Below are 72,089 nucleotides of genomic sequence, written 5' to 3' on the forward strand. Positions count from 1 at the left end.
AGTTAAAAAAAAAAAAAATAGAACAGAGAAAACGTATCACCTGACAAAAACATGAAGCTAAAAGATTGGGAAAAAAGAGGGAGCATATTGCTTTAGGGGATCAGAAATGAATAATAAATCTTTTGGGGCAATAGCGCAATTTTACAATTATATTAACTTGTGACTTCATAAATTTTGAAGGGATTATATAGTCAATTTACCGTTTGGGGTGGGGGGGCAAGGCCACGTCTTTGCCCCAGTGTGTTATTCTTTGCACTAGCAGTGGAATAAAAAAACTCTATAAGAGGGGGTATAATGCTGCCACGTGTCCTTTTATTATATTAAGAAGATGAAAAAAATTTTGAAAAAGGAGACATGGCAGCGTTAGAACCTCGCTTGTGGAGTTTTTTTATTCCACTGCAGATGTATAGAACAATTATCTAAATATGTATAACAAATTCTAAAGAAAATGCACAGGGATGAGCTATTACTTTACCAACTTTGTCTAAAAGAAAATTTTATTGATGAGCTATTACTTTACCAACTTTGTCTAAAAGAAAATTTTATTCTTTAGTAATAATTTATTATGATTTGCAATTTTATACCTCTTGAAGATTGTCACAGGAAACCTGAATGACTGAAAACCTAAAACAATAAAGTAACTCAACCAGACATTTCAATAAATATTTTAGACAGCATACAGGTACAATCAGTTGTTAGTTCTTACCGCAAAACCTGAGTTATGAAGAGCAGGAGCAGCCAAATTATGAACAACAAGATTTAGAAGCTGTACCATGTATCTGATTTCAAGTCATATGGATTAACACAGTGTCAGAAACTGGAGTATTCATACTAATAAAAGACTTTCACAATGAAGAACATTTAAAACTGAGGGAAGGAATATCCCAATGTAATAATACACAATGAGGTGAAAATAATTGTAGCAGGATAGAGTTGTTGCATAGCCTTAAAAGAAAAGGCAAAAACAATACCCTAACGAGGCAGCAAGCTCTTCTGAGGGAACAGAGTGTGGATCAAGCCCCCTTGGCAAGCGTGCATTGCAAATCAGATCATACTGACCACTAGATCCATCTCTTCGCTCCTCATCTAAATGTACCTGTGGAAACAGAACCAAACTTAGCTTATGTCAAAGCAACATGATTTAACCTAGGAGACTTAGGCCTAGAATAAGAGGGAGGAAAGGGGAAATAAGGCCTATAAGTTTTCGGCTAAGCATCCTCATTTTAACCACATTAGCTATGCCTTTATGTCTTGCAAAAGCAAAAATATCACCTGCATATTTGGCTTGCAAATATCACCCGCTGTTTTTGGTTAAATCTCAATAACTTACATATCGTAAAGATAATGTTGATAGTGAAAAAAAGCATATCAATAGCACAGAAGCACTTACACGACGTTGGGGAAACAATTTGCATATCTGTTTTATGACAACTGATTGCTTGTGAAGACGTTCTGAGGTAATTGCCATCTGCAACTCAGATAATGTCATAAGTCACAACTTGTACATATTGCAATAGACGAGAAAAACCAAAGAACCTAGCATAAACATAAATCTAAAACCTCATAAGTAAATAAACATAAAAGACAAATAGTCCTCACATGCCCCAGGCTTTGTGTGCAAATAAGATTGGGATAGAACTTTTCGAGCTTTTCCACACGATTCTTTTCCAACTGCAAAGATAAAAAAAGATAAAATACCTATAACTATCATTCAGAAAGCTTTCGATTCTCATGAAGAAACCGAAAATGAACAAAGTTAGTACCGTGCCACGAGCTGATTTAAGCACTCCATACTTAACCTTTAACTCATGAGACACTCTCTCAATCTTAACCTTACCTATAATAAAGAACTGTTTATCAGATCCTAATAAATAAATATAAACATTTTTTTTCCAGAAAACAGTAATAAGAACTAGGGAGTAAGCATCAAAACCTTGAGCTAATTGTTCCTTGCTTCGGCGAAGCTTCTCTTTCAAGTTAGTTAGCTTCTCGCTTTGACGAACTCTCCAATTCAGTTGATCATCAGCTTTCCCCTAAATAATAAAAACAAATCAAGACCAATCTCGAAAAGAGAAAAAGGCATTAATAAACAAATAAATTTCCAACTAAGTGAAAGAAATCAAACCTTTGCGGCAATCAGTTCGTTTAATTTTGAATATAACAAATCACGATGGTTTTTCAATGATTTTAACAAAGAATTATACTCATTTAATCTGCAAAGAACAGTTCATCAAGGAAATAAAAGAGAAGTTAACAGCTTAAAATTTTAAATATTATAATATAAAAACATTTCACTTTTTTAGCGACGATTTTTTGACGTACCTGTAATTGACGCAAACGGCGCAAATAGAAGCGCGATTTGAATTGTCGCAAATAGCGCAGTTGCTGGCTTTCTTTGACATCATATAATTATAAATCTTCGTCTTCTTCGTCAAAAGAATCGAAAATCGAAATCCATAAAGAGAAAATTAGTGTGGATTAAAATATAGGGATTCCCCCTGACCGCCGCCCCCTTTTTCGTTTTTTGAAGGGGAAAGCGTTGCAGAGGTTGAGCTGAAATGGAGTTGACCGTCTATGATGAATCAGTCACCACCGGAGATGTACCACGATGTTGGAGACTGCAACAAAATACGACACCGTTTTGACATTGTGTACCTGGTCTATGTACAGCTTCGTTATCCGGACTCCGAGTTTTATGTAAATTAGTATGATAGTATTTGGTAAAATACCAGGGAAGCCACTGCAGTTAGGGGAGGATTGCATTTCGGCCCCTCTACTGAAGAAATGGGCAAATTAGCCCTTATATATTTCGAAACTTACAAATTAGCCCATCTATTAAATTTTATTTGTTAAATAACGACATGCATCGTTAAATCATGCTGAAAATTATTATCTTTATGGATAAACTATAAAAATGGTTATCCAACTATGCCTTTCATTCTATTTTGGTCACTCAATTATTATTTTTTTCATTTTAGTCACTAAAATTTTCGAAATTAAATATGTTAACCACTCTAAGCTGATGTGAGCCTTTTTTTATTCCTCTAGCAACAAAATTAGCCCTCTAATGTTTGCACATTCTATCAATTTGATGCTAAATATAAAAAATTCAACAAATTTAGCCTTCAATGTTTTCAAAATTTGTCATTTTAGTTCTAATTCTAAAAAATCCAATGAATTTGGCCCTCAAAATCTAAAACATCTATATCAATTTAGTCCTAACCCTCAAAATTAAAAAAATATTTTTTTAAAAAGTCAGTTTTAGCCCTTTATAACCCATCAACTAACCCTTGTGAGATGTTAAAATAAGAAAAATAGTACCCTCTTTCGAGTCACTTGTAAAATAACTCTAAAAAGATAGGATAAAACACATAAAAATTTAAGATCCAAAAGAAAATGAAGGCATTAAAAATGTTATTTTTCCGGGAAGTAATGCAACCAATTATTCCATATAGGTTCTAAATCAATTGATTTGGTCCAGTATAAAGCCTAAATTATAGTAAAATAAATTGATGCGAGTGACTTGAAAGAGGGTACATTTTTCTTATTTTAACATCTTACGTAGGTTAGTCGATGGGTTATAAAACACTAAAATTATTTTTTAAATATATGTATTTTCATTTTAAAGTTAGGACTAGATTGATAGATTTTGTAAATGTTGGGGCCAAGTTTATTGATTTTTTAGAATTAGAACTAAAATGAAAATTCTTGTAAACATTGAGGGCTAAATTTGTTGAATTTTTTTATATTTAGGATCAATATGATAGAATATGTAAACATTAGAGGGCTAATTTTATTGCTAGACCAACAAAGAAAGCCCACATCAATTCAAAGCGGCTAAAATATTTAATTTGAAATGTTTAAAGGCTAAATTGAAAAAAATAAAAGTTGAGTGATCAAAATAGGATGAAAGGCGTAGTTGGGTGACCATTTTATAGTTTACCCATAAAAAGATAATTTTCAACATGCAATTAACGTTCCATTTCATCATTTAATATATAAAATTTAATGAATAGTTAATTTGCACGTTTCGAAATGTATATGTAACACCCCTAACCCACCTCCATTGTCAGATTAAGGTTACGAAGTATTACAAAACAATCAAAAACATTTGAACATTTTATCAATCAATATATTAATCATATCACAAACCATTCATACTCATGCACAACGACCCTAAATCGAGCCCTCGATGCCCTAAAAATAACCTAGAAACCAATTTGGGACCAATATGAAATAGTTTGGAAAGTTTAAGAAAAAGATGCAAAATTTTACAAAACAACGATCACACGACCTTGTGCCTCACACAGCTGAGACACACACCCGTGTCTCAGGCCGTATAACAATCGAACTATGGACACATGGTCGTGTCCCAGCCCGTGCCCTCACTCGTGTAACTCTTTAAGTAGGGTCACACGGTCGTGTCACACGGTCGTGTCACACGCCCGTGTGCCAAGACGTGTAACTCTCTGAGTTGCCCCACACACTCGTGTGTTAGGCCGTGTAACTCACTGACTTACACCCTAAAAAACTCATCAGATGATATACGGTCGTGTGTCTCACATAGCTGAGTCACACGCCCATGTGGACCCAAAATGAACCTTAAACAACAAGTTGATCATTTCAAGCTTACTTGAACTCTAAGTAATCCATTTACCAGCCAAAAGACTTATTCAAAGTGACATCAAAAAAGCTAAAAAAAATGCTAAATCAACCATCCTAAGTGCCTAACCAATGATACCACAAGTATATACAATTTTACAACAAAAAGAACTATTATTCAAAGTATGATAAATCACACCATCAAACATTCAACCAATATGCCTAACATAGGCACCTCAATCACAACATTCCAATACACATACCATATATTTGCACTAACATATCTTCCTTAGTTCATTTATCATATTAGGTTAACTACTTGCACTTAATATCATACTTTAACATTTTACATATTAAAACAATAGTAATGACATACAAGCCTATTACATGCCATATAATCCAAAATGAACGTTCCAAAAACTATTGAAAATGAGTGGATAGTATGACTTGAGTACCGATTCGACCTTCCAACCTTCAAAGTATCTACAAGCACAGAAAATAACACAAGTAAGCTTATTGAAGCTTAGTAAGTTCGACGTACTAAAAGGATAAATCTTACCGAAGTAAGTACAACAAATCATTCAATAATAATACAACCATATGTGTTTCCTGTCATCCACAACCTCAACCAAGTGAATTGTAAAATTCGATTCAAAGTTTATATACATGACATAACCATCAGAATCATTAACAAGTTACATTGCAGATATTTACAATCTGATGAACGACTTACGGATATGAGTACATCGATATTCCAACCAAAACACACTAGATGCTCATAAGAGCTAATCCATCCGAAACACACCAGATGCTCATAAGAGCTAATCCATCCAAAACACACCAGATGCTCATATGAGCCAGTCTATCCGATAACACACCAATGCTCATATGAGCCAGTCCATCCGATAACACACCAATGGCTCTAAAGAGCTAGTCCAACCGAAAACACACCAAAACAAATAGTATAACACTAGAGTTAACAACAAATGCTGAACCTCAGTCTGCTCGAGAAACATGTATATACATCACTCCACCACAATCTCCACTCCAATCCCCCATAACACACCATATCTCGATTGTACTTTATCCCGCGCTCAATCCGATCCAAGTATTGAATTTCAACAACTTTTCATCATTTATAATCAAATATATCTATTATATCATATTATATCATCAAACATTTCATATAGATGTTAAATTATAAACTATACAAAATTACGTAGACTGAATTATAGTAGTTGCAAAAGTTTAGGGACTAATTCGTAATTTTTTCTTTTCTACGTATATCAACAGGGTCTTGATCTAAAATGTAAAATTTCTTAATTATTAGCTTACATTTCACCTTCCAATTCACTTTACATTTTATACCCTTTTATTGTTTTGAATTTACACAATTACCCTAACTTTTACAACTTTTGTAATTTAATCCCTTAACACGAAAATCATCAAATTAACCATTTTCTCAAATCATCCTTACAACCGAATATCTAATGCTTCTAAAAAGTCCATAAAAGACCTCATATTCACCTTTAATTCTTGAAACTTTGACATTTTAACAATTAAATCCTTAAATAAAAAACTAACTAAAATTACTTTATCAAACCATCAAAAATCATAACCAAAGCTTCAAACATATAATTATCATCACAAAAAATCAAAATTCATCAATGATAACTTCCAAGATTTTTAACGGATTTAAAAAACGAATGTACGGGCTAGCTAGACCTAATTACAACGATCTCAAAAACATAAAAATTCATAAAAGAACAGGACTCAAAACTTACCCATGCAAGGCTCAAACCAGCCGAATGTTAAGCTTTTCTCCTATGGTATATTTGGCCAACCATCAAAACAAATGAAGAAGATGATGTCTTTTTCTAATTAATTTGTTTTAATTTTTAGGTTAATTACCATTTTACCATTAAAACATGTGTTATTTTACTATTTTTACTTCCATTGCCATCCAACATCGTTAACTAAGGTTTAATTGCTACATAGGTCCTCCCTCCTATGATATTTAAGCTATTAAATCATCTAAATGCAATAATTATTAAATTTTACATCTTTTACAATTTGATCCTTTTTCTTTAATTAACTAATTAAACGTTAAAATTTCTCAACCAAATTTTAATACGACTCTGACGAATCCATCAATATTCTAAAAGTAACATTTACGAGTCGACATGATGGAAATTTATAGTCCCGAAACTATTGTTCTGTCACCACTGAAAAATGGGCTATTATAGTATAAAAGCTAATTTATCCATTTTTCCAGTAGAAGGGCCAAAATGCAATCCGCCCCTAAGTACAGGGGATTCCCTGGTACTTTTATCGATATTATCTCTTAAGAAGTCAAGTTACATCAAAATTTTAAATTTAAATAAAAAAATTACCTTGGTAAGAAATTAATAGATTGGTCTTATGATCAATTACTAAATAATGTTTTTCAATTTTTTTATTTAAAATATTATATAAAAGCATGAAATAAAAAAATTCTCTTATAATAATATTAATTGCTCTTTAAAGGAAAGGTATTTTAGTAATTTCGTTTCATAACAGCTTAGTCAACCATTTTATATATAATATATATTACTTATATGTTGGTTCAGATGGTATCATTTTTTATACAATATTGAAGGTAGGGGATTGGCTTCACACGGTTTGAACTCATGCTGTAATACCCCATACCCGACCTGATCATTGGGTCTGAGTTTTGGGATGTCACATTCATTATCGAAGCAACTACAATTAAATATATACAAATTGCATCATTAATCATTCAAAAACAAGAATTACATACACAAAACAAGATATATAAATAGTTTCGGGTCACATATGAGCTTATAAAAGCTTAATACTATCCCGGGGTCGAATAAGGACTAAACTGTAACATTTTCAAAACTTCCCACGCTAGTGTCGCGACTCCTAGGGTTCAATGTTGTTGCATTGAAGATAGTAGCCGAACTTCTCAACCAGAGGATCAATTTGTAATGTAACACCCCTATACTCAACTTGATCGTCGAGTCAAAATATTGGGATGCTACATTTGTTGTTGAAATAACAACAGTCAAATTCATTTTTATTCTAAGTATATATTTAATCAATTTGATCAATTTATGCTTTTGATATGCCTTAAAATCATTTATGAGTCTTATATGGGATTATTATAGCTCTCAAAACAATTTAAGAAGGAACAAGGACTAAAATGTAAGAGTTTCAAAATTTTGGAGCGGTACCGCAACGTTGGGGGGTTCCTCATCGCCATGTGACAAACTGACTTGTGTCGTCGCGATGTGGCTTATCCATTGTTGCGACGAGCATTTTGTTTCACATGTTATACTAAATTCAAATGTTATAATCAAACCAATTCATTACACATATCATTAACATATGCCTGTTTCTAATCTTAAATCCAAATAATAAAATATGATATTCAATCAAAGATAACCAAGCTTATAAAATTAACACAATTATCAAAGTTTTACAATTAAGTTCATTGGAGGACTTACATTTTCTAAAATAGTTTACCACTTTATGTATCTTTCATATTTATTTCTAAATTGTGTCAATCAATTTAATTCTTCATAAATCTTAGTCAATATTTCAATATCACATCAATTAATAATTATTCACTTATTATTTTATCAATTCGTTTAAACATTCTCACATGTATTAATCATTTCATCATTTATAACAATTTTAAAACATTTCAAATTCATTTACTATTTACTATTTTTATTTTTGTTTTTATTTTCTTTTCCTCCTCATTCTCTTCATTCAACATCCTTTATGAATATATATATTAGAATTTTTAGCTTTTAGTATAACATACTTATATGTAACATTAACCATAATTTCACTATTTACTTATTTGTTCATATTAAACCTGTCAACTTGCTTGTGTCATAGTCACTAAATTATTTACATCTTGAGCTACATAATTTGAAATTAAGATTTGCTTTATATTTTTGAAACTAGACTTAAATATATTTTTACCATAAAATTTTAGAATTTCTACTTTACCCAATCAGTAAAGTAAATTCTTCAAATTTGCTCATGTTCTGCTGCTAGACAGCTTCGAACTTTCTTTACTAAAAATTAATTATCTCTTAGTATAAGGTTCGGATGACGTTTCTATTTGTTTCTCTTGAAAATAGACTAATTAAGAATTTAAACATATAAATTTCAGACCCTAATCATTTTTTTTACAATTTTTGATGATTTCCAAAGTCAAAACAGGGGAACTCGAATCTATTCCGACCTTGACCCATAAAAACTAATATATCTCAAAATCTACAATTCCGTTGCTTTCACAGTTTCTTCCATACAAAACTAGACTCAATAAGATTTAATTTCATCTTTGGTTCAACATCTAAATCGATTTCTACAAGTTTTGATAAATTTTCAAAGTAAAACTACTGCTACTGCCAAAAATTGTTTTAATGCAAAATGTTGATAACCAAGTTTTTAACACTCTCATTTCCTTTCTTTACAACATTTCCCTTTCCTCTTATTTCCCTTCACAAACATATTAAGAACATCAAATTTATATAAGAAAACTCTACTTTAACATAATTTTCAAGCTTTTTCAACAATATCAAACTTAAAAACATATTGAAATCTTGATATTCTTACCTTGTCCTATTGATTTCAAATTTCAAATTGATTTTCTCTCTCCTCTGACTTCCATTTTCTTGAATCCAAGGTAATATTCTTTTTCTTCATAGTCTTCTTATCACTTTTCTCTCTTGGTGGTTATGGAAATTCCTTGAAATTCTAGGTGAAAGTGGTGGATTTATGGTGGAAGGAGTAAATGTAAAGAAATGAAAACTTATTTCTTCCCCCAAAGAAGTGGCGTGAAAAGGTGGAAGGAAAGATGAAAAACCCTTTCTTGATTGAGAAATGACCATTTTACCTTTCAACATTCTCTACAATTCATTTCTTGAATCATCACTTAATTTTCCTAAAATTAAAATTTAGTCTTTTGTACTTTTCTGTTTATTCAATTCGGTCTTTATTCATCCATTTTCCTTATTTTCTAAATCCTTGCACCCTTAAGATATTTGCACCTATTGACCCTTCAACTTTTCCATATTTATACTTTAACCTCTCAAATTCTGAGTATTTACACTTGGGCCCTAGAACTTTCCACATATTTATGATTTATTCCCTACTTTAAATTAATGCATCACATCATGCTTCTCAATTAAATCTTCTCTAACACCATTCAGCTTCCTCTTTTATCACCTTCATTTCCTTATTTCACTTTATCTAAAATACAATATCGATTTATCACTACTTTTATAATGTAACAAATTTTAGGGTGTTACATGTAAAGTTTCGAAAATAAAACAAAGTTGAACTTGTGACCTCAGACAAGGAATGCCGCAACAAGATGGCCTGATGTTGTGACGTTCAAGGTGTGAAGTCGTAACTTTCTTAACAGACCCCAAATTCCCAAATTTCATATGATTCAACCTAATGACAATAAAGTTTAGCCCTAAGGTCCCAATCATCCATTCAACACAAATAGACATGTCTAAAATACCATTTTCAAGCCACTAATACCAAATCCATACATGACCAAAACTATACTCATATATTCACAACTCATGTACATTAATTTGACCATTTCCAACATTTAACAAGGTAATGGTACATGCCATTTGACCAAAATAAAATGAGTTATACAAACTCTGTTGAGTTGAAAATGGCGGTCTAGATGCTGACTTCACTTATCGAGGCTTCTAAGAGAACTTGTACCTACGCACAGAATAAACAAACCATATGTTGAGTGATAAAATTCAATGGTACTTTCAAGATTTAAGATGATATAACATAAACTAAGGAATTAGGGTTTAATGTTTTAGGAGTGAAATCATGAAAGTATATATGTAGATTTGAGGGGTCGAGGATGCGATAATGCGTCTTAGAACATATACATTTCATATCTCACCCTCTCTCATGCCTATAAAAGGGGGCTCCCCCTCTATACTCCATCATCACTAAACCCATCATCTCTACTGGCTTCCATCCCTCCACTTTATAATATTTCTCTCTCTCGATTTTCTTCCCCACTTCAATGTTAAAAAATTCCGTCGCTAATAAATTTCCAATTTGAGGTACTTTTGAGTCATCGGTGATGCGATATCTTTCTGAGAGAGACACATTTCATATATCCAACCAAGATGAGACCATTACCTCAGAAACCTATCCTGTGAAAGTCAGGTTTCGAGGTGATTTTACTTTATACGACCATGGGTGGAAGTCTATATAGAGGTTTTGTTTGTCGACCGTTATGAGGTCATGGATCGGAATATAATTGGGGAGTCAATTGATTGTTATTATGCAGACACGAGCTCAAACTTTTCGGATGCCCAAAGATGTTACCTTATAAATACCATACAAAAGTTTGAGGGCATAACCATAGGGAAAACTGTGGGGCTTCCCGCTATAATTGGCGTAATTTTTTTCTTTATTTCCACCAGTCCGTATCTTTAACCTTCTTTCATATTTGAAGGCCAACATCATTGTGAACGTAGGAGGACTTTCAGGCAGGCAACAATTGTTGTGGTGCAGTAAAGGTGAAGCTCCTTTCGGGGTGACAACAATTACCGTTATTAAGCAACTCATTAATAACTACAACTGATGTTTCTCGCTGACCTGACTTTGACCTTTACTGTGCTGAAACATCCACTCTTCGTCTGAGAGCCCTCTTGTGTTCACCTTGGTGTCAGCCTTTGGATAAGAATGAAATGTTAAATATACTGACTACCTAGAAATAGAGAAAAAAATTACGTTGATTACATCAAAAAGCCCTTTGTTTTTCCCTATGATTATGACCTCAATTTTATGTATGGTATATATAATGCATCATTTGTGGGTATCCAAAAAGCTTCAACTTGTGACCGCATAACAACCGTCACCTAGCTCCCAATTATACTCAAACTCGTGACTGTATCACGACCGACGATTGGGACCTCCACTTAGGCTATGTTTAGTAATGCTTTTTAGAAGCACTTTTGACATGAAAAGCAATTTTAAAGCAAAATGAATGCTAAACAACCTGCTTTTTTAGAAAATTTGTGTTTTTGAAAAGCACTTTTTTGTCAAACGTGAAAGCAAAAATTTGGTGCTTTTTTGCAGCCAAAAGCACTTTTAAAAGTTGAAATACTTTTTTACCCCTCATAAGGACACCAATGGGTAAGATATTATTGCAGCTCCTACTTTCTTTTTCATTTTCTTTGGTTTTAAATTTTTGCCTTTTATTTTCTCTAATTCTTCATGCTTTCCCTTTCATCTTCTTTGGTTCTAAAATTTTGCAGAAGTTGAACCAGTTAGTGATGATGAAGCCATTAATGTCTCTTCAAAAACACTAGTCGGGTGTAATGGAAACAATGGCAATGTCTCGTGATGATCAGTGGCGCTACCGTCATTGTTGAATGCTCCATTGTATAAGTTTTCAATATCAAGTGATGGAACCATGGTATGATCATAAGCATTTTCGTTGTAAAATAGAGCCTTTCCAATTTTACAAATAGGCTTGCCTCTTCTTTTAATTGATCCACTAGGGAGAAGAACCTTGGGACACTGAGGGTAAAAGCCTAGATGAGGATGATGATCAGCTTGGGGTACAAAATATGGACTAGCACAAACATCTGTAGAAAAACAAGAACAAATGTTCTATAATAATACAACAAATGGAAATATAACATGTTTTGTCTATAGAGTATTGATTATTGGAAACACGAAAATTTATGTGTTTTTACATGCCTTTTTAAACTTAAAATCATGCTATTTAGATTAAATTCTTGTCAAAAAATAATTAAATATTATAAAATAATTAAATTATGTTAAAAAAATATGAACATGATGAATTTTAATTAATTTTATAGTTAATTTTGATTAATTTTGACTATTTTCGACAGATTCGCACAAAGGGCGAAAATTGGCTCGGCAGACAATGCTTGAAGAATAAAATCGAGAAACAATTTGAAGCATCGAGGAAAATTTCCTTCCAGCCTAAGATGATCCAAAAATGTCTGTTAATTCATAATATAATTAATTTTAATTTATTCCCAATTTAATTTGGGTTAAATAATTTATTATTAATTAATTATGAAAAAAAAGGTCCAGTTGAACCGCATCGGTTGAACTGAATCTAGTGAAACGAACCAGCCACCAATTGGGCTGCCCATAACCGTTCATATGCTGACCCAAATCAGCATTTTAGCTGACTAAATAAGCTTGCAAAGAAGCCCTTGAAGAACTTTCAACCTTGCATTCAAACCCTTCCAAAAAATGTGGTTTTATGGATTTGCCCCAGACTATTTTTAGCAAAGTTGAATCTCTCAACTTTTCCATGTGTGTGGCCAACCAAGGGGGGTCTCTTTGGCTGATAGAATTTGCTATTTTTAGCAGCCACAATCAGCTATAAAAAGCCACCCCTTGCTAATCATTCAACTCATCCCTCACACTCTCATTCTCTCTTCTCCTCTCTCACTTTCTCTCAACTTTTCCTTTCCATTTTCCTTTTTGTTCAAGTGCCGATTTATTCTCTTGGGAAAGAGGTCCTCATCAGCCATTGTTGAGTAGAAATTAAAGTGTTCATAAGCCACCTTGATAGCCGAGGACAACAGAGAACGAAGAATAGTGAAATCAGTCAAGCCACGGAGAAACACCGGATTTGCTTCTTGTTCCCTATCTCTTTAAATTTCATTGTTATTTTGACAAACATGTTTATGAATATTTATGCTATTGAAATGATTAATTTAATCAATCTAGCTTGAATTTAATCGGTGTTGGGTTGATTATATTTTGCCTGCTTGAATTATTGAAATTGTGTTTGTGCTGTTATAGGCTTCGGTAAGATACTTAATTAAGTAAAATCATGCCTAAGTTATTCTTGCAATATTAATTGTTAGATAACTAATGAATTAATTATTAAATCATATTGAAATTGTAATTAGTCGACACAATACTTAATCAGTGCATGTTTATTCTTCTAAGGTAGCTGAAGTTAATTTACCATTGTATTTGGCGATACATATGCCTTGCATAACTTGCAAGATTATTGTGATTAAACTGTTTCAAGGTAGAAATACTCTGTTACCTCACATAGTCTTTTATGTGCTTATTAAATCGAGTTAATTGTTTGAATTGACATAGGGATATGTTCAAGAGATTGATTAATTTAATAAGTATGTATGAGTAGTAGTTAGCAAATTACCGAGTTGTCGTGAATTTGTTCTTAACGATATAAACATAAGTTTAATAATTCTAAGTTAAAGGAATGTAATTAATCCAACACAATTATATCATCTTAATTAAACCTTATTCAAATCGTGCATTAGAACTTTTTTATTTTAATTTTTTACTTAGTTTTTAACCCTTAGTTTTAATCATCTTTAAACCAAAATATTTTCCATCACCAAAGTGTTTTAACATTAATTTCATAAATATTCTTTTTTACAGTCCCTATGGGTACGATAACTCGATATTTACTTATCGCTTTATTACTTGTTGTGGTTGTGTATACTTGCACATTTTCGTCGTTCCAATTATATAGATTGAAAACCATATATCAGTTTGAAAGGAACAGTCAGCAGCATCAAAGTACTTAACCTATATATACAAAGAACTTATAGGAAAACATGGAATTCCAAACAAAAAAAATTGTAGTTTTTAATAGATACTGCAAGTCTGCAAAGACAATCACATATGTTTTATATAATACAAGTTATTTTAAATATATATTAAACTTTTCTAATTCATGTATTAAAATATTAATAATAAGTTATAATAAAATTTTTATATTTTCATAAATAATAATATTAAGGAATTTTAATATCATTTAAATATATCTTTTCTTTTTTAACATCATCATGTCTAAAATAATCATTGTATCTTTTTAAAAGTAATTTTTTCACAGCAATGCTAAATACTTAAATTTTAAATTAAAATTTTCAAAATCACTTTTAATAAGTACTTTTCCATAGCACTTTTTAAAAGTACTTCTCAACAGCAATTCTAAACTAGCCTTTAGACTTCGACCCGTGACCGTATCAAACACTGTCACCTCGAAACCTGACTTCTATAGGATGAGTTTCTAAGGTAATGGTACTATCCTGACATGACATATGAAATGTATGTATTCTGAGAAGCGTTATCGCATCCTCGACCACTCAAATTTACCTATAAACTTTCACGGTTTCACTCTTAAAGCACTAAACACTAAACCCTAATATAAGAAACCCTAAACCTAAAAAAATAAAAAAAAAGATGCTACGTGCTTTCACATTCTCTCCAAAATCAACCTATTTCCCTAAATTAAAAAAAAAAAAGCATATAACTCTAATTTAGCCAAAAGAGTAAACTACACAATTAGTCACTAAACTATAGGTAAGTTTTTGTTTTGGTTACTTAACTAAAAAAGTTACAAATTGGTCATTGAACAATTCAAAAGTTTTCATTTAGCCATTAAATTATTCAAAAGTTTTATCTAAGTTATTGGGTTGTTAAGTTTTTTTTTAAAAAAAGTTCCACTAATGAGCTTTAAGCGACAATTTGACTGTTGGTGCGGTGGATCAATACTCATTAGTGAGTAGAAAAATACACCTTAGATCTAAGTGGATGCGATGGTTAGTGTTGAAGATAAAAAAAAAACTGATTGAATTTTGTTTTGCAAATTCGTGACTTCTAAAGCTATTTCATGAAAAAAAATTGAATTATAGAAGAGAAGGGGAAAAAGAACTTTTGATTGGTGCAAGTAGTGCGAAGAAAGAAAGCCATGTAGTGTAGATTTTAACAACCCGATGACTTAAATAAAAACTTTTAAATAGTTTAATGATCAAACTATAACTTTTTTAATTAAGTGACCAAAATAAAAATTTATCTATAATTTAATAAATAATAATGTAGTTTATCAAAATAAAAATTGCTTTCTAAATAAAATCTACTTTTTATTTAATTAGCAAACAAATGGACAAGCAACTGCAGAGCTTTGGCGGGATGTCTCTTTTTTAGTAAATACTAATCATCAAATCACATCCTTTGAATATCTGAAAGCTGATATTTTACCTGCAAACAAATCTCCATTGCACCTTATTTAATTTGCTTGTTAAATATTGTTTTTCCTTGTTTTTTTCTTTTGGGTTAAATCAAAAGCAGAAAATCTCAATTTTTTCTCCTTGTTTCACTCTCTCAAATATCTCATCCAACAGGGAAGTTTTCAACTTACAAAATACCATCCCAACAGTTCAAAAATTTTTAAAAAAAAACAAGTTTTTTCCCCTTTCCTTATTCACTCTGGTTTTGTCTGAAAACCGAACATTCTGTGCTCTTTCTTCCAGCTTAAGCACCAGCAGATCCGCTATCCGGTATCTACCTTCATCGGTCCTTTGCATTTTTCACTGTGTATCTGTTTTTCTTTTTCTTTAGGTGGTTGAATGGACTAAAAATGTCAACTTTTTTTTTTTACGGATGCTTGTTTTTATTGGCATTCATTGACATTTTCTCGATTGGGTCAGTTCTGTTTTTTTATGATTTTCCGGTCACAAGTATGGGTATTCTAGGAAAAGAAGAGTGGTTGTGTTTTTGAAGCTTTGCTTATACTATTCCCTTTTTTCTACATTTAGCTGAATTGTTTGGTTTTGGATTCTCTTTTGCTTACTCTATTCACTGTTTTTCCCTTTCTTTGTGCAGTCTTAATATGAACTTTTCTTGTGTGCATTTGGGCATTTGAAAAAGAAAAAAAAACCCTTTTTTTTGCTCTAACATTGGTTTTCTTCTCATAATTATGTTAATATCTTGGTGAAAAACACTTACTCATGGAATCTAAATGCTTTTAGGAGGCTTTATGTTTCAAGCTTGTCCTATGCTTGCACTTGAACTAGTTTTAACTGGTCTCTGCTGTCTTTGAGGAAATGATGTAGTTCTTGTTGGGTTGTTTTGTTATAAGCAGAGGCAGTTTATAAAAGGGAATTGTTATGTCATACAATTGGTGATTAATTGATTTGCTCATAATGTCGAGGATCACTAAGTGGAAGATTGAGAAGTCAAAAGTAAAAGTTGTATTCCGGCTTCAGTTCCATGCTACACATGTAAGTCACAATATGTATTCGTGACATTTTGTGGTATGTATTTCTTTTTTGAAGCTAATCCCTCATTGATCTCCCTAGAGGTAAGATCATATTAAAGGCTGAAATTTTGGTATATTTGAATTTATCTAACAATAGATGTGAACCAAATTGAACAATATAGCTTGTTAAGGTGAATTAATAAATCTAATGACAATGCATTTGACTGCATAACTTTAGTTCTATATATGATAGTCTAAGCTGCTCACATAGTTTGTGATTTTATCTTATATGGTACTTCTATCATGAAACTACATTTTCTTATAAATTGCTTGCATTTTGGTAGGAAATATGTATTTCAGTGTGAAGTATTTGCTTTCGAGTCTTTGGCTTGTGTTTGTGGATAAAGAGTTTACGTCAACCTTTTTGGCACATCAAACAAATATATTCTGTTTCCCAATAAAAAATCAGAATGGAAAGTTTACATAATGGTTGTATAATGCTCTTGTTGGGGAGTTTCATAAGGTCAACCGCTTGAGGGATTAATTTTTATGCAGTAGGTATGCCCTTGAATCTGATGTGGATGTTTTCATTAGAAAACAATATCAGAGAAGTAATAGGAATTAGTGTTTTAGATTTATTTAATTTCTTTAGGAGTTTTAGTTTTACTTATTTTATTAGGTTTTTTATTTCCTTATAAACTTTAAATTAGGAATTCTATTAGGACTTTCTTTTGTAATTAACAGCCTATAAAAAGGATGCCAATATGAAATAAAGCAAGCAGTTTATTTTATCACAAACGTTAGTTTGGGAAGGGGGTTCAGTCAAGGACGAATCTGCCTTTTGAGTAACCATAGGTTGAAGCAAGAATTCTTTCTTGTCTAGACCTGTGACTAGATCCTACGCCAAGGCTCATAACAACTTGGTATCAGAGTTAGCTGTCATGGGTGACGAAAAAACTTTGACAGCCAAGCTGGAGGCATTCATGGAACAAATGGCTACAAGGCAACAAGCATTAGAGGAGTAGATGGCGATGTTATCTCTTTTGGTCCAAAAGACAACGAAAGGGGATTCAGAAAAAAATAATGAAGAACAGGACAACAGTGGAGGCAAGAAAAGAAATTTAGATTAGCAACACGGCGGGGGCATGGTGCCACGATACTCTAAGATGAAATTTCCCACTTATGATGGTGTTGGAGATTTTTTATGATGGTTAAAAGTGAAATTTTTTTTGGCAATCAACGGACCAACGAAGAAGACAAAGTAGGTTTAGCTTCATTCCATCTCTTAGGAGACGCACAATTGTGGTTTGATCAAATCGAAGAAGAGGAGGCAAATCTGGATTAGGAGCGCTTCAGAGAGTGTTGTCATGTCAGGTTTGGGACACCTATGAGTAATAACCCCTTCAGGGAACTTGCAAACCTGAGACAAATTGGGACGGTAGAAGAATATCAACGCCAATTTCAATCACTACTGGCTAGGACTACTGATCTTAAACCTCGACAACAAGTAAACCTTTTTACTGCCAGATTGGTAGAGGAACTTAGAATTGATATTGAGATGCAACAACTGGGAAACCTTGGAATTGCAATGAATATGGCTCGAGCTGTGGAACGTAAACAGAAAGTCTCTTCCAAGATGTTATCTCAAACCAATCTAAACTAGTCAGCTTCCCAAAATGCTGGCAGCACTTCAATTATTCCAACAACTAAGAGCTTTGCAAAGGGAGGAGGACAAACAACGAAACCAATGGGGAATAACAGCAAAATAGGTTCTTCCGCACCATTTATCAAGAGATTGACACGAGCAGAAATGGAAAAAAGAAGGGCTAAGGGATTGTGTTATAATTGTGACAAGTCTTACTCTATGGGACACAGATGTAAAAGGTTATTTTGGATAGAAGTACCAGATATTGAAGATGAGCAAGATGATGAGGTTGATGATCTTGAAATTTCTTTACATGCCATTAGAGGACTTGCAATTCATCTACTATTTAGCTGACAACAAAGGTGTCAGGAAAAATAGTGTTAGTTCTCGTTGATTCGGGCAGTACACATAACTTTCTATGTGAAGGTCTAGTGCCCAGATTGGGACTGAAAATACAAAAAAAATCTGGGTAGCAAGTATGTGTGGCAAATGGAGAACGGGTTCCTAGCATAGGCATTTGTAAATCAGTACAATTCGTTGTGGCCAATGACAACTTTCAAGCCGATTTTTATACAATACCATTAGAAGGGTTTGATGTGATTTTGGGGGTTAAATGGTTGTGTACCCTTGGTCCGATTTTATGGGATTTCAACTCCTTAACTATGCAATTTGCAGTAAACAAGAAGAAGATACTATGGCAAGGGCAACACCCAGAGGCAGTTCCACGACTTAGTTTGATACAAGGACAGGATTTAACTAATATAGTATTGGATAAACTATTGGTAGAATTTGCGCATTTATTCCAAGAACCGTCTAGGTTACCTTCTAACCGCAAATGTAATCATCGTATAACTCTTAAACCAAGAACGGGACCAATTGTAGTTAGGCCTTATTGATATCCACATTTTCAAAAGGATGAGATTGAGAAACAGTGTGATCAAATGTTACAACAAGGAATCATTCGACCCAGTAGATCACCATTCTCTTCTCTAGTACTCTTGGTAAAAAAATATGACGGGTCATGGCGTTTTTGCATTGATTATCGAGAGCTTAATGCTTGCACTGTTAAAGACAAATATTCGATTCCTGTAGTGGATGAATTGTTGGACGAACTTCATGGGGCAAAACATTTTACAAAATTGGATTTACGGTCGGGATATTTTCAAATTAGAATGGCAACTACAGATGTGGAAAAGGCAGCCTTCCGAACCCACCATGGACACTTTGAATTTCTTGTCATGCCATTCGGGCTTACCAATGTCCCTTCCACATTTCAGAGTTTGATGAATGACATTTTTCACCCTTACTTGCTTAAGTTTGTTTTGGTCTTCTTTGATGACATTAATTTATAGCAAAACATGGATTGAACATATGCATCATGTAAGATTAGTTTTTGAACTCTTGTGGGATAACATGTTGTTCTTAAAGAAATCCAAGTGTTTCTTTGGAGAGTCTCAGGTAACCTACCTTGGTCATGTCATCCATCGTGAGGGAGTCGAGGTTGATCACACTAAAATTAAAGGTGTCACCGATTGGCCAACTCCTAAAACTACCAAGGCTCTATGAGGCTTTCTTGGGCTGACAGGATATTACAGAAAATTCATCAAGAATTATGGACAAGTGGCTGCACCCTTAACATCTTTTCCAAAGAAAAATGCCTTCAACTAGACTAAGGAAGCTGATGTTGCTTTCACCCAATTAAAAACTTCTCTTTTAGTAGCCCCAGTCTTGCAATTACCCAACTTTGAGGAGGAATTTGTGGGAGAATGTGATGCTTTAGACAGTGGGTTTGGAGCCGTACTGCAACAAAAGGGACACCCCATTGCCTTTTTCAGTTGCAAGATTGCAGTACACCTTAAGTTGGCTGCCTACGAACATGAATTAATTGGTTTGGCAAAGGCAGTGACTCATTGGCGACCCTATCTTTGGGGAAGGCACTTCCTCATCTGTATTGATCACTTCAGACTTAAATACTTGTTAGACCAACGACATCCCCACAACAGCATTGGATTAGCAAGCTAATAGGGTTTGATTTTCGAGTGGAGTATAAAGCAGGAAAGTTGAATAGAGCTGCAGATGCTTTATCTAGAAAAGACGAAGACTTACCACACCTCATGACTGTTTCATTCCCTCAAGTTGAAATTCTTAAAGCCATCAGACAAGAAATAGGAGCTTCCCTAGAATTATCACAACCCCGGCAAAGAATTCTACAAGGAGAATTGAGGTCTGATTGGGTCGCACAAGATGGGTTGATTTTCTTCAAAGGGGGCTTGTACCTTTTACCTACCTCACCAATTATTCCCACTATTATTTCCTCTATACATGCTATGGCACATGAAGGGGGATTGAAAACATTGCATCGTCTTTGTCAAGATTTTTTTTTTGGAAAGGAATGAAGCTTGCAACCTCAAAATTTGTGCAACATTGTTTAGTATGCCAACGGCACAAATGGCAAAATTTACAGCCCGCAGGTTTACTTCAACCTCTTCCAATACCACAACATGTTTGGGTTGATATCTCTATGGATTTCGTGGAGGGTCTACCCAAAGTAAAAGGGAAATCAGTATTTATGGTGGTTGTGGACAGACTATCGAAGTACGCTTATTTTTTACCCTTGTCCCATCCGTTTATTGCTATATCTGTTGCTACCGTCTTCTTTGCGGAGGTCTTCCGACTTCATGGCTTGTCGGAATCCATAGTTTTGGACCATGATAAAGTTTTCCTCAGCCTGTTTTGGAAGGAATTATTTCGTCAAAGTGGTTCTAAGCTCGCTTTTTCTTCAGCATACCATCCCCAATCTAATGTTCAGACAAAGGTAGTTAACCGAACAATAGAAATGTACCTACGATGCCTCTCTAGTGATCGTCCACGACAGTGGGTCGATTGGGTTCCATGGGATGAGTATTTCTACAACACCTCATATCACACTGCCCTAAGGGCCACCCCTTTCCAATTAGTATACGGTAGGGATCCACCTCGACTTCTCTCCTATTCAGCTGGTTTTACAAGGATTGAAGCTTTGGATAAGGCTCTACAAGATGGGGATGCACTTTTACAAAATGCTCGGAATAGACTCTTGCAAGCTCAGCAACGAATGAAGAACACTTATGATTTGGGGCACAGAGAGTTGAATTTTAAAGTTGGGGATTGGGTTTTGTTACAGCTTCAACAATATCGACAATTGACGATAACTAAACAGAAGCATCACAAGTTGTTGCCAAAATATTTTAGTCTTTTTAAGGTCTTGAACAAAATAGGAACAGTGGCCTATCAGCTTGAATTACCTATAGGCAGTAGAATACATGATGTATTCCATGTTTCTTTCCTCAAAGAATACAAGGGACCTCAACCAAATGCGGTAGGAGACTTGCCCTTAGTATATGATGGCAAGGCCTTGCCTACTCCACAAGCTATTATTAATACCAAGCTTAATCGATGTTGACGGGAACTATTAATGCAATGGGCAGGATGTCCTCAAGAAGATGCCACTTGGGGACCAATTGATAGTTTTCGAGAAGCTTATCCTGAATTTGAGCTTGAGGACAAGCTCAACTCCGAGAGGGGGAGTAATGATGTGGATGTTTTCATTGGAAAAAAATATCAGAGAAGGAATAGGAATTAGAGTTTTAGATTTATTTAATTTCTTTAAGAGTTTTAGTTTTACTTATTTTATTAGGTTTTTTATTTCCTTATAAACTTTAAATTAGGAATTTTATTAGGACTTTAAATTAGGAATTCTATTAGGACTTTCCCTTTGTGATTAACAGCCTATAAAAAGGCTGCCAATATGAAATAAAGCAAGCAGTTTATTTCTATCACAAACGTTAGTTTGGGAAGGGGGTTCAGTCAAGGACGAATCTGCCTTTTGAGTAACCATAGGTCGAAGCAAGAATTCTTTCTCGTCTAGATCTGTGACTAGATCCTACGCCAAGGCTCATAACAAAATCTAGCCTTTTCCATAACTGGTTCCTTAACTGCAGGTTGCATACTTTTAGTGTATGGTTCACCCACATATGGATTCAGTACCATCATAGCTATAAGAGAGTGCTGTCAATCCTCATGCTCCTGCAACTGACACATGACCATTCTTGAATCCTGCCTTTGGGCCATGGTGTATTAAAAGATTGTAAAGATTTTAAGAAGGTATAAAACCTTTGTGGGTGTATGACAACATCAATGTAATGGGAGAATAAGAAAGCAAGCAATACATTGTAACATCCATCCATATGATGAAAATTTGAATTTAATGGTTTAATTGGTAATTTGTCAATGCTTTAAATTCGCGCTTCTCTTCTTAGCTTTGGTGATTCATAATAACCATCCATTCTACTAGGAGAAGAATTAGAAGGTTTGATATTAGTCCACCAAACTTCCAATCTAAACTACTTAAATCAACTAAGTGAATCCTTGTCATACATTGTATCTTGTGTGTGTTTAAATATTATGTTTCTTGCTAATTTATAGGCTTTGTATTGCATGCTATTTTTTCAGCACTTAATTATTCTAATCAACCATAATATTGGGAGAAGAATCTGATGGTTTAACTTTAGTCAACTAACTTCAGTTCATGTAAATAAATCTTTTCCACTATTTAATCTGATACGTGTTAAAAAGCTCTCTGAAGTTTCCTACTATATATATTTCTAGCATAATATGTGATTGTCCTTCAACTCTGGAAAACATATTCTAATGCATCATTCATCTTGGTTGCTGCAATGACTGTGTACCATGCATATTTTTTCGGGACAATTCAGATTCCACAAAGTGGATGGGATAAACTGTATATATCCTTTGTTCCTGCTGATTCTGGAAAAACGACTGCAAAGACAACTAAAGCAAATGTGAGAAATGGAACTTGCAAATGGGCTGATCCAATCTATGAGACTACAAGGCTTCTCCAAGACATCAAAACTAAGCAATTCGATGAAAACCTCTATAAGCTTGTTGTGGCAATGGTTAAATCCTAGTCCTTACAGTTTAGATGCAACATTTTGACCGCACACACAGTCTTGGTATGACCTTAACCGTCTTTTACCTAAACTATTTGGCAGGGTTCCTCAAGATCCAGCCTTCTTGGTGAGGCTACCATCAATCTTTCTGATCATGCTGATGCATCAAAACCTTCTGTTGTTTCATTGCCTCTTCTTGGCTGTGATTCTGGAGCTACATTACATGTAAGGGCTTTTGAATTTCTCAAAAAAAATTTGGGGGTTGTTTTCTTGCTTGTTGTATTTCTTGGGTTGTTTGTGCAGTTAGAAGAAAAAATGTTTGTGTAGCTTCCTCTAGAAAGTCTTTCGAACTCTTTCCTATTAGAGATTTGTATTGTTTCATACCTAAATAATTTTTAATTTGTACTCAATGACAGGTCACTGTACAACTGCTAACCTCTAAAACTGGTTTCAGGTATCTATCAAAAACATTTAAACTTTTTGCTTGCTTCTAATTTCAAACTACTTATATGTAGTTACGCCTCGTCTCAGGGAGTTTGAACAGCAACGAGAACTTAGTGGGAGAGGTTTGCAGGTTGGCCCAGACCAAAATGGTCCTGATCAGTCTTATTCTGGGAAAGTATCAGTTTCTGAGGAGATTGTCAACAATCGCATTGATAAGGTTTAGTTTGTTTCTTTTAGATTCCTAGATATTACATGTATTGTATTGTTGTTAAAGGTTCTTTGCTTTTATTTCGCACTTTTACATTGAACCCTTTACGGTTTTACATACAAATACACATTTGTTGCTGAAGAGAATAATCGTCATGGTTCTCTTCTTTCCATAACAGTTCATTTATTGAGGAATACAGATTACAAGATATGTTCCTCTTATCAAAATCAGTGATTTTAAGGTGTATGATATCACTTCTTCAAGAGAACTGTCTGCAAATACTCCCTGGTTCAGTTCAGAAGCAGAATAAAATTATGGAGATAATGTTTGAATGGAGCTTGTTGTTACTAAGAATGCCATTAATATTGTAATGGACTTATATCACTTTGTTATAGAAACCCTCAAAGAGGCTGGGTTATAAGTATGTGAAGATAAAGAGTGAAGATGGTTAAAATGAGTTACATTTAGCCCTTTAGCTGTCCCATGCTACAATAATAATATGCAACAAGTACTTTTAATGTATCTTTAAATATGACATGCTCTTGTTTTTTTTGGGTGAAAAATTTTCTGTTTACATTATGTGAAAGGCTGTATTGTAGGCTCTTTAGTTGTTCTGAGCTTTTTTATGAATTTCCAGCAAATGCTTGGCTTTACAAATAAGGGATAATCTTCTTTTTTTTTCCCTGCTTTGTTTTATATATAGGTCAATGCAAGGGTTAGATTTATAGAAAAATCTAAAGAACAACCTTTGCTTGAAGATGTTGCCTTGAATGATGACTGTGGAGACTCAAATGTGGGTTTCCATGGCTCTTCAAATACTTCAGATAATTTATATGCAGAGGAGCATGAAATGTCCAGTGCCCATGAAAATGATGGCCAGAAGAGTACAGTCTATGTGGCAGGACTTGGTCACATCCCTCAGCAAGAGAGAGGGGATTCCTCAGTTCATCAATTATTGGCACTGGGGACTAACGGTTGGGTTCATGGCTGGAGTTCAGACTATTCCGCAGATAATGACATGGCTATTGCCTATGAAGAGAATAACAGACTCAGAGGATGCTTGGAAGCGGCAGAGTCATCCATTCAGGAACTAAAGATGGAACTAAGTTTTTTACAAAATCATGCTAATCTAATAGGTGATGAAACAGAGAAGTTTGCTGAGCAACTTGTTGCTGAGATTTCTTCTGGAGAAAGGTTGGCAAAAGAGGTTTCTGCCTTAAGATCTGAATGTTCGAAGTTGAAAGGTGACCTTGAGCAGATGACAAGTTCTAAGCTATACCCTCCATTGAATAGCAAAGAACCTATTAAGAAAGACCAGAATCTCTTATTTCAAGACTTAGAGGTCACTTGGTCGAAGGGGCTTTTAGCTATGGAGGCTAAGATAAGGGAACTTCAAAATGAGACATGTTTGAATTATCATCAAAGAGACCATAGGTTCCTTCATGCAGATTTGGGGGCATTGCTTGGCATTCTGCTAGATCTCAAACAAAACTCAAAAAGAAATATCTATTCTTAGATCAGTAGAGTCTGATAGATGCAAAATGAAGGCTCCCGGAGCAATGAGTTCAACAAATGGTGATGCTTTCATACCAGAAACTAGTTTTGATGTAGAGCTTTACCAACCAGAACTAGGCATGGTTCCATGTGTTAGCGAGCCTGGTCATATGCCACACGAACCTGATTCTCTGGGTGCTACTAATGCAATGAAAGGTAAAATATTTGAACTTCTGATAAAGTTGGATGAATCAAAAGCTGAGCGGGAAAGCCTTGTAAAGAAAATGGAGCAGATGGAGTGCTACTATGAAGCTCTTGTTCAGGAGCTTGAGGAAAACCAAAGACAGATGCTGGAAGAATTGCAAAGTCTCAGAAGTGAGCATTCTTTTTGCTTGTATAGGGTGCAGTCCACTAAGTCTGAGATGGAGAGTATGCTCCTAGATATGAATGAGGAGATCTTGAGATTTTCAGAAGAAAAGCAAAATTTGGAATCTCTAAGCAAGGAACTGGAAAGAAGGGCTATTATTGCGGAAGCAGCACTCAAAAGGGCACGTCTTAATTATTCAATCGCGGTGGGTCAGTTGCAAAAGGATCTTATGCTGCTTTCTTCCCAGGTTATGTCTGTGTTTGAGAGAAATGAGAATTTCATCAGGAAAGCTTTTGTAGGTTCTTCACGATCAAACTCCCTAGAACACTTGGAGATGATGCAGAGTCATGGACTGGATTCAGAAGAATATCAATCCACCAAGCCCTTGCATTGTCAAAATCAGGATTTAGGGGTCAATAAACAACAGTTGGGTGGAGATATTCTTTTAGAGGACTTGAAAAGATCCCTCCATTTGCAGGAAAGCCTTTATCAGAAGGTTGAAGAAGAAGTCTATGAAATGCATTGCCAAAATGTATACTTGGATCTGTTTTCAAAGACTCTACAAGAAACTTTGCTTGAAGCAAGTGCTGATATTAAACCTATTAAAGAGAGGATAGATGAGCTTGCACGACAGTTGGAACTGTCAGTTGAGTACAAGGAGTTATTAATGCAAAAGCTTGAAACAGCTATGAATGATGTTCATTCCCTTAATGAGTACAAGGCTACTTGCATTGCCAAGTATAATGACATTGTTCTGCAAAAACAAACTTTGGAAGCAAATGTAGAAAATGTCACCCATGAAAATCATCTTCTCTCTGAGAAGATAACTGACTTGGAGTCCCTCTTGATGGAATACAAATGTTACAAGAGCAAATATGATGCCTGTGTCTTGGAGAAAACAAAGTTGGATAATTTATTGGAGGAAACCAGGAAACATGGTAATCTTCAAAATAATAACTCTTCTTTGCAGGAGGAGTTGAGAATGATCAAAACTGAGTTTGATGAATTGGTTGTTGTGAAGAAAAATTTGCAGAATACGGTTGACTTTCTGCGAAACAGGTTACTGAAGTTATTATCATCCTATGGCAAGTTTTTTGATGATCTGTTCCTCTCAAGTTGCTTGGTTGATCAGGATATCGAGTCCAAGGGCTTGACATCTGTCATGATGCGGTTAGAAGAGGTCCAGGATATCATGCATGAAAAATTTCTTCATCTCTTAGAGGAAAAGAAAGATCTGAAGGGCGAACGAGATAAGGCTCAGATGTCTCTAAGTGTGGTAGAATCAGACATGGTGCTAATGAAGCGGAAGTTTGACCATGATATAGAATTCATGGTTGAGAAAATAGATTTATCCAATGTAGTGGTACAAAAGTTTCAGTCAGAAATTGAAGTTGTTGCTGAAAAGCTCAAGGTTAGCTCTGAAGTTGAAGAAACCTACGCACAACAGCAGAGAGATCTTTTATCTGATCTTGACCATTTTGAAGCTGAGCTGCAAGAGCTTACTTCTAAGAACTGGGAGATTGCTGAAGAAATCTTGGTGTTAAAGTCAGTCAGTGAAGAACTTGGAAGTAGTAAGTTGAAAGTGGCTGAACTTATGGAAGAAAACAAAGTGTTGGTGCAATGTTTACAGGATAAATATGAGGAATCATCCGAACTTGCTTTAGAGATTAATGGTTTGAAAGAAAGTTTGCATTCTTTGCATGATGAGCTGCAAGCTGAAAGAAGCTCCAAAGAAAAATTGGAGAGTATGGTTACAGATCTTACTTCCCAAATGAATGAGAAGTTCCATCAGTTGTTTCGCTTTCATCAGCAGAAATCTGAACTGGTCCATCTCAGGCAAATGTTATCAGATCTAGAATATGAGAAATCTAGAGTTTGCAGTCTTTTGCAACAGTGTGAGGAATGCCTCAACAATGCTCGTGAAGAATCTTCAACTATTACTTTTCTGGAATCTCAGTTGTCCATAGCTGCGGACGTTAGCCTCATTTTCTTAAGAACTCAGTATGAAACATGGACCACTGACCTTGTTTGTCAACTTTCCATTTATAAAAAGCAACTTGTAGATCTTCAAAAGAAGCATCTTGATGTTGAGGGCGCGCTCAATGGTTGTCTTGCTCGTGAAGCACATTACATTGAAGAAAATGGAAGATTATCAGTGATTCTTGATACCCTGAGGTCCGATTTAGAAGCTGCAATGGGTGAAAATGGGTTACTTCTCACTAAAAGTAGCTCTGTATTAGCTCAGCTTGAGGACTACAAAACGAGGCTAGAAAAAACTGAGTTTGATTACTGTGAGGATAAAAATCAGCTTGCTCTTGAAGTCAAAAGGCTGAAGCAACTACTATCCAGTTCCCAAGAAGAGATTGTTAATCTGATGATAACTAAGGAAGAACTGGAACTTAATGTCTTAGTACTAAATGCTAAACTGGATGAACAGAGCACTCAGATAAACTTACTGGAAGGGCATAAGGATGAAGTGCTGCTACTGCAGAATCAGTGTAATGAACTTTGTCAAAGGCTTTCTAAACAGATTTTGAAGACTGAAGAGTTCAAAAACTTTTCCATTCATTTGAAGGAGCTCAAAGATAAGGCAAATGCGGACTCCACCCAGGTTCGAGAGAAGAGGGAATCTGAAGCACCACCAACTGCTATGCAAGAGTCCTTAAGAATTGCATTCATCAAAGAGAAGTATGAAACAAGGTTGCAGGAACTAAAGCACCAGTTGGCTGTCTCCAAAAAGCATAGGGAGGAAATGCTATGGAAATTACAAGATGCCATTGATGATATTGACAATAGAAAGAAATCTGAAGCTTCTTATATAAAGATAAATGCAGAGCTGGGAATTAAGATCTTGGAATTGGAGGCCGAGTTACAATCATTGATTTCAGACAAGCGTGAAAAAATGAGGGCTTATGACCTGATGAAGGCTGAATTGGATTGCTCAATGATAAGCCTTGAGTGCTGTAAGGAAGAAAAACAGAAACTTGAAGCTTCTTTGCTAGAACGCAATGAAGAAAAATCAAAAATCTTGATTGAACTTGGCATTCTAAAAGAACTGCTTGAGACCTCCACATCAACTATGAATGTTCAGATGGAAAGAAATGACAAACTAAAAGATGGTTGTGTTTCTGATAACCTGGTCATCGATAATGCTCCAGCTAGGGACATAGATCATAAATATCTGGACCAATATACCTCAGCAAATTCCAAAGAAGCAGGACGTCCATGTTTTGTTCTCATTAACGAAGGTGACTGTGCAAGTGTGCTCACCAATTTGCAACCTGAGCAGGTAACTTAAATTTTCTTGGAATAACTGTTTTTGAAGGAACTATAATAATAAAGTTGATGTAGTATATGAAACTCAACTTACTACAGATGCATGTTTGCTTATTTTCCTTTGTAAGTGAGAACCGAAAATGCATTTGATTGTAAGAATAAATATTGAAAGGCAATTTCATTATAGATCACTTAAATGCTATCTATTCTGTATGACTATTGACATAATTGTATACCACTCTCCATTCTTATGCTCTTGATTGCATCTGCTGTGAAGACTTGTTTTGGATAATATATATACCACTCATGATGGGTTAAAGAGTTGTATAGAATCACAATTGAAGTAAAGAGAGAAACAACAAGGAAACATATAGATATGTGCATGGACCATTGCTTTTTAAGAAACAACTTTGTCCATTTCCTTTAGATAGAATATGAATCAAGTGCATTCTGAACATGTTCACATTACAATTTAGTTTTCTTAGTAATTTGACCTTGTTAGATTTCCATGCAATTTGTGAGTTATCATGTTAAATTGAAAAACAAAGTATTAGCTGAATCTGTTACATGTTCCATCCATGTCATTATTGGTAACATGCTGAAAGCTGGACTCCACTTAATGCCTTTTGAAATCAGTCCTTAACCTTCCATCAAGTTCTTTTTGCTTCATGATAGGAGGTTTTCCAAACGTAATCTTTGAGATATTTAGTTCAAAATCAAGCAGGGATAGCTTTGACATAAACATAATCTAGTTCTTGGCAGCTGTGTTGCATCTTCAAATTAAGTGTTAATATTACGGTCTGCCTTACTGTTCTTTTGTACCGGACTGCTAAGTGGTTAGTTTATGCTAAGTGCATAGTTTTAAAAATTGGATCGGTAGTCAAACTGGTCAGACCACTGGTTCTTGGTTAGACCGGTTCGACTGCCAATCCGGTTTTAATTAAATAAAATATTAAAAAATCATAAAAATAAAAACTAAAAAAGAAATTATTTAAAAAATTATAAAATTGGTTCAACTGGTTCCAAGTAGTTCGTTCAAAAGCCAGTTCAACCTTTTTGTCCAAACTAGTAGACCGGCTGGTCTGGTCCGGTTCAATAACCTTGGCTAACTGGTAAAATCATTTATTTCAAACTTATCCTGTTCCTTTAGCAAGAATCTTGGTTGAAGATTTCTTTGAAGTAAATCTAGTTTCTATTATCCTTCCTCTACTGTGTAAGTCCTTTCTATTTACATATAGAAATTTAGTTGTTATGATGATTTACTTAATATTTATTAGGATACTCTTGTATCTAGTGGTGTAAATGGAGTTGAAAGTCTTGCACTGGTCAACCAAGAGAACTTCAACGATTGTTTTAAAGACCAAAATTTTGTTGGAACATTTTTAAATATTTATAGTGTTCCAATAACTATAAATGAATAGGTGTAATTAATCAAGAGATTATACTATTTGATTTTTTAAAAAGAATTATAACTATTTAAATAATATTATTTGAATAGTTATAATATTAAATGAATAATTATGTGTTTATTTTAAAGATATTATTATTCAAAGACACCTATTGATGAAAGATGTCTCTATGAAGAGACATGAAAATTCCTATTAATAGAAGTGATATTTCATTTGGAAAACACACCAACAAATTCTAATATTGTTTCTTTCCTTCATTTTCTAATATTATTAGATTATTCTATAAAGTATTACTGTAGAAATCTTTTGTAAAAATTGAGTTTTTGTTATACATTGCTCAATGCGTAGTAGACTATTCTCGTCAGTGCAAAACACAAATAGTCATTGCCTTCATTGTATCCTTGAGGTTAATTTGCTTGGAACTCATTTGCACACCGAAGATAGGTGGGGGTTAATATAACCTTAAAGATAATGGCTTGATACACGCTTTGGAGCCTTGTCTTATTTATTCTTTTTTGTTTGAGTTTTGTTCGTGTGTTCGAGATTTTTCTCACCAGAGATTTAAACTAACAATTTTAAGGTTATATTATTCATGTGACAACCACAACACATGAAAGTGGAACACTAAAGGAGTTGGCTTCCAACTTTGTCAAACTTGATCGGTTTGATGGTGGTAATTTTTGACGATGACAAAAAAAGATGCACTTCTTATTATCAACTTTGAAGATTGCTTATGTTTTGGATACTCCAAGACCTGAAGAGAATGAAAACGAATCTATTGTTGCAACTCGAGAAAGTCAAAAATGGGACAATGCTGACTACATGTGCATGTGCCACATATTGAATGGTTTATCTGATGGTTTGTTCGACACCTACCAAAACGAGGTCACCGCTAAAGAATTATGGGATAAATTGGAGACAAGATACATGACCGAAGATGTTATAAGTAAGAAATTTCTCGTCAGTCGTTTCAATAATTATCAAATGGTTGATGGTCATTCTGTAATGAAACAATTTCGTGATATTGAAAAGATGCTGAATCAATTCAAGAAATATGATATGAAAATGGATGAAATGATTGTTGTATACTTCATAATAGACAAACTTCCTCCATTTTGGAAAGACTTTAAAAGAAGTCTAAAACATAAGAAAGAGAAAATATCTTTTGAGGCTTTGGCAAATCATCTTCGTATTAAAGAAGAATATCGAAAACAAGATCAAAACTAAATTCTGAAAATGCCAAAGTGCATGTTACGGAGGAAGTACAGACTACTAAACTATTCAAGAGAAAGTTCAAACAGATTGATAGAGCACCTAAGTTAAAAAAAAGGAACAAAAGGGCTCATGCTATCATTGTGGAAAACCGAGACATTTCAAGAATGAATGTCAATTTTTAAAGAAGAAATTATCTTCTAAGGCTGATAATAACGAAAAGTTCGTTGTAATAATATCTGAAATTAATATGGCACAAGATGATAATACATGGTGGATTGATATCGGAGATAAAAGCATGTTCACAAAGTTCACACAATGTGAAAATGACAATGTCTTGTACATGAGAAATTCTTCCACCGCGGCAATCAAAGGCAAAGTGTTTGTTGAACTACAATTCACTTCTGGAAAAGTTTTAACCTTAAATGATGTATATTATGTACCAGAAGTTAGGAAGAATTTAGTGTCTGGAAGCCTGTTGAATAAGTTTGGTTTCAAACTTGTTTTTGAGGCAGATAAGTTTATTTTGTCTAAGAGAGGAATTTTTGTGGGGAAAGGGTATATGTATGAGAGTATGTTCAAACTCAATATTATTAATAAGAATAAAAATACTATTTCTGCTTATATGGTTGAATATTTTTGTTTGTGGCATTATAGATTAGGTCATTTAAATTATAGAAAATTGAATGACATGTATAAGTTAGATTTAATCCTATTTTTAATAATAATATTGAAAAATGCAATACATGTATGTTGACTAAAATTACAAGAAACTCTTTCCCTAAGGTTAAAAGGAAAACAAAATTGCTTGATTTGATACATATTGATTTATGTGACATGCATAATCTCCTACATTAGGTGGAAAGAAATATTATTACTTTTATTGATGATTGTTCTAGATATTATTTAGATATATTTATTGCATTCAAAGGAGGAAGCGCTTGATAAATTTAAAGTTTATAACTCTGAAGTTGAACTTCAGTGTGGATCATTTATCAAGTGCTTAAGATCGGATAGAGGTGGAGAATACTATAATCCAAATTATTTTGAATCCACTAGAATTGTCCATCAAGTTTTAGCCCCTTACACACCACATCAAAATAGTGTAGCTGAAAGGAAAAAATAGTCTTGACTGAAATGGTAAATTCAATGTTATCATATTCAGGTCTTGGACAATGTTTTTGGGGAGAAGTTGTTTTAACAGCTTGTCATATATTGAATAGAGTTCTTAATAAGGAAACTAAAATAACCCCCTATGAACAATGGAAGAAAAGGAAACCAAACCTTAATTATTTGAAGGTTTGGGGTTGTAGAGTTATTATCAAAGTTTCAACACCTAAAAGTCAAAAGTTAGGTGAAAGAGGAATTGAATGCATATTTATAGGATATGCACATAATAGCAAGGCATATAGGTTCATGGTAATTAAACCAAATGATTCAATTTCAATTAATACTGTTATTGAATCAAGAGATGCTGTTTTTGATGAAAATAGATTTAATTCTATATCAAGACAATTACAACCACAAAAATTGATTCATTCTTCAAATGAGAATGATATTACATTGGAACAAATTGATAATAATGATGAATCTTGTCAAGAATTAAGAAGAAGTAAGAGGATTAAAAAGTCAAAGATTTTGGACCAGTTTTCATTATGTTTCTTGTAGAAGGAAAGGGTGAAAGTATATGCAATAATATACCTTATTGTTATAATACAGAATCTGATTCTATTACATTTGAAGATGCAATGAAATCTCAAGACTTTGCTTTTTGGAAAGAAGTAATAAATGATGAGATGGATTCAATAATGAGAAATCAAATTTGGATCTTAGTTGATCTTCCATCGGGTTCCAAACCAATAGGTTGTAAATGGATCTTCAAAAAGAAAATGAAGGTCGATGGAACCATTGATAAATTTAAAGCAAGGATGGTAGCCAAAAGTTTTACACAAAAATAATGTATTGATTACTTTGATACCTATGCTTCAGTAGCAAGAATTGCTACAATTAAACTCTTAATATCACTTATCTTTATATATAATTTGGTTGTTCATCAAATGGATGTTAAAACTGCATTTTTAATTGGTGAATTGGAAGAGGAAGTGTACATGGAACAACCGGAAGGATTTGTTGTTCCAAGAGAAGAGCATAAGGTATGTAAGATTGTTAAATCTTTATATGGACTTAAACAAGCACCAAAACAATGACACCAAAAGTTTGACAATGTTGTTTTAGCTAATGACTATAAAATAAATGAATCCGATAAGTGCATATATAGCAAATTTGAAAATGAAAAAGGTGTCATAATTTGCTTATATGTAGATGACATGCTCATTTTTGGCATGGATTTGGAACAAATAAAAAATACAAAGAAATTATTGTCAAAGAAATTTGCTATGAAGGATATGGGTGTAGCAGATGTTATTCTTGGGATTAAAATAACCCAAGATGAAAGCACTATAGCTTTATCACAATCACATTACATTGAAAATGTGCTTAAAAAGTTGGATCTTTTCAATTGTATACCAACATCTACACCCATGAATCCTCAAATAAAATTAGTATCTAATGCTGGTAGGAAAATTGATCAATTGAAATATGCAAGTCTAATTGGTTGTCTTATGTACATAATGACTTGTACAAGACCAGATATTATTGGAAAATTGAGTAGGTACACAAGTAATCCAAGTAGTTTGCATTGGCAAGCTTTGAATAGAGTACTTAGGTACTTAAAGAAAACTATTAACTATGGATTGTGTTATAATGGATATGCTCTAGTTTTAGAAGGGTATTCGGATGCTAGTTGGATTACAAGTTTGGAAGATCATGCATTTACTAATGAATGGATCTTCATTCTTGGTGGAGGAGCCATTTCTTGGGGTTTCAAGAAACAAACATGTATTACTGATTCCACCATGGTAGCAGAATTTATTGCATTAGTCGTTGCATCTAAAGAAGCAGAATGGTTAAGAGATTTACTTTATGATGTAACTTTATGGCCTAAGCCAATTTTACCTATTTCTATCCGTTGTGATAGTGAGGCTACTCTAGCAAAAGCATATAGCCAAGCATATAATGGAAAGTCTAGACACATTGGATTAAGACATAGTTATGTCCGAAAATTAATCTTTGATGGAGTGATCACTATTAATTATGTGAGGTCAAGTGAAAAGTTGGCGGATCTTTTGACAAAAAGTCTTGCTAAAAAGACCTCAAAAGGGATGAGACTCAAGCCCATTAATTAGAGTTACCCATGATGGAAACTCAACTCAACGCTTGGTATAACGTTAAGTCTTGAGTTCAATGAGACAAAGTACATTATTAGTATGTGACTATTAGCACTATAAATAAATCTAACCTAAGATTAAAGTGCTAGGTACCTGTAATGATAAGGGAAAGATGAGTAATGTATGCTTAATGGACTCATAACATAAATATGTTAGAGTGTTATAATTACGAGAACACTCTTGATGGGATCTACCTATGTGAGTGGAAGTGTGGCCGCTTTTAGGAGCTCAAGGGCTTGGCTCTGACAGCACTCATGAAAAGAGGACACAGACACATGGCCGTAATAGTGTCCCTAGATACTATGCATTGACCGATGTTGAAATCATTATGTGAGATGTGTTCGGTTAATCAAATGAAATAGTTGGTTCAAAGCTTAGTCTACCATGCAATTTCGATTAACTTTAACATATATTCACTAAGTGAAGGTTCAATCGTAAGATACCTTCATTTATGCAAATTGATTTCTAAGAATATTAAAATCTAAAATATTTTGAAAATGGGGGGAGATTGTTGGAACATTTTTAAATATTTATAGTTTTCAATAACTATAAATAAATGGGTGTAATTAATCAAAAGATTATATTATTTGATTTTTGAAAAGAATTATAACTATTCAAATAATATTAAAATAGTTATAATATTAAATAAATAATTATGTGTTTATTTTAAAAACATTATTATTCGAAAGTCACCTATTGATGAAAGATGTCTCTATGAAGAGACATGAAAATTCCTATAAATAAGAATGGGATTTCATTTGGAAAATACACCAATAAATTCTAATATTCTTTCTTTCCTTCCTAATTTTCTAATATTATTAGATTATTCTTTAAAGTATTACTGCAGAAATCCTTTGTAGAAATTGAGTTTTTGTTATACATTGCTCAGTGCGTAGTGGACTATTCTCGTCAGTACAAAATGCAAATAGTCATTGGCTTCATTGTATCCTCGAGGTTAATTTGCTTGGAACTCATTTGCACACCCAAGATAGGTGGGGGCGAATTTAACCTTAAAGATAGTGGCTTAATACACGTCTTGGAGCCTTGTTTTATTTCTTCTTTTTTTGTTCGAGTTCCGTTCGTGTGTTTGAGATTTTCCTCACCAGCGATTTAAACTAACAAGTTTCAGATCTAGCATGGACCACTTAAATAGTGTGGTATGGACCACCCAAAATAAATTGCAATTTCTTCATAACTTGTTGAGGATGAGGGAATGATATGTGCTTTCATCATTTAACTTCATTACAATTTTGGCATAAAATTGAATACTCAATAATGGTGATTGGTATACTTTCCTTTTGTGCTTGTAGCTGGAAAGGATGAAAAATGAGAATATGGTTCTTTCAGAAGATGTTCATCATTCCAATCCCAAGTTTCAAGGCTTAGAGCTAAAGCTCATGCAGTTACATAAGGTGAATCGATATCGTCCTCTTAGTTCTATCAAGTTTTGATAAAAGTTCTTCAACCAGGCTCTCAATTTTCTGCCTTCACACAGGTGAATGAAGAACTGGGAAACATATTCCCTTTCTTTAATGAATATTCAGAAAGTGGAAATGCATTAGAAAGGGTACTTGCATTGGAGCTCGAGCTTGTCGAGGCATTGCAAACTAAAAAGAAATCAAGCAATCTCTTTCAGAGGTATGTTATGTTCGAGAAAAGAACACTAGTCTGCTTTTCTGATTCCTTCCCAAAACTGACAATATTTTGATTAAGTCTCTCACTTGTGTGAATCTTGTGCTCAAGGGAGACAATTTGATTTTGCCCAAGGGCTTGTATAGCTTAGCCAAAGGGTTTTGGCCAAGCTTTACCTGATATACCAGTAATTTGGGTGCAATAATCAAACCAATAATTGGTTCCTAGTTACTTGTCTATCTTGAGGATGAATCTTCATACAAATTTCAATTGCCTGTTCTTTCTAGAAAAAAAATTGATAACCATTTGCTGCTATTTATGATGCAGCTAATGCTAAAAGGAAACCTTGTCTGGGACAGATCTCATAGGCATTCACACAGTAGATCTTCTCGTAGATGGAATTCACACAAAATTATTAACCTTCTTTCATTGTTGTTCTCATCTCCTTTACTACTTTGATTTTTCTTTTTGAGCCTTATTGAGTCATGATATGCCCAACAATTTAGTGCTAAAAATCCAAACTTCATTATTAGTTGCTGTCCTGGAAAAGGGTCAAGAGTAGTACCGACTCTAGCTAAGCAATAGAAAAAATTGAAGAACTAAACGTGATATTCTCTTGTGGTCCAGCTCTTCCTTGAAACAGCACAATGATGAGGAAGAAGTGATCAAAAGTTTCAGGGACATCAATGAACTAATCAAGGAGATGTTGGAGATGAATGGAAGATATGGTTGTAGAAGGTTGATTAATATTTGGAGAAATAAAACAAAGAAAATGATAAAGAATATAATAGAAAAGAGAAATAAAATTTGTATGGAAGAGAAAAAAAATTCTTTCTAATAAACTTTTTATTTCAATCGCACAATTAATTCTTCATCACATACAACTCTTTATATAGGAGTTGTAAGTGACTATTCATCTATATCACTAAATGCTAGGAGTTGTGACTATTCATTTACATAACTTAAATACTATAGGAGTTGTGACTATTCATGCATGTGTGTAACTTTTCATCTTCAAGTCTCTTCGAATTATTAACTCTTCATATTCAAGTGTTTTCACATTCGTAAATTTTCATAATTTATTTTGTGCAAGATTAATTTAATTATGTGCCAACAATGCCTCCCTTAAATTAAACTCTCTTCGAACTCCCAACCTTTCAACATTTTTCTTGAAGACTATTCCACTAAGTGGCTTTGTGAAGATATCAGCCATCTGATCTTCCGTCTTGCAATATTCAACTTGAACATCACCATTATTCACTAGTTCCCTCAAGAAGTGATACCGAATGCGAATGTGTTTTGTCCTTCCATGAAGAACTGGATCTTTTGTGACTGAAATAGTAGAACTATTGTCACAAAACAAAATCGTTGACTTGCTCTGCTTCTGCGTAAGACTCTTCAAAATTCCACGTAGCCAAATCAATTGACATCCTGCATAAGATGCAGCAATATATTCAGCTTCTGTAGTCGAAAGCGCCACAACTGATTGTTTCTTTGAGCTCAATGAAACTGCACCACTACCAAGGTGGAAAACATAACCAGAATTGCTTCTACTATCATCAATGTTTCCTGCTAAATCACTATTCGTATAACCAATGAGATCAACTAATGTATTAGCTTTATAGAAAATTCCATAATCAATGGTTCCCTTCACATATCTTAATATTCTCTTGGCAGCCTCCCAGTGATTGGAGTAAGGTTTCTCCATGAATCTACTCACCAAGCTAACAACATACACGATGTTAGGCCTTGTTGAAGTCAGACACATCAACTTTTCAACCAAACTTCTAAATTTGGTGGAATTGACAAGCTTTCCTTCACCCTCTTTAGATAACTTCAGACCTGTAATGCATGGAGTAGAGACTGGATTCGCATTTTCCATCTTGAACCTTTTTAGAACTTCCTTTGAGTAGCTATCTTGTGAAATAAAAATTCCTTTCCTCGATTGATGAACTTCAATGCCAAGAAAATGATGAAGTTCTCCCAAATCTGTCATCTTAAATTCTGCTATCATTGAGTGCTAAAATTCTTTCAACATCTTCACATCATTTCCTGTGAAAATAAGATCATCAACGTAGAGACTTACAACCATGAATCTTCCTTGAGAATTGCCTTTGATGTAGAGAGTATGCTCATATGGACATTTCTGGAATCCACACTTCTGAAAATAAGAATCGATGCGGCTGTACCAAGCTCGGGGTGATTGCTTCAACCCCGTACAAAGCTTTCTTCAACTTGTAAAATTTTTCTTCTTTTCCTTTTTTGACAAACCCTGGTGGTTGATCAACATAGACTTCTTCTTTGAGAACACCATTCAAAAATGCAGATTTTACGTCCATTTGGAACATTTTCCAATTGTTTTGGGCAGAAGAGAAATAAGTAACCGAACTGTCTCAAGTCTTGAAACTGGAGCAAATACCTCTGTGAAATCTTCTTCTTCCTTTTGCTTGTATTCTTTTGCAACCAGTCTTGCCTTGTACTTGTTGATAGAGCCATTCGGATTCATCTTTGTCTTGTACACCCATTTGACTCCAATTGAATTTTTGTGCGGCGGCAAATCTGTAAGCTCCCATGTATCATTGTTTTCAATTGAGCAAATCTCTTCTTTCATGGCTTTCCTCCATATTTCTTCTTGATATGCATCATCAAAAGAAATTGGATCTTCTCCTGCTAAGAAGGCAAATAATACAACATCATTTTACACAACTTCATCAGTTACATCATATAACTCTTGGATGCTTTTCGTTTTTCGAATCGGGCTAGATGAAGAAGAATTTGATGAACTTGGGGAAACAGGAGGATTTCCTGCTTGAGCATCGTCTTCAGCATTCTCAATTACTGCCTCTTCTTCTTCTTCATGTTCAAAAGGAAAAATTAGAAAATTTTCCTTTTCAACTTCCATATCTTCAAACATGGAATTTTCATCAAACCGAACATCTCGGCTTATCACAATCTTCTTTGTCACCGGATTGTACAACTTGTATGCCTTACTTCTTTCACTATAGCCAATGAAAATACATTTCTCTGACTTGTCATCCAACTTGCTTCTCATTGCATCTAGAATATGAAAGTAAGCAACACTCCAAAATACTCTAAGATGACGAACACTAGGTTTTGTACCATACCACGCCTTATGTGGCATGCAATTCTCCAAGCTTCTTGTCGGCGATCTGTTGATAAGATAAACTGTACAGGAAACAGCTTCAGCCCAAAATCTTCTTGATAACCTCTTCTTCTTAAGAAGACATCTAGCCATTTCAATAATTGTTCTATTCTTTCTTTCACACACACCATTTTGCTCAGGTGTATGGCGGACTATCATTTCATGCCGGATGCCACTATCTCGGTAATATTTCTCAAATTCTTTTGAAAAATATTCACCTCCACGATCTGTCTGCAAGGTGTTAATTTTCAGCCCAGTAAAGTTCTCCACTTCTGCCTTGAAATCTTTGAATCTTTGAAAAGCCTCTGATTTTTCTTTGACACAATACACCCATAAATTTCTTGAGTAATCATCAATGAAAGAGATAAAGTAACGAATACCTCCCAAAGATGAAACTGTCATTGGACCACAAAGATCCGAGTGAATAAGTTGCAATGATCTTCTTGCTTTCCACGAGAATTGAGAAGGAAAAACAATTTTGTGTTACTTTCCAAGCTGACATGCTTCACAAACATCATCAAGCCGATTGATTTTTGGTAAACCTCTGACCATCATCTTCCTTGAAAGCATCTCCAAATTTCCATAGTTCAAATGTCCATATCTATCATGCCATAACTTTGAAACTCCTTTATGAGCACCAATAAAGCAAGACATATTTTGATTTTGAAGGGTAAGAGAGAAAAGATTATTTGATGCCACTCCAACTCTAGCAACAACCTGATTTTTCCTTGACAAATAGCAAGCCATGTCACGAAAATGAATATCATACCCCTTCTTCAAAAGATGCCCAACGCTAAGCAGATTATTTTGAAGACCAGGAACAAAATAAACTTCAGATATTTTCTCTACCGTTCCTTGCTTTGTTTTGAACTCCAACTCACCAACACCGCTAACTCTGTAAGCTTTTCCATCTCCTACTTTTACTTCTCCACAATCAGATTCAAAGAACTTCGAAAATAAATTTTTGTTACTTGTCATATGCTTGCTAGCACCACTGTCTATGTACCAGACATCATCAATCTCTCCACCATGAGACACGAGCAACAAAGTTTCTTGCTTTTGCTCTTGATTATTTTGTACTATATTAGCTTCATTTTTCTCTTCTTTCTTGTACTAGCATTCACTTGCCAAATGACTAGGTTTGTGACAATGATAACATTCAAAATAGCCACGACCTCTTCCTCTTTGATTTTCACGTCCACGTCCTCTTTGTGATCTTTTAAAATTCTGACTTTGGTTGGCTTCTTTCCATCCATTCTCCGTGCTTGGACCTTCACCTCTTTCACGAGCATTTGAGCCACTTCCTCTAAAATTTCTTGCTCTTCCATGACCACGATCTCTCCCTCTCTGATTTTTAAAATCTCTCTTCTTCTCATTTAAAGACAACTTTGACTGGAGTGCTTGATCTAGATCTACTTCCTTCTTCTTCTTGTTTAATCTTTCTTCATGGGCTTGCAACGAACTTGTGAGTTCATCAATAGTCATGGTACTCAAGTTCTTTGATTCTTCAATGGCTACCACAATGTAGTCAAATCTGGAATCCAAAGAACTGAGGATTTTCTCAACACCACGAATATCATCCATAGTTTCACCATTTCTTTTTTTTGGTTGACTATGGACAAAACCCGTGAACAGTAATCAGAAACTGATTCTGACTATTTTTTGCAATCTTTCAAACTCCCCTCGAAGAGTTTGCAACTGAACTCTTTTTACCTTTTTATCTCCTTTGAATGAATTTTGTAAAAACTCTCACGCTTGTTTTTCTGTAGTGGCACAAGCTATTTTTTCCCAAGCCGCTTCATATGATTGAACTCCTTGATATATCCAAAATAAGGCTTGCTGATTTTTCTTCCTTGATTTTCTTAGACTCTCTTTTTGAACTTGTGTTAATTCTTCCTCCTCTTCAGCCTCAACTTCATTATAACCTTTTTCAACAATCTCTCAAACTTCTAGAGATCCAAGAAGAGCCTTCATTTGGATACTCCATTTGCCATAATTTTCTTTGGTTAATTGGGGAATGGAAAAAAGTGGAATAGAATTGTTCATTTCGACCGAACAAGGCTCTGATACCAATTTGTAGAAGGTTGATTAATATTTGGAGAAATAAAAAAAGAAAATGATAATTAATATAATGGAGAAGAGAAATAAATTTTGTATGGAAGAGAAAAAAAATTCTTTCTAATAAACTTTTTATTTCACTCACACTTAATTCTTCATCACATACAACTTTTTATATAGGAGTTGTAAGTGACTATTCATCTATATCACTAAATGCTAGGAGTTGTGACTATTCATTTACATAACTTAAATACTATAGGAGTTGTGACTATTCATGCATGTGTGTAACTTTTCATCTTCAAGTCTCTTTGCATTATTAACTCTTCATATTCAAGTCTTTTCACATTCGTAACTTTTCATAATTTATTTTGTGCAAGATTAATTTAGTTATGTGCCAACAATGGTGCTGTAGAGACCGAACTGAAAGAGATGCATGAGCGATACTCTCAGCTAAGCCTCCGATTTGCAGAGATTGAAGGAGAGAGGCAAAAACTCATGATGACTCTCGAGAATTATAGGGCATCTAGGAAATCGAAAGACTTGAATGGCGCCTCATCGGCGTCACTTGGGGAAAACCGGCCCTGAGACAAGAGAACAAACTTGGCACTAGAGATGTCCCAGAGCCACCTCACAGGTTTGAATCAATGGCTGCAACTTGTGTGTCATCAAATTATCAAACTCGTGAAAATTTCAGAGGCTATTGAGCTGTTGTAGGCTTTAAGTTATTAAGCTTGGTACACATTATTTTAAAAAAAATCAAAGCAGCTGTAGTTTATGAAATATGTATATATATTTGTATATATACAACTTGGACTTTTTTCCGCCGGTCCTAGTGATATAATTCTAGTATCGAATACCTAAACAAAAAAAAAAAAATTTTACTGTAGTTTTTATTTCGTTACTAAAAGCAACACATGGATGAGAAAAATTGCATAGGATGAGTTAGACTGTAAGTTTAAGCTGAGAACCGATGGCTTGTTTGGTTCAGTGTGCTATTACAGAATCATGAGCTGCAAGGCTATCTGATTTGATAACGGTTGCATAGAAGAAAAAATGTGAATCATTTGTACTTTTTGTTCCATCATTATAGGAAAGATGGTTAAAGGGTATTAAGTATAATTTGTCCTATTAAATATTCATAATTTATTTTTTTTGTCGAAAAGTTCATAAAATATTAAAAGAGTCGATACACAACACAATCATGCTTATCTAGGAGGATTATTACAAACATTAAAGAAACTAGAAGATAAAACACCTTCTTAAGGAGAGTTAAACTAGAGACTACTCCCTAACCGAGCAAGTAGAAGTGTACTTTTAGTCTATTCAGTTTTTTATACTAAAATAGAATAAACTGAATTAATCATTTAAATCGAATAAATTGAACTAATTTGGGGAGCAAAATCGAATAAACTGAATTAAAATTTTTCCTTTGATTCAATATTTAGATTTTGATATTTTTTGAGTTGGAAAAGAAGTTCTAATTAAGTTACTTATAATTTTATTTCCTTTAATTTTTTCATATAGGTGTCTTCATTCTTCAATTTACTATATCACATCATTTTTAATTTTATTTTTATTTCAAAATAATTATAAAAATATTAAAAGTTAACAAAATCATTTTAATGAACTCAAAAATATTTATTTTCTTACATGACCGACATATCCTTACTTTAATATATAAAATTATCATAAAATTTAAAATAAATATCATAAAAACAATGGGGTATATAAAATTTATCATTTAATTTTTATGAATATAATATTTATCATTTAATTTTTATGATATATATATATATATATATATATATATATATATATATATAAGTGATAAAAGATCTCCTAGGGAATATACAATTTCAAATTACGGTACATATAAATTTCATAAAAATTAAATAATAAAATTTTTATTTTTATTTTCTTACATATAAATATTAAAATTAAATTAGCTTATATATATTAAATGATAAAAGTTAAATTATCAATTTGGGTTTTAAATATTAATGGGTTGAATGGGTTTAGGCTTTAAGAGTATTAAGCTTTAATGAGTATTTGGGTTTAAGGTTTAAATTTGGGCTTGGGTATGTAAATAGGTTATGAGCTTATTGTCTTAATTAGTTTATTTAGTTTAAAATCTTAATCAGTTTATTCAGTTTAAAATGTTAAAACCAAAAATTGATTGAATAAATCAATTAAATCGAATATGAAAATGATTGAACTGAAAAATTGAATAAACCGAAAAAAATGTTTTTTTATTCGATTTTTTACGATTTATTCGGTTCGGTAGTTTTTTACACACCCTTATGAGCAAGTGCATCAACGCATTTGTTACCTTCCAAAACATGCATTAGAGGGCTAGTAGTCAAAGATTGCTGGACCATCCTGCACTCATTAACCAAAGAAGATAAAATCAAATTAGTAGCGATATTATTTGACATGAGAAATATAATAGTATGGCATCAACTTTAATCTGAAGGTCGATAATATTAAGGGATCTTGTTTGCTAGAACCCATTTCTGAGCACTCACAGTTGAACTTGGACACTGCTAGCACAAAGGATATAGCTATAGGCACCAATCACCCAATTGCACTGGTGATTGCGAATAATTGCTCTCGCTCCTACCTTTCTCGAATTTTTGAGATCTGACCCATCGAAATTAAGTTTAAACCAGTTCCTATCAGGAGGTTTCCAAGAGAACGAGGTAGAGGTGGGAAGAGGAATGAGATGAATCATAGAAGAATATGCAATAAGTTCCTTTACAACTGATAATACTCTATGAACAAAATTTTCTTTGGGGAAAGGGGTCCCAAAAATAACAACGCTATGAGAAAACCAAAGTACCTTGTTAAAACTAAACGTTGATAATGATAATATAGAATGATTGCAAAACAATAAGAAAAGAAAAATAAGAACACAGATTTTACGTGGAAACCCTTAGTGGAAAAAACCATGGGTAGAGGAGGAGAAATTCACTAATGTTGAAAACTGAATGATACAAGAGGAGTTTCAACTAAATCTATTTAAAGGTTGAAAAACCTTATTCTAATTAATGTTAAATAGAAGAAGTGTAGTTCTATACAGATTCTACTTGTAAGCCATACATAGATCCTCTAGTTTTACCACTATATTATTTCTTTAACAAGGATTTGGGTCACACAACTCTAACAATCTTCACCTTGACACAAATTCTCAATGAACAAGTTCTTCACCACGAACTCTCAACAAACAAGTTCTCCACCTTTCCCACAACCCCTAAAGGGGTATTTTTCAACAATGAACACCAACCTAGTCCAAGCAATGCTCAAATTTGATTATAGGAAGTGACTTAGTCATCATACTTGCAGGATTATCATGAGTAATAACTTTGCTCACAATAATATCACCACGAGCAATAATATCACACACAAAATGATACCGAACAACGATATGCTTTGTTCTCTGATGAAACATTTGATTCTTCGTAAGGAAGATGACACTCTGACTATCATAAAACACTGTATTGATCTGAAGGTCTTTACCGAGTTCACCAAAGAGTCCCATTAACCAAATAGCTTCTTTACAAGCCTCAGTAATCTCCATGTACTCAACTTCAGTAGTAGACAAAGCAAATGTAGTCTGCAAAGTGGCTTTCCAACAAATTGCACAACCCCCAACAGTAAAGACATACCCTGTGAGAGATCTTTTTTTATCAAGGTCTCCGACAAAATCAGAATCAACATTCCCAATGACTCCATCTTTAGTTCTTCCAAGCTATAAGCAAACATCAGTACTACCTGGTAAGTATTTGAAAATCCACTGAACTACTTTCCAGTGTTCTTTATTGGGATTTACCATGTATCTGCTAGCTGCATATGATAAATCTGGACGTGAGCAAACCATAGCAAACATGAGAGATCCCACTGTACTAGAATATAAAACACGTGACTTGTAGTCAACCTCATCATCTAATTACAGAGACAAAGCTAATGAAAGTCTAAAGTGGGCTACTAATGGAGTACTAATAAGCTTGGCAGCCTGTATATTGAACCTGCAAAGAACTTTCTCAATGTACCCTTTCTGACTTAGGTAAAAATTTACATGCTTTTCTATCTCTGAGAATCTCCATCCCAAGAATATTCTTCGTTGCTCCCAAATATTTCATCTCAAATTCTTTATTAAGCTAGGTTTGGACCTTTCTTATCTGTCCTTTATATTTGTCATCAACATAAAGAAGTAGATATACAAATAAACCATCACTATTTTTCTTAAAATAAACACAACTGTCAAAGCCGCGTCTTTTGAAAGCATGAGTAGTCATAAATGAATAAACCTCTTGTACCACTGCCTTGGTGACTATTTCAGGCCATAAAGAGATTTTTTCAGCAAGCAAACATACTCCTCTTTTTTTGAGACTATAAAACTTTTTAGTTGTTGCATATAAATATCTTTCTCAAGTTCTCCATGCAAGAATGGTATTTTTACATCTAATTGCTCAAGCTCCAAATCATTCATGGCCACAATACCAAGCAAGGCTCGAATCGAATTATGCTTCACAACTGGAGAAAACACATCTGTGAAGTCTATACCTAGAATCTGACTGTATCTTTTTGTAACCAGTCTTGCTTTATATCTAGGTTCTTCAACTCCTGGAATCCATTCTTTCTTCTTGAACACCCATTCACAACGAACAACCTTTTTACCCTTAGGAAGCTTCACTATGTCCCATGTTCTATTCTTATGGAGTGATTCCATCTCCTATTGCATGAAAATCATCCACTTTCCTGAATCTTCATAGCTAACTACCTCGAAGTATGTAAATGGCTCTTGATTTGAATATACATTTTCAACCATATTTAAAGCATAAGCAACTAGATCAACCTCAGGGAACCTCTTTGGAGGTTTAATTTCTCTTCTAGGTCTGTTCTTGGCAATAGAATATTGTGGTGAAGAATCAACTCTACTCTGAGTTTCTATACTAACTTGAGGAGTAGACTATGTTGTAAATCTTGGATCAATCTAAAGCTCCACCTACTTCACCTGTGTGTTTGAAATTTGCTGATTTTTATTGGAAGAGTTTTTAGGAGGTAAGTTAGAAAACATAGCAGTTTCATAAAAAATAACATATTTGCTAATTACAACTTTCTTCGTTTTAGGACACCATAACTTATACCCTTTAGCACCAGCTTTATAACCAAGAAAAGCACATTTAATAGATCTAGGCCCCGATTTACCATTATCAATATGAGCATACGCAAGACACCCAAAAATCTTCAAATAAGAATAATTAGCAGGATTACTACACCATACCTCTTGTGGAGTCTTTTTCTCAATGGCAACGAATAGAGACTGGTTAATCAGAAAACATGCAGTGGAGGTCGTTTCAACCTAAAACGACTTTAGTAAACAAGCATTCAACAACATACATCGAACCTATTCCATGATTATTCTATTCATTTGTTCTACAACGCCATTTTGCTGTGGAGTATGGCGAATTGTCAAGTGTCTCATAATCCCTTTTAATTTTCACAATTCATTAAACTCACCAGAACAAAATTCCAAACCATTATCTGTGCGGAGGTATTTTATCTATTTTTCTATCTGTGTCTCGATCATAGTTTTCCAAGCCTTAAACGTGAAAAACACATCATTTTTTTGCTTCAAGAAGAATTCCCAAACTTTTCTAGAAAATCATCAATGATCGTTAGCATATAATTAGCACCACCACTTGAAGGCACTCTAGATGGTTCCCAAAGATCAGAATGGATATAATCTAATATTCCCTTCGTGTTATGGATTCCTCTAGTGAATCGAACTCTCTTTTGCTTCTAAAAAAATGCAGTGATCATAGAACTTCAGTTTGCTAATGCCTTGTCCATCAACAAGTCCTCTTTTGCTTAATTCTGTCATGTAGCTCTCGCTCATATGCCCTAGACGCATATGCCAAAGTCTAGTAACATCACCATTTGAAACGAAAGAGGAAGTGACGACTGCTAGTAATAGTTGAACCCTGGGAAACATATAACTTGATAGTCTTTCTCTGCCCTTTCATCACAACGAGGGAACCCTTACTAATCTTTAGAACCCCATTTTCAACTGCGTACTTGTACCCTTTTGAATCATGAGTATTCAACAAAATCAAGTTCCTCTTTAATTTTGGTACATGTTGTACACCACTAAGTGTTTTGACGAATCCATCAAACATATTATTTTTGATCGTGCCAATACCTGCGATTCTATATGAAGCATTATTTTCCATCAAAAGAACACCTTCAGACACTATTTTATATGTCATAAACCAATCTTAATTGGGACTTATTTGGAAGGTGCAACTAGAATCGAGTATCCACTCCTTTTTCACTTTAGAGTTGTTGGTAGAAGCAACTAGAAGTTCACCATCGCTGTAGTCTTCTACAACATCACCTTTACTGGATTATTCTCGTTGTTTTCCCTTTTGATTTGTCACACTCCTGTTGATCTTATTCTATAGCTTATAACACTCAGACTTAATGTGCCCTTTCTGCTAGTAGAAGTTACAGGTTTTACCTCTATTTGAAGATCTCGGACTACCTTTAGATTCACTGCGAGGATTTTATTCCTATGTCCTCCCACTATCATCATTAATATTTTGTTCTTGTCTCCCACAAGCAATGAGGCTCTCTTCTTGAGAGTCGAATCTAGCCACAAGATGTTTCATCTTGTTATACGAGGTTAAGGAAGCATAGACTTCATCAACTGTGAGAGATTCGTGACTATACAAAATCGTATCTATAAAGGTTGAATAAGACGGGGGAAACAAAAAAATTAGAATTAACCCTAAATCTTCTTTATCATATTGAACCTCCATGGCCTTTAGGTCTGAGAGAATTTCTTTAAACATAGTTAAGTGTTCGTGAACAGGTGCACCTTCCTCCAAACAATGAGCATAAAGACACTACTTCTTGTGGTACTTTCTAGTTAGGGTTTTTGACATGCATAGCTGTTGCAACCTTTCCCATTATGTAGTGGTGGTCTTATCCTTCAACACATTATGTAGAATTTCATTCGGCAGATGCATATGTAATTGCGTTAAAGCCTTTCGATATTTACGCTTCTTCTCTTCCTCCGTCAATGTAGAAGGCATCTTATCTAACCCTATCAGGGCATCCTTGAAATCCATTTGTGAAGAACTAGCTGCATCTTTACGTGCCACAACACGAACCTGATGTTGCAATCCAACAAAAGAATATCATACTTTATTGTCGCCATTACCGTGATTGAGAGAAGTAACCCGAAAAGCTTTGATACTAGTTTGTTAAAAATAAACGTTGATAATGACAATATGGAACGATCATAAAACAATGAGAAAAGAAAAATAAGAACATAGATTTCACGTAGAAACCCTTTTGAGAAACAACCACCGGCAGAGGAGGAGAAATTCACTATTGTTGAAAATTGAATGATATAATAGGAGTTTCGATTAAATCTATTTAAAGGTTTAAAAACCTTATTCTGATCACCCATTTGAACCTAAAGGCCAAGAAAAAGTTTATACTTTGAAGGGATTTCCACGTCAGAGAAATATTAGAATATGCTAAAGAGTTCCTAGGATCTTGAACATATTTTTCTATGAGCAGCTTAGCCTAGATGCTTTCCTTTTCATGAATGAGTCTCTATTCTAGTTTCATAATAAGAGCTTCATTTGTATGTTTGGCAATAGTAATGCTCAAACCACTAAGGGCTTTAGGACGTGAAATACCCTCCCAATTAACTAGATGAATCTGTCTTGACCCTTCCTGACTTCCCCACAAAAAGTCTCTATTAAGTTTATCTAACAAATTAAGAATGCTAGCAGAGAGTAATCCGATTTGCATAATGTAGATGATAATGGAAGCCTTGGTAGGTTGCAAGAGAACCAATCTACCTATAGGTGAAAGAAGATTCGCCTTCTAGGCTTTCAGTTTGCTACAAATATTATCCATAATGAAGAAGTAATATCTTCTAAGCCCCGACCAGAAAGGATTAAAAAACCCAAATACTTCCTAATGTTTGGGGTTTCCTGAATACTTACAAAATTGACTATCTGAGTCTTGATACTAGGCAGATAATTAGGAGAGAAGACTATTCTAGATTTATGAAAATTAAGACACTGACTAGATTTCCGTATAAAAAGATCCAAGCTCTACCTTATAGATTCCATCATTACCAAATCTTTTTTTCCCAACATAATGACGTCTTCAGTGAATAGAAGATATGAGAAGCTTGGACTACTCCTCGATTCCTGAACCAGTTACCAATCCTTCTGATCAGCTGTATGGAGGATCTAGAGATTCAAAAATTCCATGCATAGGATAAACAAAAAGGGAGAAAGCTGATCTCATTGTCTAATTCCACGAGAGGGATAAAAGGACTTAAGCTTAGATCCATTTGGCAAAATTATGGAAGAGGTAGTAGTAACACAACTCATAATAAAATTAATCTAAGGAATTGGAATCCCAAAAAAGTGTAAGACTTTCTGACTAAAGCTCCATTCCAACTTATCATATGTTTTGTTCAAATCAAGTTTAATGATCATGGCCCCCTTCTTTCCTTTCATCTTCTTAAGAGAGTGCACGATGTCTTGAACATTTATGACGTTATCCAAAGGCTGCATCCCAAGAATAAAGCTACCTTAAAAGGGGGAGATTATTCCGTGTAGTATAGGTCTAAGCTTCGTAACCGACACATTAATGATAACCTTATACACCGTATTAAACAAGCTAATTAGGTGAAATTGAGAAGTCGAGGTAGCTTCTTTAGATTTAGGAATCAAGGAAATAAATGTCTTATTTAGTGAAGGCAGAATAGATGTTTTAGAGAAAATCTCAGAAACTGTCCAAATAACTTTCTGCTTAACATCAAGCCAACACTATTGGAAGAAGAAGGGATGAAAGCCATTTGGTCTAGAGGCTTTCAAAGGTGTGAATGACAAGGCTTCCTTGGCAATGCCAATAGGGGAAACCTTAGAAAGAAAATATTGAAATTCCAAATTGGATAGGTGAGGCTAGTCAAGAGAGTTGCATATGGAGAAAGAACTGTTAAACACCTCAGAAGGGGTGAAAAGTAGGATAAAATGATCCTAAACTAGACTTTCAATATCACGTTGCTTAGTAATCCACCTACCATTTCCATAAAAAATCCCAACAATATGATTGAAATATCTATGAACAAACATAAAAAGATGAAAAAAGCCTAGTATTTCACTCGCCATCAATAATCTAATTAACTTTGGATTTTAGCGCCCCAACAAGTTCTTAATGCATAATCTCATTAAGATATTTAACCAAGAACTTATGAAGATTAACCAAAAATCATTAGGATCATTTGCCAAAGCTCTTTCAACTCCTAACATTCTGGCTAAAAGACGTCTTTTCTTAACAAAGACATTCCAAAAATTAGATTTGTTCCATTTCAATAAATAAGAGGTAAAGTAAAAAATGATCAAAGGAAGAAGACTAGAGGGATTCGACCAAAAGTACTTGAGAATAGAGTTGAACTCAAGATGATTCATCCATATTTCATGGAAACGGAAAGGATATCTCTAAGACTTTCAAACATCATTTTTGAAGGAGATAAGAATAAGGCAATGATTAGATTGAATCCCAAGAAGATGAGTAACTTGAGCATGAAGATACAATAACCTCCACCTAGTGTTAGTGAAGGCGTAATCTATTCTCTCTTGAGTGAGACCAGCTAGACTTGTAAGGTTAGACCAAGTAAATCGAGGACTATTAAACCCTAGAGGAATGCCACCTTTCTTCGCTGATCTGCCGATGACCTCATTAAAATCACCATTAACGACCTAAGGAAGGGTGTGTTTAGTATTGATTCTAAGAAGTACTTTTAGGAAAAAAAACACATTTGGGATAAAAGCGTTCCTAAACAAGCTTCTTTTTGAGAGAAAAAGTGCTTCTTCCAAGCCAAAAATTGGCCCAAAGTACTTTTTTTCTGAAGTTGAAAATTTTAACTTCTCCCCCCAAAAGTGATTTTTGGAAAAAATCGCTTTTGAGAAGCATTCCTAAACTAGGTTGAATTTTATACAACATAGATATAAGTTTCAGGTTATACCACAGTGACTTACGTTCAATAAGATTAAGACTAGCATAAACAACATATAACAATCAACGAGAATGTGTAGAGTGTACCTTAACAGTGACATAGATATCCTGTTTTGTATCACAGAGACATTTAGTAGGGACTATAGAGGAGAGCCATAACAACCAAATACCACATTTACACCTAATGGTAGCAGTTTCCATCTAGGCATCAAACTAGAGCTTGTCTACAATATAGGGAACCTCACTAGCACGAATTTTTGTCTTAGTAATCACCAAAATATTAGGATGATAGAGGTTAACCATATCTCTCGTTGACTTGGACCCCTCGATAATGAAGAGTTTAGTACATGAGGGGGAAGCACAAGCTACGGAGAAATCAACGTTCAAGGTATGTTCAACAACTAATTTATTGGAAGGACCATTGACTTTGACGATCCTATCTCTTCTTTCACAAGGAAAGCTTGAGTGAGATCTGGGACATTCTCGAGGGGGAACGTGTATGTAACACCCCTCACCTGACCCTATCACCAAATTGAGTTACGAGATGCTACTGTATAGAATAGAATAGTTATAAATAGTTAACAGTAAAAAATACAGATACTTCAATTAGCTCAATCATTAAATACCATCTAAAACTTTTTCTAAGTCTTATTTAAGCTTACCTGAGCCCTAGAGTTGACCTGAGAACATTCAATGATTAAATTGTAACATTTTCAAAAGTTAAAGATAGTCATGCAAAACATGAGTCACAAGGCCGTGTGTCTAGGCCGTGTAACTCCCTGAAGTTGTGTGGACTAAAATGTAAAATTTCATCAAAAGTCACACAGCTGTGTAGTTGGGCCGTGTAACAAACTGAGATAGTGTGGAAAACTAGGTGACCAAATCTACAGTACTCATATGGGCGTGTGGCCAGTCCGTGTGACAAACGGGAACTGTGTGATACAAATACTTCCTAATTACTAGTGAGCACACGTCAGTGTCACTTTCTTGTGTGTGACACACGGTCATGTGTCAGCCTGTGTGGTGCAAAAATGTGCCATTAAGTATCTAATTCATGCGAAATCAAACTAATGGCTCAAATGGTGAACATTTGGCCATTCAAACATGCATAAAACCAATCTAAACACATCCTAATTCATTCTTTTAGCCAACCACAAAACCATACAAGCTATTATATATGTAATGAACACTTTGGTAAGCTTAACAACCTATATATATATATATATATATAGATATTCACCTATCACTCAAACAAGGCACACAAAAAATCTTAACATTTCAAACTCAATCTAAACATAACCAACATATGCCATTTAAGCTACTACCTTTACTTGACAAAACTAGCAAAGTGCACATTTAGTACGCAACTCATTTACCAATTAAGTTTAACACTATTTATGGTTCCAAAACCACTACGACTCAAGATAACATCTATACACATTAATGCCTATACTCAAGCATCACATATCCAAGCATACTTAACACATTGCTCCAACCATTTCACATCCAATACATCCAATATATATATTATACCCCCTTTTCCAACAACCTTACTTATATACTTGTCAACAAGCATTCACATTGTTCCTAGTTCAAACTCAAAACATAAACAGTAGACATTTGTACAAAACAAGTCCTATTTACATGCCACATAACCAAGTTCAGAACGAATGAAAATCTACCAAAATGAAGAATAAGTAGTGTGAGCTCTTCATTGATCCGATCTTCCCAATTCACAAATTGCCAACTATAGAAAATTGAAAACGAAACAGAATAAACATTTTGTATCTTAGTAAGTTCATAGGTAAAATTTTACTTAACTTACCTTAATCAATCAACAATTTAAACAGTTAAGATATACTGAGACTAACATGGAAATCCTTTGGCATCTTGTTACTTTCACATGTACGTCAACAAATACATTAAGGGATTAGTCCATTTGCAACAAAACCTTGAAACTCAATACATATACATATACAACTATTCCATTATACATCATATACTATTCAAATCATGTTTATACTATAAACATAACAATTCAATTCATGATCATACATTTCAACCATTTCTGTAACTCCCAAATCTGGCCTAGATGTTATGGTCAAATTTCAGAAGCTACATCAATCATGAAGAAAATACTTTCAAATCGATTGTGTTTAACTCATCTTTTTGGAAAAAATTGCTAGTTTTTAATAAGAAAATTGTCAACGAAAATTTTATTAAAACATGTTTAGTTAAAGTAAATTTTCGTAGTAGTTAAAGTTGTTATTTGTTTATAGTTTGAATAGAAAACTTGCCTTGCAAATTTTAAAACATTGTTTTATAAAAATTATGTTTTCAAACTTCAGTAGCGGAATAAATGATAACATTGTAATTTTAGAAAATTATTTCAATATGATAAAACATTTTATGTTCTAGAATAAGTAATTAAATCCTTTAAAATCCCAAGTTTATGCATGCAATCCAATTATCATATTAAAATCCCCATGTTACAGTTTAAAATATTTAAAACAGTCCAAAACAAATCCAAATGAGTTTTTATATACTTTTATTTTAATATATCCGAGAACCTCTTCCAAATGCTTCACCTAAGTCCGATCCACAAGTGTTATTTGAAAGATTTAAAGAAAACTAATGGGGTGAGCTAAAAGGCCCAGTGTGAGTCTTAATTCAAGCATAATAACAGAAATTATACTAAACAAAACAGAGTATCACAGAGAATTTAACATTCAATTGTACAAATTTCTATATGCATGTTTATGACAATGCAATATTTTTTTCATAAAAACATATATGCAAATTCTTCAAGAATTTCTTGCCCATCTCCGCTACACACCAAATAGAGTTCCCCAAAACTCGTCCATCCGAAATACACCAACAGATAAATGCGGACAATGCCACCAGAGTCACAGATAAGCTGCTAGAATAGATAAATGAGGTCAAGCCACTAGAATAGCAGTCAAGTCGCAGAACAAATATGTGGTTAAACTACCAAATACTGCAGATAATTAAACCGCCAAAACTTCCTCCTTACCGTATAGTCCCAACCGCATGCAATGTGACATGTCATGTAATTACAAAATCAGAACGATAAGCATGTTGGACATGCAATCATATATCACTTAGAAATAAATAGTCATGGAAATCCATGCTTTATGAAACAAATATGTCAAATCTCAATAAGTACAAACCATTTTAATTAGATTTTCCATGATGTCACATGCCACGAGAGTTAGAACAAATCACATAGTATCAACAATCAACATATCAAATAGTAAGGATTAAAATTGAGATACTTAAGTCCAATTAATCACAGGCCATGATATTTTCGGCCTCTAGATTATACTCACAATAATATTTAATCCATTATATATATTACGATCAAAACCATCTTTTTTCACACAAAGTGCTTAAATAAGACATACACTTTTAAAATTTTTTCCAAGACGCAAAATCCTAAACCGAACTCAAACTCTTCAGGTCTAAGTAAATCGAAACTAGATTTGTACCTAATGTAACCAAATTAGAAATTAGGAATCACTTTCAACCTTTAGAAAAATCTTCAAAAATTAATAATATCCAAACTTACTCATCTTGCATGTAATCACCACTTACCTTTATTCCACTTTAATTGGAAACTCCAATTTTGAAATCACAAGAGGTCTATGGTTTTCGGATTAAATCCTTCAATCCAAAATAATCTCTTAGTTAAAAAATATTCAACAACTCCCAATAATCAAAACTTCACAAAATTAAATAGAGCTCATTTCTCCATAATATTTACTCTTTTATTATCCAAAAGTCTAAAAATAACAGTTAAGATTGATGATGATGCAATTTGGTATGAGAATCTAGTCATCAAAGAAAAATGAAGAATTAATAAAAGGGAATTTATTATTTTAAAATAATAAGATGAAAAGAAAAGAGAAAAGAGAAAAGAGAAAAGAGAAAAGGGAAAAGAGAAAAGAGAAAGAGCAATTAAAATACGGTGGTTGCTGGTGGTGGTCAGTGGCAGCGAGTAGTGGTGCATGATGGTTGAAAAAGACAGTAATTCAAAAAGATGTTAATTAGAAAATTAAAAATTATCGATTATTTAGATTGAAAGAAGAGAAAAGAAATGAAAAGAAGAAGAGAAAAGAAAGAAATAATAATATATATGAGTGGTGGTGCAATATGAAAGTTGGTGAACAGTGGTGGCACAATGTGGTTTTCGTGGTGGTGGTATGGTGGTTATGGGTAGCAAGTGGTGGTGATATGGTGGAGGAGAAGTGTTGATTGGCACACAAAACAAAATAAAAATGGTAAAGAACTTCTAAAATAAGGTGGCTCTCGGTGGTTGGTAGGGAGGAGAAAAAAAGAGGATTAAATGATAAAAAACAAAGAATATGATAGCCAAAAGGATATTGAGGGACGACACCACTTTGCAACCCAATTTAAAATTAAAAATTCAAACTCCCAACATCTCATTCATGAGGAGACAAGGGAGTTAGAATGAATTGATGGTGAATAAACATAGGAGTTTAAAAACATAACATGAATGACTTTGAAAATGGATGTTACAAAGTTGAATAGGAGTTACATGCATACATGGTTTGCATTGTAAGGTTAACCAACTTTTGTTCAAAATTTAGAAAAAAATATGAGAGTATGGGAGCTTGAACTTGGTTCACTAGGGAGTTACTTAAGGTATTTAACCATTAAACCAAATCATTTACTTGTTAAAGAGTTAACATTAACAATTAAAAAATTTGGGATATGACAATTCCATTCCCATTTTAATCACCATCTTCGCCCGGGGAGCTATAGTAAATTAATGTTGGATACACGAGACTATTTTAAATCCACAAACTATAGAGTTGAGTTGCTTATACAAGCTTTATTCGATGTTACTCACTCATTCTGTTGAGAATCCACATTAAGTATAGGATGCCAAGAATCAATAAAGAATAATTCAATTTTCTTACACAAGCTGTGATATTTGTATTTGCTCATAGAAGCTGTGATATTTGGGTTGCTCACACAAGCTGTGGGTTAGATTTATTTTTGCAACTTTATTCGATGTTGCTCACTCGATCTGTCAAGAATCTGTAACACATGCTGGATCTCAACCATCGATAAGTAAATTCCTGATCAATGCCCAATTACTCTTTTGAACTTTAATGGTATACCATTCATATTATTATCGTTTACTATATTCATTCAGGCACCGTTTTAGTTTCGTATCATTTCAATCCTGTAACCGTATACACACATTTCATATATCGAATAATAATCCACATACATTTTTAAACCTTATAACATCATCACATAAATACAATTCTATTACATAGTTGTCACATCCATTCAATATTATATACCTATTAAAATTTTATCTTTTAATTCATATTTTACGATTAAATCTATTTGAAGCCAAAACATTATAATCACAATAATACAACTAGAAAAATTATAGAATATAAAAATATATTATGAATTAATAAAATAAGTTCCATATGAATTGAATAGATACAAAAACAATAGAAGAAGCGTCGGGGACTAATATGAGATTTTTCTTTTCCTCGATTATCTACCGATTGGTTCAAATCTTGATTTATACTATAATTCATTTCAAATTATCAGTTCCAATTAACTTAAACATATTATTTGATGTATATGACAATTTAATTTCAATTTTCATAATTTTCCTAAAGTTTTACATTTTATTCAATTTAGTCCCTAAAAGCTGAAACTATCATATCTTTCACATTTGAGCTTCGTTTTCAATAAAATTTCAATTCCATCCTTATATAACCCTTTAGAAACCATGATTATATAAATTTTACATCAAATTTAACATATTCACATTTTAGTCCCTATACTCAAAATTAACAAATTTCACTTTACAAATTAGTCCTATTTCATTTCAAAGCTTCAAATCCTACCATTTAAGATTAAAAACCTAAAAGAGCATCGATGTTAATATTTTAAAAATTTAATATTTTTAGAATTTAATACTCGAGCTAGCTAGATTAAGCTACAACGATATCAAAAAACATAAAAATTACGAAAAACCGACTTGTTTAGGACTTAAATGCAAGAGAAAGGACATGGCCGAACCTTGAAGTTCTCTCAACAATGGTGGAATGAGTGAAGAAAAGCAAATGAAGAAGATAACATATTGTTTTATGTTTTTAATCTTTATTATTATTATTATTATTCTTTTTAGCTTAATTTTAACATATAAAATCATTAATTAACAAGTATTAACCATCCCACAGGCTTCAAAGTGGTTAATTTTCCACTTAAACCCCTAAACATTTATTAATGAAGCATTTTAACGAATAAAAATCAATATCGATTAAATTTTATAATTTTTATGATTTAAGACTTATACCTTAATTAACTATTAATTCAATAAAATTTTCGGACCAAAATTCAATTCACCTATATAAAAAATTCATAAATATTTAATGAAAATATTTAAGAGCTCGATTTGTGGAAATGAGGTTTCGATACCTCATTTTCCAAAACCACAGACTTTAGGGTCGAACCACCTATACTTTAATTGTTTTTCTAATTAGCAAATCTATTAGATAAATATCCAGTATAACACTATAATAAATTCGTAGATATTAGTAAGACTCGACCATCGAAGAATGGAGTTTACAAATCACTATTTTCGACACCACTAAAAATTAGGTTTTTACAGTATAAAACCCCTTGCCCTACCCGACTGCCGGATCCAAGCTATAGGATGCCACATTCGTTGCCGGTGCAACAACTGTCAAAAACACAATAAATAAATCATTCAAATATACAATCATGTCTTAAACACATTGATAATATACAATTGATTTCGAGCCTTAATTAAGCTTACTAAAGCTCTTTTGATGACTTGAGCATGAAATAGGATCAATATGCAAAATTTTCAAAATTTTAGATCATGTATCGATACCCTCATCTGGTACCGATACCAATTTGAGCTTCGATGTTTTAGAAAAATTGAACTAAACCAAATGTATCGATACCAATCATAAAGTATCAGTACTTTATTCAAGGTATCGACACCTGACCCCTTGTATCAATCCCATTTTAGGGTTTGATGTTTAATAAATTTAAGAAAAATCACTGAAGTTCAATACTCTTTTCAGGTATTGATATTTTAGAGCAGTAGTTTAAAAATCTACATTTTGGTACCTATTTCATGCCAACCAAAACAATTGCACGTTTAGTGCATTTTTACCAAACTTTTCCTGCACAAAACCTAACAAAACACAAACCATTACATTCATTTAACCATTTCCTAAACAATTAACTCAACATGCCGTAATTTGGCATCATTTCATACCATTTAACGATACCCAACCTTTAATATTCATTAACCAATTTCATATCAACCTATGTCACCTATTGAAATACCATCACATTTCATACAAGCTATTTGCCTTGTCAATTCAACATTACTTATTTTCAACTACTAATTTAATATAGAGAATGCCATTTCAAGTCTCGCATATATTTTTTATACGTACATACATATATATATATATCAACTATAGTATTTCAATTTGTTTGAGAATATACCATTCACTCAAACATGCTAATACTAAATCACATTTCAACCATTATCAAAACATAACAATTCATAAAACTACTATCATTAATCTAAATCATAAACAAAATATGTCTTAATTTATGCAACATTTCAATTTGACACAATCCGCCACACCTATATACATGCCACAAAACCAGAATATGAAACGGTTAAAAAGCTACCGAAATAATAATAGGTTAGTGTGAGCTTCCGACTGATCCGCTTGACACATTTTGCAAGTGAAAATCTACAGGGAAAGGGAAAAAATAAAATAAGCATAATGAATGCTTAGTAAGTTCATAGGACATAATACAATAACTTACCTCATTTTACAATTAAATACAATAAGCAATTCAACTTGGCAAGTTTTCCTATACATGACAATAACATATCAACAAGATGAGTTTCTCATATAACCATATCAATAACAATTTAAGTGTTTAACATTCAATTAAAGTCCATTCATATAGCTAAATCAACATATAATCCTTTGTAAATCAATTCGTACCATTTCACTGTCATTTTTCATTTTTCTTTAACTTTTACCCCGGAAAACACTAGTGAACATATTTGGATACACGGGTCACTACACCGCACTAGGTTGCTCGTCAAAGTAGTAACGACACCACACCAGGACACCGAAGTGCAAAGCCAAAAAGCAATATATAATCGTATAACAATACATCCCTCCACCACACCAGAGTCTCAGTAGAGACATATAACTCGGTAATCCATAACAAATGCTGGATTCTGATATAATCAGCAATAACTCCATACCATCACATATATCTCGTACCAGCATTTAATTAACCCTATTGGCATGTCAATCATATCCTATCCTTCATTACGTTCATTCGGTCACACTTAGCACATATAAACATTCATTTACAATTCAGTCTATATCTAACCTTTTGTACCAAATCATAAACAATTCAAATTACATTCACACATACACAAATTCATAATTCAAGTATATAAAAATTAAATGTAACCCTACCATATGAACTTACTTGGAAAAAATAGCAAAAAGCAAAACGTCAAGGACTAATCCATAGTTTTACCTTTTTCTCGATTTTCCTCTGTTTGATTCAATTCTCGATCTATATGATTATTCATTTCAATCTATCAAATCCAAATACCTTATAACATCCTATTACATGTATATGAAAGTTCAATTGCATTATTCAAAAGTTCCTAAAGTTTTTATTTTATTCAATTTAGTCTCTAAAACTTAAATTATTATAACTTTCAAATTTGAGCCTTGATTTTGAAACCGATCTCAATTATATCCTCATATAACCCTCTATTATATATAAGTATAGAAATTTAACATTAATTTTGAAATTTATTCACTTTAGTACCTACGTTCAAAAAATAGCAATTAAACTTTACAAATTAGTCCTTTTCATATCTATGCTTAAAATAAAACAAATTAACACAAATTTTATCAAGTATTCATCAATGAAAATTTTAGAAACTTTAACAATTTTTAGAATAATACGGACCAACTAAATTAAGCTCCCGGGATATAAAAAACATAAGAATTACAAGAAACGAACTTAAAATCACTTGCCAATTGAAGGACTAAAGATTGAAAGCTCCAGAGCCCTAGTTTTTCTTCTTTTTACGATTAGAAGAAGATAATAGAGAGAGATGATTCATTTTTCTTTTAATTTGTCTTCTTTTTATACTTACATTAATAATTAACAAACCTTAATTAAACTAAACTTAATTAACTTATTCATAACTTAATTACCATAAATTAGTGGAATTATGCATCATCCTCCACTAACCATCAATACAAAATGGTCCAACTGCTTAATTGGTTCTTTAGCTAAATAAAAATTTGTAGCGATTAGATTTTTACAACTTTTATGATTTAGTGTAACGCCCCAAAATTTTTAATTTTGTTATTGTGAAAATATGCCAAAAATATTTGTTAGCTTTAGTGGTTATGAGTTCTGGGGGTGTTTGGGAGGTCCCAATTTCAAGCCTTAGCTTGGGCAAATTTTGGTATTTTGAATGAATTAGGCCTTACTCTTGTCTAGTAGGCTTTTATTTGATTGTTGGGTAAATTACATTAGAATGGGCTTGCTGGTCTGGTGGTTAAATGGTGTGTTATTATGGTGGAGGTCTTGTGTTCGAATCCCTATGCAGGTAAGGGTATTATTTTTTACTCAGATTTCGGGATAGAGTTGTGTAATAGGGGGAATTAGGGAGAAGATTAAGGGATTTTGGGGGTTATCAGGATTTTTTCCCAAAACTGAATTTTGACTCTTTTTTCCAAAAAAAAAATTCTGCCTTTTATTCTTCTCCCTCTCCTCTTTTCGAAATTCTCTGAGTTTTTCCATCTTCTTTTTCTTCTTCTTCTTCTTGATTTTTCCCTAATGCATTTATTTTCTTTCGTTTTCGCACGCGGTTAGTGCTCGCTTAGTTTCAGTAAGTGTTTCTCTTCATTTCTATCATGGATCTCTTAACGACTGAAGTGGTAATGTTTTTTCTCTGCGATTTGGGCGAAGGGGGAGGCTCAGACTGGTGGATTCAGTGATATTGTCTTAAAAATAGTTAAATGAAAGGTTATCGCTGCTGGCTTTGGAGTACCCGAAACGCAAAAAAAGGGATTCGACGAAAAGCCAAAATTGCTTGCTGTTTGGGCAACAGTAGTAGGGTAACTTTGAAAAATCACCATAAATTGTGGAAATCAAATTAGAGGATGGAAAAATATATGGAATTAATTCTAATTGAGTCTAGTTTCTCATAGAAGAAACGATGTAAGTAATGGATTTGTAAATCATGAGGTATAATAAACTTTGTGAGACAAGGTCAGATTGAATTCGGGTTCCCCTGTTCTGACTTTGGAAAATCATCAAAAATTGGAGAAAAATAATTAGAGGTTAAAACTTACATGTTTAAATTATTAATGAGCCTATTTTCAATATAAAAAAAATGGAAAAATCATCCAAATTTTGTACTAAGAGATAATTAATTTTTAGCAAAGATGGGACTAAACTGTTAGACAGTAGAACAGGGGTAAGTTTGAAGATTTTACTGTACTTATTGAATGAGCAAAAAATTCTAAAAATTTTATGGTAGAAAGGTATTTGAGTCTAGTTTCAAAGACATCAAGCGTATCTTAATTCAAAATTCTGTAGCTCAAGATATAAATAATTTAATAATAGTGACTCTTGTAGACAACTTTGAAGGAAAATATAAGTAAATAGTGAAAACATATATGAATAATTTACTAGCACGTGCTACATTAAAAATGGATCACGTGGCCAACGCCAATTTGGGTCGAGTGTGCCACATGGGCGTGTGAGCCCATTTTTCTGAAAATTTCTGTAAGGTTGCACGAGTCGCCCAAGTCGACTGTGGACCTACTGTATGGTCGGTAAGCTTTACTTAGACCCCTATAGTTTGATCTGTTTGTCTGATTTCTATACCGAACATGACTTATGATATCTGAATGTATGTACTATTAATTTCATAATGACATGACATATTTTTTATGTTGCATTGCATCGGGGTGGGTTGATGATATTTGGAGAAAGTGTCTAAAAGGTTATTAAGCTTGTTATCTGGCAGCTCAGCTGCAACCTTCTGATTATGTACTGTATTTTGGTACAACATGATGTGTAGGGATGGGTGGGTTGATTTAATCCTCACATGGTGTGTAGGGTTGGACGGAGATGGTGTGTAGAGGCTGGTGGGTAGGATTTTGATTTACTGTATCTGCATTCTGTATCTGATATGGGCCAAGGCCCAAATTATTTCTGTGATGGGCACGGACCCCAGACTGCATCTAACTGAATTCTGTTGATTATCTGTATGCATGTTTTCTGGGGGGATTCACACTGAGTTTTCAAAAACTCACCCTTTCTCTATTTAATCTCTACAGGTAATCCCCAGACTTGACAGGTCGGTGCAACGGAGGACTCGACGGTGGCCACACGTAAATTTTAGACGATTTTCTATTAATTCCTAGAATTAATTACTTATTTGGAGTTTCTGATGTATCTTCTGGACTATGGACTGGTTGGCTTTAAATTTTTATCTTTATACTATTTTTTTATGAATTTTTTTAAAACTACAAACACAATTTTTTTCTAAAAACTATGGTTTTTCGTAAATAGAGACTATTTTCCCTAAATTAATTGTTTACAAAGCTTCTGCTAAGCGACAAGTTTTAAAATAAATCAACTAGTTTTTTTTTGAATTAAATAAAAGCTAACTTACTGTAACGATTTTTAAACTCGACAGTCTCATCTTCAAATCCCTTTTCATGTGATATTTAGGCCGGGTTTGGGGTGTTACATTTAGTCGTATCAGAGCCAGGTTGCAAAACTCATCTGTGGATTTGGGTTTTAAAACTTGGTTATAAAGAGATGATTTTTAAATGGTTTGAAATATTTTTGATTGAGTATGTTTTACATTGAGTCTCCGGCGCTGATTCTGTAAGTGTTCAAAAAACTCTAATAAGTTTTTGAAAATATGAGTAGCATATTCTGAAACTACCATAGGTAGTAAACTGTACTGAAAATAGTTTAGTTAGTGTATATTGAAAATTGTAGAGAACTGGAAACTGTAGTTAGACTGCGATTTACGAAAATAAACTCTGAATAACCGATATTGTTTTACATAAAACATTTGTTAATAAGCGGTGGAACTGTAACTGATTCATAAAACTTATAATACCAGATAAATTCGATTAGATATGAGCACACGAGGTATCTGCGGACAGGGTACTAGAGGCCAAGGTAAAGGCCGTAGAGGGGCTCGAGCTGAGTCCCCATTATCGGGTAGCCTGCCAAATTTGGATACGAGTGAGATGCCATTATTGCCCGTTACTGAGACTGGGTCTCAAGATCGCATGGCTGGGGGTGATGCATTGACCCAGGCTATGCTAAGGATTTTGGAGAGGGTCGCTGGGCCTAATATTGGATTTGGGGGCCGAGGGTCGGTTACGAAACGACTCCGATCTAATAGAGCTGAGCTCTTCATGGGTGCCACTGGGTCGCCTCTAATGTGGCCGAGTACTTGATTGAGGCCAAGGAGAGGATCATGGATGATCTAGATTGCACCATTAAGTAGAAATTATAGGGTGCAGTCTCGCTGCTGCGGAACGAGGCTTATCAGTGGTGGCTGACCGTTAAGGAGGGCACTCAGCCTGAATGTCTGACCTGGGAGTTCTTTAAGACCGCCTTCTTGGGGAAAAATGTTGGAGTTAGTTATGTGGATGCACGTTGGAGGCAGTTTCTAAATCTTACATAGGGGGATCGATCAGTGGCCGAGTATGAGACCGAGTTTCTGAGACTGAACTGCTATGCGCGAGGTATGGTAGCATCTGAGTATGAGCGACGTGTCCGCTTTGAGAATGGCCTCAGAGATTATTTGAGAGTTCTGATAGCCCCACAGAGGGGGTGAGATCTTTCCACCCTGGTCGAGAAGGTGAAAATCGTCGAGGAGGATATGGAGGTAGTCATGATTGGATAACGTTGAAACTACTTATCTAATGTGATCTCTGCACTGGTGGAGAAGAAGTTGGTTCGTAAGAGATGTGAGTCATTCTTGGCCAATGTTTCAGAACGGTAAAGGATGTTTCAGATGTCTTTCCTGATGAGCTACTGGGTTTACCTCCAAATCGGGAAGTGGAGTTTGGGATTAAGCTTCTCCCTGGTACAGCTCCGGTGTCTATCGATCCCTATCGAATGGCACCGAAGGAACTTACGAAGCTCAAGGCTCAAATTCAGGAGTTATTAGATCGTTAGTTTATCCGCCCTAGTGTGTCCCCGTGAGGAGCACCGATACTGTTTGTTAAGAAAAAGGATGGATCCATCAAGATGTTTATTGACTACCGATAACTAAATAAGTTGATTATTAAGAACAAGTATCCACTTCTGAGGATTGATGATTTGTTTGGCCAGTTCCGAAGGGCATTTGTGTTCTCCAAAATTGACTTACGTTCTGGGTATCATCAGTTGAGGGTCAATGAGGCTAATATGAATAAGATGACATTTAGGACTCGTTATAGTCACTACGAGTTCCTAGAGATGCCATTTGGACTGACTAATGCACTGGCAGTTTTCATGGATCTGATGAACCGAGTGTTTTAGCCCTACCTGGATCAGTTTGTAGTGGTGTTCATCGATGACATATTGGTTTATTCGAGGACTGAGAATGAGCATGACGAGCACCTTAGGGTTGTTCTTCAGATTTTAAGGGAAAAATAGTTCTATGCTAAGTTCAGCAAGTGCGAGTTTCGGTTACGTGAATTGACATTTCTGGGTCATGTGGTGTTTGCTAAGGAGATTCGAGTCGATCCTCAAAAAATTAAGGTTGTATTGGACTAGAAGCAGCCTAAGAATGTGTTTGAGATTCGCAGCTTTTTGGGGCTGGCAGGTTATTATCGACAGTTTGTGGAAGGATTTTTACTGACGGCAGCACCCTTGACTAAGCTGTTACGTAAAGGTGTACCGTTTGACTGGACTAATGCGCAGCAAAAGAGCTTTGAGAAGCTTAAGACTGTACTGATTGAGGCTCCTATTTTGGTACAGATGGAACCTAGAAAGGAGTTCACGATTTATAGTGATGCATCACATGTCGGTTTGGGATGTGTGTTGATACAGGATGGTAAGGTGGTTGCATATGCGTCTCGTCAGCTTAAGACACACGAGGCAAACTATCCGACGCACGATTTGGTGTTGGCCGTTGTAGTCTTTGCATTGAAAATTTGGAGGCATTATCTACACGGTGAGGAGTGTATTATCTAACTGAACATAAGAGCCTCAAGTATCTTTTCACTTAGAAGGAGTTAAATCTTAGGCAGCGTAGATGGGTTGAGCTGTTTAAGGATTATAATTGTACCATTAAGTACCATCCCGACAAGGCTAATGTGGTGGCTGATGTGTTGAGTCATAAGGCTGTGACCGATCTGTGAGCGATGTTCGCTCGACTTAGCCAATTCGACGATGAAAGTCTGTTAGTAGAACTTCAGGTCAAACCGACATGGATTGAACAGATTTGAGGTAAACAGTTGGGGGATAGGTCTCTCAGGTTGCATTTTCATCAGGTTGAGAATTGTGGCACTACTAATTTTGGGATAAACAGTGATGGGGTACTTTGTTTCCATGGTCGGATTTTTGTACCGAATGATGAGGATTTAAGGTAGTCAATTCTGAGAGAGGTGCATTGTAGTCCCTATACTATGCATCCCAGCAGGAACAAGATGTATCGAGATCTTCGAGAATTGTACTTTTGGCCAGGGTTGAAGCTTGAGGTTATCGACTTCGTTGCTTGCTGTTTGACTTGTCAGCAGGTTAAGGCTAAGCATCAGTTACCTTTGGGTTTGCTGCAGCCGGTTAAGAGACTGTTATGGAAATGAGAGCGAGTAACGATGGACTTCGTTAGTGGGTTGCCTCTAACACCCACTAAGAAGGATTCTGTCTGGGTCATCGTGGGTTGATTGACCAAGTCTGCTCACTTCATCCTGGTAAGGAAAAACTTTTTTCTTCAGAAATTAGCTAAGCTCTACAATAAAAAATAGTGAGACTGCATGGGGGTACCTGTCTCAATCATTTTTGATCGAGATCCTCGTTTCACGTCTCGGTTATGGAAGAAGCTTCATGAGGCTCTGGGTTCAAGATTAGAATTCAGTACTGCTTTCCATCCTCAGACAGATGGTCAGTCAGAGAGGGTGATTTACATACTGGAGGACGTGTTGAGGAACTATGTTATTTATTTTCGAGGCAGTTGGGAGGAGTACTTGCCCTTAGCGGAGTTTGCATACAATAATAGCTTCAAGTCTAGCATCCAGATGGCACCTTACGAGGCACTGTATGGTCGTAAGTGTCGCACTCCTTTATGTTGGACTGAGTTCGGCGAGCGACGTGTTCTGAGTCTTGAGTTGGTCTCTGAGACAGAGTATAAGGTTAGATTGATTCAAGATTGTTTGAAAGCGGCTTTTGATAGGCAGAAAACGTATGCGGATCTGAAAAGTCGTGGGAGCAAGTATTTTGTGGGGGACATAGTTTTTCTCAGGGTCTTGCCATGGAAAAAGGTTCTAAGGTTCGGTTGTAAGGACAAGTTGAGCCCTCAATTTCTGAAACTTGTGAGACCTGTCGCTTATCAGTTGGAGATACCTTCGGAGTTGGACCACATTCATGATGTTTTTTACGTCTCGATGTTGAGGTGCTACCGCTCTGATCCCATGCATGATGTTTCTGTTGAGGAGATTGAGGTTAGACAAAACTTGACCTTCGAGGAGGATCCGGTTCGGATTCTAGAGTGTGATGTAAAATTCCTTCGGAAAAAGTCTATTCCCTTAGTGAAGGTTCTATGGCATAATCATATCACTAAGGAGGCCACGTGGGAGCTTGAGGATGCAATGCATCAACAATATCCTTATCTGTTTTGATAAGGTAAAATTTTGAGGACGAAATTTTCTTTTAGGGGGTAGAGTTGTAATGCCCCAAAATTTCTAATTTCGTTATTGTGAAAATATGACACAAATATTTTTCAGCTGTAGTGGTTATGAGTTCTGGGAGTGTTTGGGATGTCCGAAGTTCAAGCCTTCGCTTGGGCATTTTGGTATTTTGAATGAATTAGGCCTTCTCTTGTTTAGTAGGCTTTTATTTGATTGTTGGGTAAATTACATCAGAACGGGCCTGCTGGTCTGGTGGTTAAATGGTGTGTTATTATGGTGGAGGTCTTGTGTTCGAATCCCTATGAAGGCAAAGGTATTAGTTTTTACTCAAATTTCGGGATAGAGTTGTGTAATAGGGGGATTCTGAGTAGTGGATGTGGAGTGGGAATTAAGGGATACGATTAAGGGATTTTGGGGGTTATCGGGATTTTTTTCCAAAACCGAATTTTGAGTCTCTTTTCCAAAAAAAATTATGCCGTCTATTCTTCTCCCTCTCCTCTTGCTGAAATTCTCTGAGTTTTTCCATCTTTCTCTTCTTTTTCTTCTTCTTGATTTTTCCCTAATTCATTTATTTTTCTTCATTTTCGCACGCAGTTAGTGCTCGCTTAGTTTCGGTAAGTGTTTCTTTTCGTTTTTGTCATGGATCTCTTAACGACTGAAGTTGTACTATTTTTTCTCTGCGATTTAAGCGTATGGGGAGGCTCGGACTGGTGAATTCAGTGTTCTCGTCTTAACAATAGTTGAACAAAGGGTTATCATCGGTGGATTTGGAGTGCTCGAGGACTATTTTAGCATAAAAAACCAGGTGTGTACCTGAAACGACAAAAAAAAGGGATTTGACAAAAAGCCGAAATTGCTAGCTGTTTGGATAGTAGCAGTAGGCTAACTTTCAAAAATTGCCATAAATTGTGGAAATCGAATTAGAGGATGAAGAAAATATGAAATTAAATATTATTGAGTTTAGTTTCTCATAGAAGAAACAATGTAAGTAACTGAATTGTAAATCGTGAGGTATAATAAACTTTGTGAGACAAGGTTAGATTGAATTCGGGTTCCCCTTTTTTGACTTTGGAAAATCATCAAAAATTGGAGAAAAATAATTAGGGGTTAAAATTTACATGTTTAAATTATTAATGAGCCTATTTTCAATAGAAAAAAATGGAAATATTATCCAAATTTTTTACTAAGAGATAATTAATTTTTCGCAAAGAAGGGGTGAAGCTGTTAGATAGCAAAAAAAGGGTAAGTTTGAAGATTTTTCTGTACTTATTGGCTAAATCAAAAATTCTGAAAATTTTATGGTAGAAATATATTTGAGTCTAGTTCCACAAACATCAAGCGGATCTTAATTCAGAATTCTGTAGCTCCAGATATAAATAATTTAGTAATATTGGTTCAAGTAGACAACTTTGAAGGAACATATAAGTAAATAGTAAAAACATATATGAATAGTTAACTAGCACGGGTTACATTAAAAATGGATTACGTGGCTAAGGAAAATTTGGGCCGAGTGGGCCAAATGGGTGTGTGAGCCCATTTTCTAAAAAGTTCTGTAAGGTTGCACGGGTCGCCCAAGTCGACTGTGGACCTACTGTAAAGTCAGTAAGCTTTACTTAGACCCCTATATGTGTGATCTGTTTGTCTGATTTCTATACCGAGCATGACTTATGATATCTAAATGTATGTATTATTAATTACATAATGGTATGATATATTTTGTATGTTGCATTGCATCAGGGTGGGTTGATGATATTTGGAGGAAGTGTCTGAAAAGCTATTAAGCCTGTTATCTGGCAGCTCAGCTGCAACCTTCTGATTATGTGCCGCATTTCGGTACAGCATGGTGTGTAGGGATGGGTGGGTTAATTTAATCCCCACATGGTGTGTAGGGTTAGACAGAGATGGTGTGTTGAGGCTGGTGGGTAGGATTCTGATTTACTGTATCTGATATGGGCCAAGGCCCTAATGTATTTCTGAGACTATATCTGAATGGGCTAAGACCCAAACTAATTCTGTGATGGGCACGGGCCCTAGACTGTATCTAACTGAATTCTGTTGATTATCTGTATGCATTTTTCTATAGGGGTTACACATTGAGTTTGCGAAAACTCACCCTTTCTCTGTTTAATCTGTATAGGTAATCCCTAGACTTGATGGGTCGGTGCAACGGAGGACTCGACGGTGGCCATAAGTAAATTTTAGACTATTTTCCGTTAATGCCTTGACGGTTTTTAAACTCGACAATCTTGTCTTCAAATCCCTTTCCATGTGACATCGCCAGATTCGGTCATAAGGTCTAGGCCGGGTTTGGGGTGTTACATTTAGTCCCTATACCATAATTAACCAACAATTTAATAAAATTATTAGACCAAAATTCAATATAATACTAAACTAGACTCATAGATATTGAAATAATAATATTCACAGACTCAAATATTGAAAATGGGGTTCCAAAACTACCATTTTTGACACCACTGGAAAACAGTTGTTACAGAGCGAACCATTTAGGCTGGAGTGGGAAGACCGATTGTTAAAATGGATATGAGGCCTTTTATGGAATCTGACTCTTGAGGGAGAAGTGGGAGTCCCGGATGATCTAAAGTAAGTTATGCTTTCCATGGCACTTGGCTCTTGGGCCACCTCAACCCACGTCTTTCTCCTCCAAGGTTCAATATCCCCTCCTTCAATGGTAGAAATAAAAATAGAAGCACTCACATAAGACAACTTAGAAGACTTTGATAACTCCATTGAAGGAATGTCATAAGAATGTTGAATGTGTGAGCCATCACCAATAAAAGGGGAGGGATATGGTAAAGTATTAATCATCATATCAAAGAAGATAGGTTTTGATATCATAATTTTTTTCTTTTCCAAGGCTTTCCAAAACAAAGCCTTCGCCTTAGCAGAGGTTTTAAAATTGGTAGAATGCATAGGATCAATAAGGCTATCACTATATTTCTGATCACTTCCAACCGCTTTTTCAACTATTGGATCTAGTGCCCTGAGTGTAGTATATTCATTTGTAAACTTGTAATTTTTTCGAACAAGTTGGTTAATAAAAAATATTCATTGATTACATTAATATAGTTTATATAATGGTCCTCACATGGTTTTTGCATATAAAGAAAAATGGAAGCAAATGTCGCTCATTAGTTGTCTAAATGTTTAACTAATACTAAGCAGTATTACGGGTCGGGTCGTAGTATGGAAATACAACTTTTATTAGTAGACAAACCTAAATATGTCCTTAGTCTAATTGGAAATGAGCAAACCGGTTAAAAGACTAATATGTCATCTATCAAGTCCAATTGGGGAGATACCTTGTCTTGGGCATCGGAATAGATGCCTCCCAGAAGATAGAGACATAGATGTGACTGATTGGACTTATAGTACATCGGACATGACCCAAGCAAAATATACCCTGAATTCAATCATGGATTTATTCACTTGTGACATTCATAGTGTGGAATACCTAAATCTTGAGTGGATGGCGGTCTATGTATTCATGACTCGTACACTTTGATGTAAATAAAAGCTTGAATTCAAATAGATAATGAATTGAAAGCGAGTGTATTGGGTGTACGACTTCTGTAGTATGTAGCATCATTCACTGTAACCTCCCAAACACATCCTAGACATTATGGCTAGATTGAGAAGGCTACATTAGCCACTGAAATGCCTAAACTAACTTATGTTACTTTTGAAGACCTTAAATAAACTAATTTTAGAGAAAACCGTAGTTGTACTTTGAGTTAGCTTAAAAGCATTCATTCATTAGGTCATGTATACTTAGGATCCATTTTATTGTTAATAGTGTTGTTTTAGAAAAACTGTTTACTTGTTGCTCTTCTTTAAAAAAAACTCTATGTTAAACTAATGCAACGGTAAAACTGTTTTTCAAGTTATTTTGGAAACTTAGTTGCCTTATCGATTTTTTTTTCAAAAACGATTCTTTTGCCAATGCAGCGAAAACTAGGGAACAATATCAAATTTTACTAAAGCCCGATATCATGCATGATCTGGTTATTATTCTTGAGTAATCCATGCATGCAAAAATCCTCCAAAAAAGAAAATTTACCAAGCCACGAACCAAAAATAATTTAAAATTACAAACCAAAACCAATAAAGACTTAATAATACTTATTAAGAATAGTCCAAGGTCCAAGGTGATTCTCCGAATGCCGAATCCGATTCTAATTTTGAGGTTTACCTGAAAAGT

The 72,089-nt window shown here is 34.3% G+C and overlaps 5 protein-coding genes across 6 annotated transcripts in view; 3 read left to right on the forward strand and 2 right to left on the reverse strand.

Moving 5' to 3' along the window:
• LOC105797204 (uncharacterized) overlaps positions 1-2,677 on the reverse strand; it is a 5,055-nt gene extending 2,378 nt beyond the window's left edge. Inside the window, exons 1-8 of the mRNA XM_012627157.2 lie at positions 2,323-2,677; positions 2,126-2,213; positions 1,934-2,033; positions 1,764-1,837; positions 1,600-1,671; positions 1,391-1,468; positions 972-1,096; positions 707-779 (exon numbers count right to left, since the gene is read on the reverse strand). Of these exons, the coding sequence (XP_012482611.1) occupies positions 707-779; positions 972-1,096; positions 1,391-1,468; positions 1,600-1,671; positions 1,764-1,837; positions 1,934-2,033; positions 2,126-2,213; positions 2,323-2,405 (693 nt within the window). The 5' untranslated portion in view covers positions 2,406-2,677. The remainder of the gene's footprint in view (positions 1-706; positions 780-971; positions 1,097-1,390; positions 1,469-1,599; positions 1,672-1,763; positions 1,838-1,933; positions 2,034-2,125; positions 2,214-2,322) is intronic.
• A 9,236-nt stretch (positions 2,678-11,913) lies between these two features.
• Positions 11,914-16,007, reverse strand: LOC128039906 (uncharacterized). The gene is made up of 2 exons (XM_052628835.1): positions 15,989-16,007; positions 11,914-12,260 (listed from the first exon to the last, which is right to left on the reverse strand). Exons 1-2 carry the CDS (start codon positions 16,005-16,007, stop codon positions 11,914-11,916), a joined length of 366 nt encoding a protein of 121 aa, XP_052484795.1.
• On the forward strand, positions 15,669-25,443 carry LOC105797206 (uncharacterized). 2 transcript variants are annotated; one of them, XM_052628119.1, is made up of 7 exons: positions 15,669-15,980; positions 16,565-16,703; positions 23,081-23,281; positions 23,378-23,500; positions 23,692-23,729; positions 23,807-23,936; positions 24,631-25,443. In XM_052628119.1, the coding sequence occupies exons 2-7, from the start codon at positions 16,626-16,628 to the stop codon at positions 25,441-25,443; spliced, it is 1,383 nt and encodes a 460-aa protein (XP_052484079.1). In that variant the 5' UTR covers positions 15,669-15,980; positions 16,565-16,625. The 2 variants fall into 2 exon arrangements, with proteins under 2 accessions (XP_052484079.1, XP_052484080.1); XM_052628120.1 differs by lacking the exon at positions 16,565-16,703.
• A 25-nt stretch (positions 25,444-25,468) lies between these two features.
• On the forward strand, positions 25,469-37,513 carry LOC128031986 (uncharacterized). The gene is made up of 5 exons (XM_052628836.1): positions 25,469-29,077; positions 36,283-36,384; positions 36,468-36,610; positions 37,232-37,342; positions 37,501-37,513. The coding sequence occupies exons 1-5, from the start codon at positions 25,469-25,471 to the stop codon at positions 37,511-37,513; spliced, it is 3,978 nt and encodes a 1,325-aa protein (XP_052484796.1).
• Positions 37,514-67,000: 29,487 nt separating this feature from the next.
• Positions 67,001-67,861, forward strand: LOC128039907 (uncharacterized). Its single transcript, XM_052628837.1, has 2 exons — positions 67,001-67,224; positions 67,417-67,861. Exons 1-2 carry the CDS (start codon positions 67,001-67,003, stop codon positions 67,859-67,861), a joined length of 669 nt encoding a protein of 222 aa, XP_052484797.1.
• Positions 67,862-72,089: the final 4,228 nt, after the last annotated feature.

This window comes from Gossypium raimondii, chromosome 3 (genome assembly GCF_025698545.1).
Source record: "Gossypium raimondii isolate GPD5lz chromosome 3, ASM2569854v1, whole genome shotgun sequence".
Lineage (NCBI taxonomy): Eukaryota > Viridiplantae > Streptophyta > Magnoliopsida > Malvales > Malvaceae > Gossypium > Gossypium raimondii.

Excerpts from the sequence above, each read along its gene's own strand:
- LOC128039907 (XM_052628837.1), top strand. The coding sequence starts at position 67,001 with ATGGGGGTACCTGTCTCAATCATTTTTGATCGAGATCCTCGTTTCACG. Across the intron at positions 67,225-67,416 it reads GAGTACTTGCCCTTAGCGGA|GCAGAAAACGTATGCGGATC; the intron begins GTTTGCATACAA and ends GGCTTTTGATAG.
- LOC128031986 (XM_052628836.1), top strand. The coding sequence starts at position 25,469 with ATGAAGGCTCCCGGAGCAATGAGTTCAACAAATGGTGATGCTTTCATA. Across the intron at positions 36,385-36,467 it reads AGCTCATGCAGTTACATAAG|GTGAATGAAGAACTGGGAAA; the intron begins GTGAATCGATAT and ends GCCTTCACACAG. Across the intron at positions 36,611-37,231 it reads TCAAGCAATCTCTTTCAGAG|CTCTTCCTTGAAACAGCACA; the intron begins GTATGTTATGTT and ends CTTGTGGTCCAG.
- LOC105797206 (XM_052628119.1), top strand. The coding sequence starts at position 16,626 with ATGTCGAGGATCACTAAGTGGAAGATTGAGAAGTCAAAAGTAAAAGTT. Across the intron at positions 23,501-23,691 it reads ATTCTGGAGCTACATTACAT|GTCACTGTACAACTGCTAAC; the intron begins GTAAGGGCTTTT and ends ACTCAATGACAG. Across the intron at positions 23,730-23,806 it reads ACCTCTAAAACTGGTTTCAG|GGAGTTTGAACAGCAACGAG; the intron begins GTATCTATCAAA and ends GCCTCGTCTCAG.